Source organism: Setaria viridis, chromosome 4, assembly GCF_005286985.2.
Source record: "Setaria viridis chromosome 4, Setaria_viridis_v4.0, whole genome shotgun sequence".
Taxonomy (NCBI): domain Eukaryota; kingdom Viridiplantae; phylum Streptophyta; class Magnoliopsida; order Poales; family Poaceae; genus Setaria; species Setaria viridis.
Window position 1 is genome coordinate 15,128,209 of NC_048266.2, and position 70,774 is coordinate 15,198,982.

A 70,774-nucleotide genomic window follows, 5' to 3' on the forward strand; every position below is an offset into this window, starting at 1 on the left:
GAAGTAGAGCAGTCCCATGAAAAAGAGGTGGACGTGTTGGTGGGTTGCATTAGGCCAGTCTCAATGCTATTTCATTAGCATTAAATTTATACCACACCAGTATAATTGGTGACTTCATTATTATGAGGAGAAATGAGAGGAAAATTTCATCATATAAGAGAGGTGTTTCATCCCCATGACATCCATTAGGCTCGGTTACCAAGTTTTTTTAGTAATGGATAAATAATCCGATTTCAACCTCCTAGGAATCAGTCCCACAAATTATTACACTTAGTATGCTTGCACTACATGCTCACATGCACGACTATTGTTTATATTTTCATCATACATGATTAAAAATCAATCCGTAAACTAAAAGTCCATCCATGGAAGGTGAAAAAAATGAAGCGTTGAAGTCTCTAACTTTCGGCATGCTTGGATCATCGTATCCTTTTGCTCATCATGACACTGTAATTGTGCCCATTGTCGGAGCCAATAAGTTCCCCTGAATAAGACCTGCATAAAAGTTTTCGGTTGACATTTATCAAAAACCACATCATTTCTCGTTAGCCAAATTGCCCAAAGTAAAACCGTTGCCCTGTCAATAAGTTTAAGTTTGGTTTGTGTCCCCTTTGTTTTATCCAATTATTGAATAGATCATTGGTGTTAATTGGAGGAACAATACTAAACACATATGTACAACCCTCCACAGGAATCTAGCATAAGCACAATAAAAAAACAAGTGTTTAATGGACTCTTCCACGTTACAAAAGCAACAAGATTTACTATCATTCCAATTCCTTCTTGCTAGATTATCTTTTGTCAACATAACCCCATTCTTCAAGTACCACAAAAAGATCTTGATTTTCAATGGTAACTTGGTGCGTCAAATTTCCTGTGAGACTTTAAATCCACTATTGACAATATGCTTATACATAGAGTGTACCGAGAAAGATCCATTCGCATGTAAAGACCATATAAAAGTATCTCTTCCCTCCTGCAAATTTATATTTACTAATCTTGATACCAGGTTATGCCATTCTTGTAACTTATCACCTACTAAAGCCTTCCTAAAGGATATATTTAAAGGTGCTGAGTTACAAACTTCTGCAACCGTAGTATATCTTCGACGAGCAATATTATAGAGAGATGGGTACTGTGATTTCAATGTCTCGTTACCCAACCATATATCTTCCGAGAACCTAATTTGCGTGCCCTCCTGCAACTTGAAACTACATAAACTAAGGAACTTATCCTTCACACTCATGAGACTCGTCCAAAAATGAGAGTCTCCTGGTTTCTTGTTAACTTAACCTAAAGTCTTATTTTTAAGTACTTATTTCTCAGCAATTCTTAGCAAATTCCATCCTCATTACACAGGTAAACACTTATTCTGTATATCAAGGTTTTATATTCCCATCCCTCCTTGTTCTTTTGCTGGACAAAACACTCCGTTTTACTAATCTATATTTCTTTTTATGTTGATCATATTGCCAGAAAAATCTTGATCTGTAATAATCTAATTTTTTGAGAACACCCCTAGGGATCTCAAAAAAGGATAGCATGAGCATTGGTAGGCTTGATAGCACCGAGTTAATCAACACTAACCTTCCTCCTAGAGATATTAATTTTCCTTTCCACCCACTTAATCTCTTCTCAAAACGTTATTCTATTGCCTTCCAATCATTATTGGTCAGCTTTCTATAGTGCATTGGAATACCAAGGTAGGATATGAACCTAGCTTGCATCCAAACAAACTTGAATATATAGTTTCTTTTTGTTTAGCTTGACCAAAGCAGAAAATTTCGCTCTTATGGAAGTTATTTTTCAGGCCTAATAATTGTTTGAAAATATTTTTCACCTTTTCAATATCATGTTCTGTGAAAATCAGAGTGTCATTTGCATATTGCAATATAGACAAGCCATCTTCTACCAAGTGTGGTACAACCCCTTGCACTTGTTCGTCCTCCTTTGCTCTAGCAATGATGATAGCCAGCATATCGACCACTATATTAAATAGTAACGGTGATAGTGGATCACCCTGCCGCGAACCTTTTTTAGTTTGGAAGTATGAGCCCATTTGTTCGTTAACCTTTATGCCCACATTTCCTCCTTGAGTAAATGCTTGCATCCAATTACACCATATTTCCAAGAACCCTTCATTCTTAAAGTCTATTGCACGAAATCCCACTTTATTTTATCATACGCTTTCTCAAAATCAATTTTAAAAATAATTCCATTTTAACTCATGAATTGTTTCATGTAGAATGACTGCCCCCTCCATAATATTTCTACGTGGAAGGAAGGCTATTTGAGACGGTCTAATTATTTTTTATGCTATTCTTGTCTATTTGTGGCCACCGTAGTGAAAATCTTGAAACTTACATTTAGCAGACATATTGGTCTATACTGCTGATTTTTTTTTCACATTACTACTTTTTAGTAGTAGAATCATAGTACCAAAGTTTAAGCTATGGAGAGGCAGGAGAAGTCTTCGAATAGAGCCATCAAGTCATCTTTAATCACATGCTAGAAAACTTGATAGAACTTTATTAGAATCCCATCCGAAACTAGGTGCTTTATTATATTCCATTTTAAAAACTGCATCTCGTACTTCCTCTTTAGAAAATGTATCAGTCAGCATATTATTCTCTTCCCTCGTAACCTGCGATACGTCATCACGACGTGACTCATCTATTAGCACGTTGTTCCTCTCCGGTGGCCCAAAAGGATTCTTATAATATTTGGTAATATACCTACCTTTTTAATTCAGTATCACCACATATTATTCCTTTCTCCTCCTCTAGTCGGAAAATACGTGTTTTTCTATATTTTTCATTAGCCACTAATTGGAAATATTTAGTATTTGCATCTCCCTCTAGAAGATCATCTTTAGTTTTCGCTCTTTGGTACCATTTTAACTCTTCTTCTCTTAAAAGTTGTGCAAGTCTCTTATTGAGTATATGTTTTAGATCAACTTCACGAGACGTTAGTAGAGTTGTTTCCCCCTTTTTATCTGATTCATCAAGTTTGTTGAGGAGCTGATTTTTTTTCTTTTTTCTATGTACCACTCACATTTTTAGCCCGCCACCTAAGATCCGTTGGAGGAGCCGGTTGCAAACGCGCAACAACCTCAGGTACCTCCACGGAAAATTACCCCCACGATCGGAAGCTTCTCCGCTCTCCTCTGTTTCCTTCCCGACGAAGCAGCAGCTGCAACGACTCGACTCCCACCCAAATCAAACCAAAAACCAATCCGCCGCCCTCCCAATCCCCAGCTCCCGCCGCCCCGCACCACCGCCCGGGCCTCCACCCCCGGCGATCGACGCAGCGGCATCGTTGCCGGCAGCCCCGCTTCTGCACCTCCCGCCTCGATGGGGAGCGACGCGGAGCCCGCCAAGGGGCTGCTGCCATACCTGCAGCGCGCCGACGAGCTGCAGAAGCACGAGCCCCTCGTCGCCTACTACTGTGAGCGCTCGCTGCTCCCCCTCCTCCGGGGTTCCTTCCGAATCGCAGCCGATTGGCTAGGGTTCTGATTTGATTTGGTTCGGTGCGGGTTTGGGCAGGTCGGCTCTACGCGATGGAGAAGGGGCTGAGGATCCCGCAGAAGGAGCGCACCAAGACCACCAACTCCATCCTCATCTCCCTCATGAACCAGCTCGAGAAGGTCTGTGCTTGCATCTGGGTCTCTTTTCTCTTGTTCAGTTGGACTAAGAAGTTGCGGTGGTTAATTTTCGTTTTAGATCTATTCATTATACGGAGTATATGCTTGTGGCAGCAGGCAGAAAAGTATTACTCTGTGTGCCTTGGCAAAACGTTTCTAATTTTCTATATAACAAGTATTTGTACCACTGGGCTGTTCCATTGATATAGAAATATAGATTCTATTTGGATATGCTGAACCAAAACAATGTATGTATCAAGGGTGCTACTTGAGTGGGAGTCTATGCTCGATTACTTCTAGTATTCATGCTTACCTTTCCTAAAATTGTGGAGCTTGACTTGGTACCATGCTGTGTAACAATTTGTGGACAAGCCGCTGCTCACCATAGCATTAACCTGGCATGGTGCAAGCATGCCCGCGACTAGCACTCACATGTGGTACAAATTTTATTTAAAAAAATCTGCAACTAGTATTTTTTAGCACTCGTGATGCTAAACAAAAAAAGAAAATTTAACTTGAAATTGCCTTCGATGTATATCATGTGGATCATATTTATGCCAACACTAGATCCATCTCTTACATTTTGGAGATTGGAATGTATCTTGTTTTGTTTTTAAAGTTTATTTAGTATAAGCGCTTGTAAGAAGAAACTGCTATGGCCCATTTTGGCAATAGCTTGCAAGAAGAATATGGATATAAACCAATTTCTCTATATGCCTTTGCTAAGTGTTCGATGAATTGAAAGGAGAAATCTGTGTAGTCCCATAACAACATCTGAGTTCTAACAATCCGAGAACTTTATGTGTATGTGGGCCGGAAAGACTATCATATTCCCATATGACTTTCAGGTTCTTGACAATACCTTGAGGAAATATTATCAACTTAATTAGATACCTTTTTCCTTTGCAATGAGGGAAACACTATTTTTGATTCGCATTGGCATGCATCGACTAGGGTATTTGTAATTCTAAAGTAGTTTCTGGTTGTTCGCAATTGTGGTTTTGTGTCCTCTAGCTGTTTATGGCTAGATGCTAATTGACCTTGGAATTTGTGGTCATTGTTATAAAGGATTGCAATAGGGAATTTAGCAGTTGCCCCCACCTTTAGTAGCTCCTGTCGTCAGCATTATATGTGTGGTAACGGTGAAAAGAAGACCTTTTTTCGTTGATAATGTTGGATTAACGCTACCTAAGCAATATGTATATTATTAAAACAGGTAAAAAATACTTTTAAGTATTGAATTTTACCTACTCATGCACCAAATGACATGAATGACTTGTGCTGAATTTTTAGACGAAAATCACTTTTATTAATTTAATTGTCTGTCTTTTTTATCCTCTCCATTCTGACTTTTTATAGCTGCAGATTATTTCATTTACACCCTAGAACATTATTGCCCACTCCTAATATGTTATCTTATCCTCCAGGACAAGAAAACCTTGACTTTGGGGCCAGACGACAACCTTCATTTGGAGGGATTTGCATTAAATGTTTTTGCTAAAGCAGATAAACAGGACCGTGCTGGACGAGCTGACATGTATTGCACTAGAAAAAAATTCTCATTATGCTCCCATCATTGTGATACCATCTATTTACAAAGTCTCCCTAATGCATGCTATTTTTTTTTTTCAGAAACACAGCTAAGACCTTCTATGCTGCGAGCATCTTCTTCGAGATTCTTAACCAGTTTGGCGAGCTTCAACCTGATGTAAGTTTACTACGTTATCGCCTATAACATTTATCACCATATAATCTTGATGTGAGCTATTCTGCGTCTGTCAGTTTATGTTTGCATCAATTACTACTTGACCTATGATGAAAGGTTCGGCTATATGCAACCATGTTTCATATCCCATTTTATTGTGCCTTGAGCAGATTGAGCAGAAGCAGAAATATGCCATCTGGAAGGCTGCTGAAATAAGGAAAGCTCTCAAAGAGGGACGGAAGCCTGAAGCTGGCCCTCCTGGTGGGGATAAGGATGAAACACCTGTCAGTACCACCACAATTTCTCAGGTAATTATCCTGACTGACTCATGCATTTGTTTCATAATGACCGTCTCCATGCTCCTCATTCTTATTTAGTGTGTATTTGCCCCTTTTTTGTATCATAGGAGTTCAATTTGCTTCCATGGTGCTAGCACCAATCCTAAAGCTCCTTATGTCATGGGCGTTCGACTGGGCCGACGCCGAGCCTATTGGGCCTCCATTAGGGTTAGAGTTAGAGATAGAATTAGATATCCTACTTAGCAGTCAAGTAAACCTCTCCATATATAGAGAGGAGATGTATCCATTAAAGGGAATCAAGTAAGAATTATCAGGAGAGATCCTCATCTACCTCCAGGCCTTGAGATCGGACGCAGCTGTCATGGGCGCTCGACTGGGCCGACACCGAGCCTATTGGGCCTCCATTAGGGTTAAGAGTTAGAGATAGAATTAGATATCTTAGCAGTCAAGTAAGCCTCTCCATATATATAGAGGAGATGTATCCATTAAAGGGAATCAAGTAAGAATTATCAGGAGAGATCCTCATCTACCTCCGGGCCTTGAGATTGGGCGCAGCTGTCTTTGGCGTGCCCGATCTCAAGTGTCCGGTTCAGCGTCCGTTTACCTCTCTCAATCTCCAATTCCCTCCTGTTCTGCATGGCTCCCAGATCAAGGCCGTGACACTTATTGAAAGCTATTAAAATTTAGCGTGTTAGATTACATCTATTTATCACTCCCTCAGTCCCTCTCACCCTAAAGGTTAATTATCTACATCGCGTTTTCAAAAATATATTTTGCCAACATTCTTAATTCATGCAATCGTAGATTCTGAGTAGTTCTTTTACTCTATGTTTCCAGATTTTATGAACAGCCACAGCAGGCAGAGTTTTTCCTTCTTCTTTGTAGAACTTAAGCTAACAGGATTTCCTCTAACCTTTCTTTAATGCTTCAACATGTCGTTTAGTTATGTTTGGAATGGAGTAGCTTCAATTGGACAGTAAAAACCAGTTATGCTGCAGTATTTTGTGCAGATTTGCAACTCACTCGTTCTGAACTATTTGTACTCTTTGGCCCTTAATCAGGATATGGGGCGAAGCCAGTCCTTCAACAGTATGCAGCATGGCACTGAAGCACCATCTCCACCTGTAGACAAGGTTATTTCCAACTTTTTCTTTAGTAATTGAAACTCACATTATTTTTACATGGTTAGATGGTTTATTTGAACAAAATATAGCTTCAGTTTTCTTGAATTATCTTTGTGTGCACAGGATTTTAGTAGGCGGGATAGCTTTTCTGCTCTGCAGCCAGGAAATAATGTGCATCGACAAAATACAGAGTTCAATGATCATCCCTCTACCCAGTCACCCTATAACTATTCACCCCCAGCACCCTCACAACCCCAGCATCCTTCTCCGTCACAATCTTATTCCTCTCCCTCGTACCAAGCAACAGACTATCCTTCTTCTGATTCCCACAAACAAAACCCCAATCATTCATCTCCTCCCTACACAAGCACAGACTACCCTACCAATGAGGTCCACAAACCACCATCCAATTATTCACCACCCCCTTACACCAGGACAGACTACCCTTCCAATGATGGCTACAATCCTCATAGCAATGATAAACCAGATGTTTCGCCATATCCTCAGACATACCAACCCCCACCCTACACAATTGAACCTCAGCACACCTCTCAAAACTTTTACTCCACTGAAGCCCCAGCTGCCCCATACAACTACCCTAATTTCCAGTCATATCCAAGTTTCCAGGACAGCACGTCGCCTTCTGTCCCAACACATCAATCACCTTCAGTCCCAACACACCAATCTTCATTCTACAGTGCAAGTGATGGCCCTGCAGCTACATCATACTCCCCTGCGTCAAATCCCTCTGCCCCAACACATTACCACTCTACTGCTGACTCTTCACCCCAAGTTACTCCAGCTGTGCCACCAGCTAGCCAATATAAGTATGATAGCACTTACCAGCCAGCAGTTGAGAAGATAGCCGAGGCACACAAGGCAGCAAGATTTGCGGTTGGTGCTCTTGCATTCGATGACGTTTCTGTTGCCGTGGATCACCTGAAACGCGCGCTGGATCTTCTCACAAACCCTTCTGCTGAAACTCATTAGCTCTTTTGGCTTTGCCGCACATTTCTCAAAAGCATCTTCTGTATATATACAAGATTGGTATACCACCACATGGAGATGTTACCGGGCTGCATACATACAAGGTACAGGGGCCGCCACACAAAATCTAGGAGATAATAAGGGAGCCGTTCCGTGTGGCCTTTTGAATCAATGGCGCTGTTTGCAGGAAACTTTCTTGTGTAAAATTGAATTATTTGTTATCAGAGTTTTGTGACAAGGCTTTGCAACCCATTATATTCAATTTACATATTCTTGAGGTCTGGTATGTTCTTTTCGGTTATGGATGGTTGATGCAATGCCTGCTCGTATATCCCTCTTTATCAGTTTGTCATGCGGTCTTCACCATGCTGGGGAATGGAGATGGACTTTGAGCTTTTCACTCGCACTTATCTTTTTCAAAATGTTACAGGAGGTTCTAATTAAATTATTTCTTGTTCTGAGTTTTATAGAAAAATGATGTGTAAATTGATTCTTTTTTATTTGTCAACTTTGAAAAATGAACTGATCATCTGCTCGACTGCTCCCATTGTTGAATAAGCTGAATGATATTGGACAACAGATGTAAAGATACTGTTGCCATGAAACATGTATTTTACCACTATGTTGTTTTGGTCGCATCGAACTAGAGTGCAGATCCCTGGATGATGACAACGTTCGTTTGTTAGAGTAGCCAACGGTTAGTTTTTTTGAATAAAGCGATCTGACTGATTTGGGAACCTTAGTTCTAATTTCTTGGGGGTATTTATACCCCTTTAGGCCTTGTTCGGCAGCTATGTATTTAATCCCCAGGAGAAACCAATCCAGGGAGGAAGTAAGTGAATCCCTCCCATCTCACCCAATCCTTGTGGGGATTGATTCTCCTAATCCCTCTCTTGAATTTCTCTGTTCGGTTTGGCTGGGATCCGCTGAGATTTTCTGTCCTTCGTAGCATGACAGCAACTAGCAGCGTGCTCAGCACACCAAAATATCGATGGCTCAATGGTGAATAAAATGTTTATACTTGTACAAAGATAGACATGGGATAGATCACAATGCACAACATATGAGCATTTAAATGTTTATAGTTTGGTGCATGAAACATCATTGCAGAACTATACAAATCAACTGGTAAACTCATACGCAAAAGTAAGAAGACCAACTGATCAACTGATTATTCAATGACATGGCTGCTAGGCTTGGCTTTTGACCTGATATTCCATAGCAAAAAGTACCAGACCACCAGTCTTGGGACCTGTGGCAGAAGTACGTAGAGAACTCAACTAAATGCTGATAACAGGGTAATCATGAACATCAAATTTGCAGAAAAACCTGCAATCATCAAGCACCAAGCAATCTATGATGATTATGGTATGACACAAAGGAGCAGCCTAACGTTGTTTGCTCTAGTTCTAACAAACCTAATTTCCAAGACTCAAAACTATTGGAGTGAAATCTTTGAGTTAGGTTAAGAGCATGGCGTGCCCACAGGGTATGCCGGGTGGGCCCAGCATACCCTGCGGCCATGTATTCGACGAGTAGGTATATGCGGAGCGGCGGAGGAAAAAATGACGATTCGTTCGCCTGGGCCTGGCGCAAGCGCCGTGGAGGAAAAAAGGACGGTTCGCCTGGCGCAAGCGCCGTGGAGGCAAAAAAGGACGGTTCGCCTAGGCCTGGCGCGCGGACCGCATACTGAGGCAAAGAAACGACGATTGGCCTTCGGCCTTTGCCAGATGATTCGCCTTCCGTGGCGCAAGACTGATTGCGCGTTGTGCGACGAGACGATTCGCCTTTGGCGGACGGCGGCCTCTCCTGGTGCAGGCGGACGTCGGATGGCCAGGATGGCAGGGCGCGAGCAGTGCGCCATGCGTGGCGATCTGACAATTTGCCTTCCATTCCACGGATTGCTCGATGATTCATCTTCAGCGGCCTCTCCTGGTGCAGGCGGACGGCCAGGGCGCGAGCAGTGCGTGGCGATCGCCTGCCTGCAGTCTACAGATTGCGTCATTGTAGAAAGTTCGGCAGTGTGCGCCTATGCGGATTGAGGATCGCAGCCCCTAATCGACGACGCTGGTGCCGTTGACTCGTGGATTATTGGTCCGAGAATTCCGACGGGCGACGAAGGTTTAAGATTAATCTATCTTTTATTTTTTTTCTTATTTGAAAAAACTTATGTTCTTAAATATTTTTATTTATTTATGTATGAGTGCTTTTTTATTTCAGTTTGTGAGTTTATTGAACGGACCATCAATCCATCGACATTCTTAAATTCATATATTGTGAGGCTGTGATTTGTAAGTTTTCTACCCGAAAGTTTAAAACATGATTCTATCATTGCATGTTTGTTTTGCTAGTGTCTAATTAGTTGTTGTACTTACATTACATAGATATTGTTTTTTCAAAATGGTTGGATTATGAAGAGAGATGGAGATATTGCATCTCTTTTTCGGAAACACGTAGCAAAGAAGGCAGCAGCTGCTTCAAATACTGTCCCAGTTGAAACTATTGTGGAACAACAGAATCAAGAGCAGGATGGAGTGGTAGTTGAAGAAATTGCGGATTATGTGCCCTCGCCTCTGCCACTGCAACCACCCGCATCACAGCCGCTGGTTTATAACATCAATCGCCTTCCATATGATCTAGGTGAAAGGCAGCCCATTGAAAACTATCATGTTAATGATCAAGAAGAGCATATATTATTAAAGGCCCGTTCAAACCTATTAATCATGATTTTTTATCAAGAAAAATTGGAGGTAGGGATCGCCAATTCAATTTTGTATGGATTGAATATAGTATGAAGAAGAATTCTACGTTCATTACAAAACTATATGCAACATCATTACTATATATTCCTCAATCCATGATGTGCTCATTGATCTTAGTGATGATATTTCACATAAGGATGATTGGACAAAGATACATTTTGTGCTTGGAGCATTTGAAACCTTTAAGTTCGTTTTCTTTGTGCACTTAATGTTTATTATTCTTGGATACACAAATGAGTTATCTGAGTGTTTGCAGAGAAGGGATCAAGATATTCTTAATGCAATCTCCCTTATTAACGTGGCAAAGAACAAAATGCAACAGTTGAGGTCTGATGGTTGGGACCACTTCCTTGAGAGGGTCACTTATTTTTGCATTAAACATTATGTTGAAGTTCCTGCTATGGATGGTGATTATGTGTCGTATGAAAAATCAGCAAGGTATGCTCGTGCCCGAAACAAATAAAGGATGACCATTTTAGAAGAAAAGTATATATTGGTGTCATTGATCAAATTAGTCAAGATTAATAATCGGTTTGATGAGATCAATATGGAGCTACTTTCTTGTATGTCTGCCTTGAGTCCTTCCAATTCATTTGCTTCGTTTGATGTACAGAAGGCACGTAGATTGGCTGAATTTTATCCTAAGGACTCCTCCAAGAATGATTTGCTAAAACTTGAATTGCAACTTGATAATTATATTGATGACATGCGACAAGATGATAGCCTCAAGGGTCTAGACAACATCATTGATCTCTCAGTTAAACTTGTTCAAACACGGAGACACAAAGTGCATGATATGGTTTACTTGCTTCTTAATTGATATTGCTTTTACCAGTGGCAACAACGAGTGTTGAAAGGGTATTTTCTGCAATGGTTAAAGTGAAAACAAAGTCAAGCAATAAGCTAGGTGATAGTGTTTTGGACGATTGTCCAGTCACATTCATTGAGCGGGATATTTTCTTCCAAGTGAATGAAGAAGATATAATCAAGACATTCGTATCATTCAAAAGCGATGGGTAAACAAAGCAGACAAGTAATATTGTAAGTTTCTTTTATACTATATTTTCGAACTATTTGTATTTCATTGGAACTATCTATATTGTGATTTGTTATAGTTTCTAGCTTAATCTTTAAATTTAAGACTTGTCATATTATTTAGTGCATGTGGTTTACCAAATTAGAATATGGTTTTACCAAATTGTAAATAGTTTTATTGAATTGCATAAGATTTTCCGCCACTGGTTAAGAGAATGATTGTGCACATCGCATAGCTTGAGCACATAGTTGACATTAAGACAGCTCGTGAAGCATTTGTTATTTGTTATTTTTGAAAGTGAAACCTCCTATACGGGTAGACATCACGGTTAGCTCATAAGAACGGCTAGACATCACGGTTAGCTCATAAGGTTGTGGTGAGCAGTGGCAAGCTGGCTGAACTTCAGATAAACAAATCATCCTCACGTCTACTTTCAATTTACCTCACTTGTTCAATTCAAACATTTATTTGTGCCTCTGACTTCAATCTACTTGGATGTGTAAAGCATATCTCCAGATTTGGTGTGTGAACCCATTAAGGGGTTTAAACTCATAGGGAACACTAACTGCTAGGTTTAATAAGTTTTATAAATTGTAGAATTTATCTATTCATCCTCCTCTAGACGATACCTCGATCCAAACAAGAAAAGTGCCGACACAGACCTAGCGTTGTAGCCTGGAACCGCAGCCGCAGAGGACCCACCGCTCTACATAATTGACCATGACCAAATTTTCCATTAGCCCTGCAAATATGGCGAATTTGACTCGATACTATACATGGAGACTGGAGAGTGGAGACAGGTGAATCCAGGAGCCAAAAGTAAAACTCCAGGCGAATCTCGTCCAACACCCACCGGCGTTTTCCAGAAACAACTTACCCTGTACCAATCAGCCGGATTGGTCAGCAAGCAACAACGCCCCTGTACGATATAGTTTTCTCATGTGAAGCAACCTGAGATACAAACTAGGCCCAACCTAATTACAGGAAGGAGGAGAGGCACATATTATATGGTACATTAAAAAGGAACATCAACGGATTGATATAATACAGTACAGCATAACAGCGTCCAATACCCCCTCTTCTCTGCACTCTTCCTCCAAACTTTACATAGCCTGCGAGCGAAACAGAAGTGGAAAACATCTTATCAATTGGCACGTATTGTAGAAATGGTGCTTGGATCGAAGCACTAGGATTGCATATCTGATGTGCGATTAACTCGGGAGCTCGAGTTTGAGATTAATGTGATGGATCACAAACCTGATATCAGCTTCTCCCTCCGTTTGACATTAGGAAAACAGCTAGACGTATAATTCTTTACACAAAAGAATGCTAGGAACCCATCTAATTGTCAACATTGTAATCTTTATAGAAACTGCTTGTGGAATCATCATAGTTCCACCTGCAAAATAATGTCAAGCTTTTCAACTATGGTAATTAATTGTACTGGTGCGAACTTTTGTAATTAATATGACTACCAAAAGTTGAGAGAGAATAAAGGATAAATGAAGAACCTTTGCATCAAAAAGCATATAAATTCCGTGTCGATAAAGAAAAATGTCAATGCTTATTCAAACTAACCATAGTCAACACCAAAGTAAAAGTTGGAAATGTACATGTAGTAACAAATACTTTAAAATTTATGAACCAAAATTTGTGGCCAAAAAAAAAAACTAGTTTAGGACTGAGGAGGGGCAACAACAAGGGTGCTTCTGAGATAAACATCTTCGCTACTCGAACTTATGAATAATGCCACTGGGCATCCACTAATGGCCAATGAACACCTAATGGAGCCAATCTGATCAAGCAAGTAGGGCCAAACCAAAATTAATAATTACAGCAACAATTGTTGGATTGTTGCAGCATAGTTATTGTTTCTTTTTAGTTAAACAAATAATTCAGAAACAATGAAATCCCTAGGATCAGTGGCGGAGGAAGGCCTAGGGCCACTAGGGCCATGGCCCTAGGCGTGGGCCAAATTTCTCCATATGTAAATCACTATAGCAAAAGAGGCCCAGTATAGCTAGTTTGATTGGCCCATGGAGCAGCCATAGGCGCTGGGCCGGCCCAGCGCCGCCCCTGCCTAGGATCACTGCGGCATAATGATTAGTTTCTTTTTGGATAGCAGAAGCTACCAAAGCATATGTGAATATGTGATGTTATGCTAGTATATCAATGGTAACACCAAGAAGACACCAAAAGTGACTCCATATTAAGGAACGTGCAAAATGGCAATGCTAATGGTAATGTCTTTGGCATAGGAGCCATTCAAAGGGTGGCAACAAGATGGGAAACAATATTGGTGCCAGCATTGATCTAGCGCCAACAGAAACACTCAATCTCTGCCAATAAAGGGTCGGTGAAGCTTTCGTTTTGTTGATGCGCAGGTTGACTGCTTTGCAAGAGAGTCTAGGACTCTTAAGTGACACTAGGAGGCATTACGAAATAGTATGGCTCTAACACTATGGCAGTAATTGAACTTAGAACTGCGACTAGATAACAGGATGCACATAGGGTATAGGGAGACATGTTGATGAGGAAGAAGAAAAGACTCGAGATACTTGACTAATAATATTTAGATTAACGAGAAACAAAGATAACGCTGTTAAGGAAGAGGTATGATAAGATCTTATACCAGCTAACATACTGATAGCTAGGAACTCTCAGCCAGCCCTAGCTCATTGTGCAAAAGTACCACTGGCAGCTCCCAATGCTCCCCCATTACAAAAAAAAACACATAATTAAGGTTTGGATATTATTCAACTCTTCTTTAAAGGCGAAAGAAAGATAGAGACAAATTAAGTCAGTGTACTGTACTAGAGGAAGGAATAAAACAAAATCAACCATAGAAAAATTTGGGTTAAGGCATTAATTAGCAGTGATATACCCTTTGTTGAGTTTTCAATCACCATTCATATATCTGCGGTTGCAATATGATGTGATACTATTCATGGAGAAAATCCTAATACCAGCAACAGCAACATCCAAACCAGAAGCAGCATCCTAGTAATACACATGATTTTTTTCATAGATAAATGGTTACATTTATTAATAACAAAGTGGTTGGAGGTTGGGCAACCAGTTCTGCAAATAAATACATATGTTGACTAAATAAGGTAAAAGAAAATTTTAAAGAATAAGAAACAGACCTGCAGAAGAAAATTGGATGCAACACACAACCTGAACTGTCTACTTGACATCTTCTCTTGGTCTCCTCTCTAAACTTGTCAACATGTAGTACCTCACAAGGGCCATGAATAGCAGAAACTAACACAATTCTATCATTGTTTGAACCATATACCTGCAAGAGGACAACATCAATAAGCAAATCAAGAAAGTTATTAGCATCTATCAACTATCATAACAGGAACTATCCTCCTGCATGCGAAGCTTATAAATATACTACCACAAGAGAAAAGTATGAGAAATCTCACATCTAGATAACTGGCAGAAGATTTTCGTAGTACTAAGAAAAACTCTATACTTTGATTGGTTCCTTGTTGATTTAATCATTGCATATTCATACACTAATTATATAGGTTACTTATGTCATCTAAAATAAGTATTGACACATGTAATATTCCATAATACTTATATTACCCAAAGTAAACATTCCAACCATGGTTTGCAATGTCATCATAATAGTTTGTTGGCTCACCTCATCCTCTTCATCGATACATGGTTTGCTAATAGATCCTGGTATGTCGGAGCCAAATATGTAGGGATTAACCATAGCCAGTCTAGAACCAGAGTCATGCTCTTCCCACAGTGACTGTAAGGAAAGAAATTAGTAACCTCGCCTGTGTTTTAGATAGAATATATTACCACACGCTCTACTATTAACAATGGTTGGTAAATTCAGTGGGAAAGGAGAGCCTTTCAGTATCACGATGTGAAATACAATGCAATTTAGGAGCAATAAGAAAGGAAATATACCTGCAGCTTACACGGACCGAATTTGCCACCTTCAGAGGCAATCAACATATGATCATGAAGATTGTATATTACACCATCAATATTACAAGAGTTATAGTAAGTCTTGTTGTCAATAGATTTGAGGCCATCACCAACCCAATCAATAATACTAGCTGTGCTGGAACCTTCATATGCATTACGACCCCCTATAATTTCAGGTTTAGAACAAAGGTGTCCATTTAAAGTCATCTGATGAGCATTGTCATGATCTGAGATGGCATCATTTGCCATAGTTTCGTGTTTATGTGGCTTTCTTATCCCATTGTTAGTGACTCCATCTGCTTGGTATAATTCATCAGTTGGTGCTCTAGTGCTCTGACAATTCTCTACAGAAGAAACAATGGAAGAATGGTCCGCATGCTTTACGCCAAAAAGTGCTGTAGACTGCAGGATGGAATAATTTACTGGACTCACAGAACTGCTCTCAATATACATATGAGAGCCCCCTGACAGATTGCCAGAACTATACGTTGATGCTCCACTACTCTGAGCTTTATTGCATAATGTTGCAGTTTCTGTATGTATGCCACCAGAAGGCACGCCATTTCCTTCCTTTTCTACAGATGAGGTTTCATCATGTTTAACATCTTCTTTTCGAGGTTCAGCACCAGAAGGTGATTTAGAACCAGTAGCATCTAAAGCCAATGTACCACTTTTGCACACAGTGCTGCCAACTTTGTTGGTGTTTTGATTGATAACACTTCCATTTGCTGCTACATTTTTATCACTTCTGCCATCTTTTTCAGTTGGGTTTTCTGCTGCTACCTGAGAAGGCTGTGCACCATTAATCATACAAGTATTTGGTACAACAACAGTTCTTGAAACCTTGCCATATTTTGGAGGGAGGGGCTTGCCCTTACTATGTAACACACATGTTGGACAATACCACTCAGGTTTTTGCAGACCTTGATTCCCATAATACTGAAGACATTTTACGTGCGCACCCCTCTCACAGGCATCGCAAACAAGCAAACTTTCCATATTGATGATAGGAACTTTACATATCTGACAGTCCAGTCTTTTATTCATATACTCAGTTGAAGGCACACTCCAGCTGGGGTGATTAGCAGGTTGGCGCAGAATCCGTGCAACGTTTTTTGCTATTGCCTTGTGATTGGAGAAGATTGTTTGTTTTTGAACAGAGAGCTCCTCCTTTGGAGCTTGATATCCCATAACAACACTTCCTGTCCCAGGGCAAATAGCAGGCTCCTTTTCATCCACAGATTTCTCTGCTTGACTGGAACTCTGTAAGGAACTTCGATTGGAACTATTAGCAGTGTGATGACCTGATTTATTTGACTGTTCAATAGTTTCTGCACCTACAGATGACAGAGAAAAAAATTTCAGATACAGCAGATTCAAAATACTTCACTACTACCACTTACAAATTTATTTTATTACTATCATTTTCATTCTCTTGGTTTAGTGGCTCTTGTTGGGTATCTAGCCTATCCCAACCTTTGCTTGGGACCCAAAAACTTTGCTGTTGTTGCTGTAGTATAGCAGATTCAAAAGAATATGTCGCATACAAAATTAAATGAACAGGAATGCCTATGTGTGAAACTTTTTTTTAAGTGAACTAAAAAAATTCATATCTTCCTCCACAGATCCACTTATCTGCTTCAACCTCCCTCATATTCAGAGAATGGGTAAGAGATTGCACAACTGCTTGCTTCTTTTCAAAGCAAATCACAATGGTACTGTAATCAAACAAAAGTTGAGGATACAAGGAAGGGGTTGTGTTGATTTAAAAATATGAACGTTGGGCGCCATTCGGAGATTAGCATATGTTGTAAAAAAACATAGGTGTTGTATGATTTCTGCATAGATTCTGAATAACCAATCATGCAAGCAAGATATAACATCTCTATAGGCCAATAAACATGGGTAAATATAATGCCCTGCAGGGAGTACGTTACTTCTACAGTTGTACTACCTGTTCTCACTATGTTTAAGACTAAAAGTGTCATACTTTTTATACAACACAGAAGGCACCTGTCCTGACATGGCATGTGCATTTTCTAATTTATTTTAATATTGAGAAACATACAGACCACAGAGTTACATGAGATGCCATTTGCATGATGTCGTGATGTACAATTAAAAAAAACGTAGATACAAGTGGTGGAAACTATTCCTATAAAAACAATAACAGCTTCCAAGGAAGCATATTTATTTTTGTGCACGACCATGTTTTTGTGGGGGTATATCAAGTGACAAACATGAAATATATGCAATCGTTAATCATTTTTTTGGAGCACCAAACCAACACAAAATGTTCTAACAACATCTCAGAAGATATTATACATGCATTCTCTCATCCTTATACTTCAAGTTTAAACTAAAAAACCAAAGAGAGAAATAAATTCAATGTGAAACTCCTATTGCCTTTTTCTTTAGTTTGTTAATTTGTAGTGTGCCAGAATTTTACATTTTGTTTCTATGAATGAATTCTGCCTTAAACATAAAATCCATTCACAATTAGTCATGTTTACCAAATTGCAAGTAGATCTAGACCAAGAGCCATCTCATAGATAAGCATTAAGCATGGGATCTTAATGGCAGATCTGTTGTAGCATGGATAGTGGTGGGATATAAAAGCTTGTCAGTACCTCCGTTTTGTGTGAAATTTGAACCATTAACAACAATTTCCATTTCGACATCTGCAGAGCCAATAGGTGGCAGTGAAACAGCTGAAGGGATGTCAGGTGATTTTATAGAAGATGCTCCTGCTATTGTTGCATTTAGCATGGGCTGCTTTGAGATAACTGGGGATGTCATTGGGGTTGACAGATTCCTGGGTACTCCAGTGGTGATCTTAGAAGCTCCATGCTGGAATCCTTTTCTAGCACTTGAGGCTGTCATTTTAGGCACAGTTGGTGAAGGGACCAGAGCTTCCTTCACTTCTTCCATCTACTTATGGGAAAGAAAAGGAAAGAATGTAAAAGATCAATAAAGATGAATAAAACTTATTTTGCATAATCTGAGCTAATGGCGGTACAGTTCAACTAGATTAAAGTATGTACGACACATTAGCATGTTTGAACTACTGCAATGAGAGAATATACTTCCTCACTTAAAGCTCTATCATAACAAAAAAGAGAATCAAATTGAACCCAAAAACTCAAAATACTAGCAAATTAAGAAAAAAACATGCTTTCCATTATTCCATTATCCTTTTTGTCAGGCAATGCGTGTATACCTAAGCTTTGTAGAAGGTTCCTTTTGTACTCTTTATGCTCACATTGTGCAAAGTCATAGTAATAACATATTTATACAAAATACTATATCTAGCCTTCAGCCAGTGAATTGCAGTGCATGGCTTGCTCAATTCTTGGTTTAGCATATACAATGCATAATAAATGAAAAGGAAACCATTTCTCGGTTTTAGTACATCACAGATACAAGGCCCCGCATATTACACATGGGGCATCAAGCCGTCACTGTATACTGTGTCACTATATGGCAAGCCATTATGTAGATAATAAAAACAAGCTGCTATTGCAAGTCATTGCATCATATCAGATATGGCGGAAGGTGAAGCTAAATAACAGAATCAAGGCCCTGTGTGCTGCTCGTGCACATAAATGGTGGCCTGGTGGTGCGGCAGCAACTTACTGCTTCACTGTACAGCATTATCGAGACAAAAACTTGTTTTTTACTAACTCATCTTGTCGGCTATGCACAAGCTGAGGATAACTACCCAAATCAAGGATACACAGTGCAGCAGGGGAACGGAGTGAGCGCTGAATAAATGATCAGAGAAGAGGCATCGGCGCCAAACCTTGCGCTTGGTGAGGAGGACCCTCTCGGCGATGGAGGCCTTGCGCGGGCGGAATCCCACGGCTGCGGGGTCCCTGGTCCGGGTGAGCCCAAGGTCCTGGACGAGCGCGCGAACCGCCTCTGTCGTGAACAGCTCCCTGGGCCGCAGCAGCTCCACCTCCCCCGCCACTACGGCGGCGAGCGCTCCCCGCGCCTCGGCCGCGAGCGCGCGCTCCGCCGCCGTCGGGGCCCGCCCACCCCGCGCCTCCCCGGCCGCCGCCATCACCATCACGATCTCCGCCACCCGGCCCAGCTCCCCGCCCCCTCGCCGCCGCTTCCGCCCGATCCCCATCGCGCGCGCGAGCTGGGTGAAGGCGGAGGCGAAACCCTAGGTGAAGGAGTGGGAAGCGGGGGAGCGAGGAGGGGTTTTGGAAGGTTCCGGAGCTGAGGCGGGGAGTTTCGAAAGCTTGCTCGGTGTGGGTGACGCCTGCTTGGAAGAGACGATAGAGGTGGCGGTAGGAATTTGTGAGGGGATCGAAGGCAGCAGCGAGCCAGCGACGACGACGCGCGCGAGGAGGAGAGGGGACAGAGTACGGACGCTTCACTTTCTCTCAGGTGTTTGATCTCACACCTCCCCCGAAAAGTTAAAATTGTCAGAGAGTTTCAACCACGGAAGTGAAGAAAAAAAATCAAAACACACCTTCCAAATAAGATTTATGCTGAATGTATTTAATTTCAAATTTTAATTTCCAACTAAGATGTATTCAATTTCAAAATTTTAATTATATGGAGATGTATAACAAAATCAAACACACACTCCAAAGTTCTTGAAATTATATGGTATAAAGTTTTGGATACATGTCTTGAACGGTTTAGAAAGCTATACAGTTATGGTTTTGAAAGTGAAGATGTATAATTTTTATAATGATTATTTTTTTTCTAAATCTATGTATACAGTTTTGGATACATGGTCTCAATGATGTACGAAGTTCGGGATATGTGATTTCAAGGTTGATAATGCAAAAAAAATTTAAACAATAGTTAGTCTCTAAAATCAATATACAAAACTTTGGCTATGTGATTTAAAATCTAAACATACATAATCATTTGACATCATCGTTTGCCTAACATACCTCCGTGTGGAGCGCAAAAGGAACGACGCTAGCGCGGAGGGAAGCAACGGTCTCAAACGCGTCCATGTCTTCTCCACTTTCTTTTACGGAAAAAAGTCTATTTTACTCTCCTCATTTATTTACTTTGTTCATTTAACTCTCTAAGTAAAATATAGACTCACTTTACTCCCCAAACAATTTCATTTCATCCAATCTACTCCTAATTAGATTTTTTTCTTCGTGTACAAATTGAATTTTAATTTCAGACTTATAACATGATGATGTATGTTAGAAAAATATATTAAATTTTTTTCATGATTACTTTTCATATAGTTTTGTATATCTAAGATCAACTTCGTATTAAATATTCCTAACCTATGAAAATAACCATGAAAATTCTTAGTATAATTTTCTAACATACGGCATCATGTTTTGTATATGCTCACAAAATTTGAACTCAAAATTCAACTCATACACGAAGAAACAAAAAAGAGAAATCTAATTAGCGGTAGATTGGACCAAATGAGTTCAGGGGAGTAAAGTGAGCCAAAATTTTGTTCAAGAGGTTAAATGGACAAAGTAGATAGGTGAGGGGAGTAAAATAGATTTTTTTCTTTATTTATTCCTTAACCTCCACATCACTAGAGAAATTGGCGACCCATTGAAAACACCTCGTGCATAGTCACATAGGGTAAATCCTCATCCTTCACGGCAGGTGGATGTGCCTCGCTCCTACGACACAGTGAGCTACAACAAGCTTCGTGAGTGAAAAAAGATGTACAATGAATCCAACACAGGTCCGATAGGATGATGAATTTTCTTTTCATGGTTTTTTGGCTATAGGAAGCATAGGGGTGTGGATGTATTGCGGTGTTTCTTAGGAAACTTATTATAGGAATTTTGAACGTAAATGTTCGTTGACTGAGAGAGGTGCATTGCAAATCTCAAAGAAATAACATGATGAAATCAGACCTCATATTCATTTCCTTCTATGGAGCAATTTTAGGCCTGATTGGTTCTCTTCCCCAGCGAGCCTAGCTCGCACTAGGGAGCCAGGCCGGCCGGAGCCAGGCCCTGCGGGTGTAAAGGCCCATTGTTTGGTTGCTTGCTCCATTCAAGCCAGGCCACAAGGAGACAGTGATTGGTTGCATGAATGCACGCAGAATTCAAATACGAGATGCAACTTGAGTTTGTTTGGTTGGGCGAATGCACCATGTTACCAAGTTACCACCACTAGTCCATTGGATGAAATCACAGTTTGCGACAAGTGTAACATTACATACACTTAGAAACTAAAACCACAATTATTATAGTTTAAACTAAGATTACTGAAACCTTTAATAACATCATGACATCTTTAAAATCCCAAGAAGCCTTCTTGATCTTAGGTTGAGCTGTAGTAGGTACCTCTTTTGCTTCAAATTTTGCACCATAAAATGCTTACATAGCTTCTTCTTTTGTCTTGTACTTCTTGTAGCACTCTCTCTTGAAGCCGCTGACTTGATCATGGCAAGCCTCCTGGAGAAAACTCCACTTTGGCGACCAACATTTACCACATACCAGGATATTTCTGAAGAGTAAAGAGGGAAAACAAAGTATCATTGCCAAAAAAGAAGTTGAGTATAATATGTTCAGCCTAGGTTCATTGACAAAGGACACATGAAACCAATTCAAGCAAAAGGAGCACAGGTTGACATCAATATCAAATGGTGAACATATACCATCACTGGCAATGGACATATATGCTCAGAAAATGTAACCAATTTGAGATGCAATCAGCAAGCAAAAGGAGCACAGGTTGACAAAAATATCAAATGGTGAACATATACCATCACTGGCAAATGACATATATGCTCAGACTAATGTAACCTAACAAATCATTAGCAATGGGCATATGCTCAGCATAGGAATATCATATCTTAGCATAATAAGATAACCATCTAATCACAAGCATCATTGGCAATGGACAAGTATACTCAGAAAAAATTTACAACAATGAAATGAAAGCAACAAGCAAAATGAAACAGATGTAGAGTAGTTATCAGTCATCATTGGCAATGAACATATGCTCAGAACAACCACATCACCAGATTGTCATGACATAAGATAACTCACAGTTGAGTTACAAATCCAAATAGTCTAGGAGAAAGATCAACAGATCAACTGGTCACTGCTTAGGAGAGGCAATTAGGAGAAGGCTCACTGCACAAAAGAATGCACTAGCACTTCAGGACGCTCACTGCAAAAAAGGCAACCATCTGATCAGCAGGATCACTGCACAAAAGAATCCCATTGCCTGATCAGCAGGCTCACTGCATGTAGTAGTGCTTGGCCAAGAAGGTCCTCAGCCACAGCACACAGTGAGAACCATTCATCTTCACAAATGCAATACCATGAGCCTTGCTGCCAAGCAGGTGCTCATATGCAGCCATTAGTGCTTCATCAATGAATCCAGGCATGAACATGAGAGCATCATAGAGATCAGGGTTCACATCCTCAACCTTGGTCTACAGAATAGTATTGGCAATGTTGTTGATTGCATCAATCATCCCAGTCATGACCAAAATGTCCCCCTCACTAAGCATGTACCTCTTTTTCTTGTTGCCTGTATCAAACCCAGCAGTATCAGCATCCTGACTCTTGGGTGCCTCTCCAAGCACCTTTATCACATCATGAACCTTCATGGCATCTGCCTCAGAATCTGCAAAGTCAGAAGGAGAGCCCAAAGGTTCACTAGAACCCATGGAAAACTTCTCTGCAGCCAATCCATTCCCAAAGATGATCTGCATCTACTGGTAGTTTTCTATTGGCTTGTTCAACAGATCAGCATCCTTTGGGTGTGCCTGAAATCCAAACAAAGGAAAGGTTAGCATATGTTGTCATCATGAACTTATGGAAGCAATAAAAATGATCATGAAAGGATACAAACCTTGATATGCCCCTTGTAGTGCTCATCCTTCAAAGTGATCATGAAGTTGTCCTCATCCCATAAAGCACCACTCAATTCTCTAAGCTTGACCAACCTGATCCACCTCTACCTCCACTTCCTCAAATGGTTGCACACCTGGGTGCCAGTCACCTCATTGCCTGATAACTCATTCACAGTCTTGGCAATTTGGTTCAAGTGCACTTCCTTAAACCTCTTGTCAGTTCTCACACTAGTAGAGATTAGCTGGCAGAAGCGGCGAAGCACAAATACAGACATGACATTGGTCCATCTCATTACAGGCCTGGGCTGCTGCCCAGCAGTACCGCCAACCTGGGCACCAACCTGACCACCAGCGGCACTAGCAGCCAGGCCAGCAGTAGCAGCAGCAGCCTGGACACTAGCACCAGCGGCAGCCTGGCCAACAGTAGGCTGGATAGCCTCGGTAGCCTCAAGTTCCTCCACCAGGTCAAAGTGACCATTCTCATGTACCATCTCCTAATAAAACATCATATTGCCCATTGCATTAGGAAATAGTGAACAAAATAATAAAACATCATTGCATAATGCCCAAAGCCTCAGCTAAGTAAACATAACAAAACATCATTGCATAATGCCCAATGCCTTAGGTAAGAATGAAACAGAATGAATGAATCATCATAGCACAGTTGTACAACACCTCAGCTCAAATCAAACACAACCAATAACTCATCATTGCACAGTTGTCCAATGCCTCAGTTCAAGTTAAACAGAAACAATAAACAGCATACAAACTTGTCCAATGCATAAGCTTAGTAGCATACATTATCCAGAATACAAAGTGCAATAGCCTAGTACATGCATCTACATGTGAGCATTACCCCTATTTGCCCACATTTGATTAGCCTATTCATCTCTAGCAGTAGCCCATGCTGCATTGTCATCCATATGAACCCCATGCCCATGAATAGTATTAGGCTCCCAAGTGAACTCAAGATGAATAACCTTATCAGTACCATGCCCAAGTATCCAATTGTGTAAAATGCAACATGCAAGGATCAACTTGACTTGTGTCTTGAATGGATGAAAAGGTTTGTTATCAATAATGCGGAATTGATTTTTCAAAACCCCAAATGCCCTCTCAACTGTTACACGCAGATTTGAATGCCTCAAATTGAACAACTCTCTTGGATTGGTTGGATAATTTTTACCACCAAACTCATTAAGATGATATCTAGTGCCTAAGGAGGAAGGAATCTAGTACGACGTGCATATCCATCATCTACTAGATAGAATTTCCCTAGAAAAAGTATAAACAGGTATTAGTCGTACTGTAATTTAGTTTTTGATTTAATTTATGTAACTAATTTAGTTCATTACCTTGTGGAACCTTAACCCATCCTCCCTCTCTAGTGCATCAGCTATAATGGTGGCATCATGTGCAGATTCCTCCCAGCCAACCAACACATATGTGAATTTCAAATCAAAGTCCACTGCAGCTAGCACATTTTAAGTTGTGTAGTGTTTCCTGCCCTAAATGCTGATTGCATCTTGGCTGGGACTCTAGCATAGATATGAGTGCCATCTATTGCCACAACACAGTCCTACATGAAACCCAATAGTTTTTGTTACAAAATATGCACTCAAGTATGAAGCATTTGTTTCTAAGGCTTACTGCTGTATTACCTTAAAATATGGGTACCATCTTGACCTGTTTGTGATCTTAAGAGGTGTCTCACTTGATGGAGGTTTAATCATATCTTGCTTAAGTTCACCAATAGCATACAAGACCTCCTTGAGATGTCTACTCACTATCTCTATAGATCTCCTCTAATTTTGGTGGATAACTCGAAACCTTTGGTTATGCCCAACAACATGAAGAAACATTGCAACTTGCTCTTCTACACTGCTATGTATAGTGTCTCTAAGCAAGATTCTGTCCCTAAGCAAATTACATAGCTGAAAGAAAGGGGCTCTTCTCATGCGAAGCATATTTACACACTCTACATCGTTGCAGTTATAAATTTTATCCAAGTTCTTTTGTCTTTCTTCATCCATAGCACTCATTGGGGCATAACTAATCAGAGGTCATGAGCATTGACCCACTCTAATCCTATTCCGGAAGAATGCATACATGGCAGTGACTAGAGCAGCTGCCTGAACAATAATCATGCGTCTCTTGTCTTCAAGAGCCATCTATATAAATAACAAGGAAAACACATGACATGGACAACTATGCTCAAATCAATATTAAAGACATTATTGACATTGACAACTATGCTCAGATCAATATAACATACAAAGATAGGCATCATTGACATGAACAAGTGTGCTCAGATGCATAGATAGGCATCATTGACATGAACAAGTGTGCTCAGATGCATAGATAGGCATCATTGACATGAACAAGTGTGCTTAGATGCATAGATAGGCATCATAGTCATGAACAAGTGTACTCAGAATAAGATGAACCATCAACCATGAATAATACGAATCCATTCATCATTTCCAACATAGAATAACCATTCAGAGCATTGTATAGTCATATATGCGCAACCGGGCTTTTTTATTTTACCGCAACACAAGAACCAGGAAGCACCTCGTTTCAGTCACAACCACGAACAGATCAGCAGCATCTAGAGAGGGGGGACTCAGATCTACAATCCTGCATAAAAGAACACCTCGTTTCAGTCATCAACCTACTAAATACAAGAACTACGAAGCTCAACTCAAGATCCGGAATGAGGAAAGCAAGATTCTTACTTATGAACAACCAAAGAACTCAGATCCAGTGGGGGCCTGCATATTTCACATGATGAAGTCATGAATCGATGGGGTTTGACGTACCCTAGGGTTACAAAATTGACGAAAACCGAACACAAGTGCAGAAATAACTTGCCTTGTAGCACAGATCCGTGAAGAACTCGAGGCTACAAACCAAAGAAAAGGGGAGAGGAAGGGAGATCAGAGGCTTCGCAGATCCAAAAACTAGAAAGGAGGGGAGACGAAGGGTGTGACCTCACCTGCGGGGCGCCGGTGGAAGAAGAAGAGTGCGCGAGGGGGAGGAGGAGGGGGAGCAGTGAGGATTTATAGCCGGCGGATGGCACGAAATCGGGACGGTAACCCTAGAACTTCCCGCGTGCACGCACGCATGCAGTTTCACCCCCCGCGCGCTCGCACCAGCTGCCGCATCGCGCGGACCAGCTGCCGCATCGCTCTCTTTTGCATGCCGCAGGCCAGGCCTAGGAAGGAGCTCAGGTAATCAATCAATCGCACGGAGGTCGCACGCGAGGAGCCCGCGTCCGGGGTGGTACAGCGAACCAATCGCACCCTTTTTCTTTCAGGACGTGTATCCATAAGGGTTAGTGTGTGTACGATGTATACTGTCTTTCAAAACAAAACTCCATTTTTCCTCCAAGGTTCCTTTATTCCTTGTTTCAAAGAATTACTATCAACTGTACATTGTATACAATTCCAATTCAAAGCTGTACAAGATTTTGAATAGTGGGTAATTTTGAGAGAGTCGATTATGTACGATAATCTGCAGAAATGTTTCTGAGTTCATATGTACATCATTCTTGAATTAATACAAATGAATGTGAATAATTTTGATAAAGAGATCTTATGCACGAATAATTTTGATAAAGAGATCTTATGTACAGTAATGTACACGTATGTGCAAGTGTTCTACTTCCAACTCTAAAATGCCAAGGCCTGCTTTGCGGCCAAGACAGAGGGTACACGCGCTTCCCTGTATCTCAGAAGTGCTAAACTCGCCAAGCTGCTTGTGTTGGTGAAGGTGACATCAGAACAAAGTGTCAGCTGCTTAGCAGAAGTTAGAACGTAGACGTCTTGAAGTGTGAAACCATGGACCACGGGCAGGGTAAATCCATTCCCTAGCCGGGAGTTCAGGTAAGGCATGCATACGGTGTTCAGGAAAACACGAATAACTCCCTGCAAAGGTAACATTTTGTTATGATTCGATTCAGCGGAACAAACATGAATGAGAATAAATCATTCTTTGGCAACAATGTTCTGCTGATGGCTAAACAATCATGACGGGAAAAAAAAGCAAAATAAACAAGAAAAATGCACAAAGTTGCTGAGATTGACTACCTGAATCAAAGACATATGGAAGTTTCCAATTTTACTCCACTTCAGCGCAAGGGAGAAATCATCTAAGTCAACTCTACCATAAACTTTATTGCCAGATGTCTCCACAACGCCTGAAGCACTTACAACCTGCAAAGAACTATATGATTAAATTCTATTGGAAGCTACAAACAATATATGATTAGGGTAATTAGGAAGAAAAAATGATTTGTTAAAAAAGGTCACCAAAAAGAGACACATTGAATTAAAACAGTCTGTTAAATGTATGTATAGGTGAAAAAGAAAAAAATATTCTTTGCTTTGTTGGAAAATACAAAAAAAAAGAAACAAAACATCATATATTAATTTTATAATTTGATGGCTCTTACCACTGAGATGCATGCAACCGGAACTGTCTCCTTGTCATCTACAACATCAATTATCATGTCTGCGTTAATGGTAGCACCAACTTTTTCAGATGTAATCCTTATCACTGGGGATGAGGTCATCGAAATATTTAGCCGCATATCATCATTTGGATAATTCCAGTATAAGCGAGGAATGATAAATTTCCAACTAGCTGTGTTCAGTAGAGATTGATCAGGGACTTTGTCGACAACCCAGTGCATTGAATCTGCCTGAAGCCAAAAAGAAGTTCATGTAGAAGCCAGGCAACGAATAATTGTAGAACACAGAGAAAGACATTCTAGAAGAAAAATGGTATCCTATATACAATGTTGCTCTTACCTTAAAATAAACTTCTAATGCCGAATTGAATACATCTTCATCAAGTGAAAGCAAAAGCATTTTGGATGCAACACCACAAGATAAAGAAAGGTGCGGATGCTTCTGCAGATTGGTTGTCTTAGCAACTGCTGAAGTAATCAATCCATTGATATCAAACTCAATCGAAGAATTGCCATAGTGCGGATCATTAATGAAAGTCATATTCAAGGCAGCAACGTCATCCAGACTAACAGTCCTAGGAAGACCTTGCAGAAATGAGTCCAGTTTCCCAGCACCTTCAACAATATTTTCAGGTATTGCCTTCTCAACTGCAGCTTTAATATGATCTTCAAAAGCATTTATAAACCTTCAGACAAGTAGGCAATACAACATAGTGGGTTAAGTATGAACTTTTGCTTCTTGATGCATCCAATTATATAAAAGCCAGAGAACTCAGGCAAAACATAAATGTTTTACACAAATATATACAAACATTCGGACACATCAAAGTTCACTATATAAATCAGTAACATATTAATACCATCTCTTCGCAAATAACTTTTAAGTGTCGGCATCCAAGGAAATGGCTCAAAACTAAATATAAACCCTCAGCAGAAGAGATTATCTTTACTCAATATGTTATCCTTGGTTTGGTTAATATGCCACCTCTTCTGAATTTACAGTAATAGTGAAATCAATGCAATAAATGCAAAAGGAGTACAGCATAATTTTCGTACAGGAGCTTGAGACATGACAAATATATTATGACATAAATATTATTTACTTTGTAGCACATGATAAGAGGTGCATAGAACATGGGGTGAACCAGATCTCACTCGAAAGTTTGTAAAACCATCAAAACAACCAAGTATTACAGCAAAGATAAGTATAATATTCTCCACTAGGTATTTCAAAAAAAAATGTTCTCCACTAAATGAGATATCACCTTCAGAACACTAAATCCTGAATCCTTATATGTAATACGATTTTATGTAGACATATTTTGACAGGAAGCAGTGCATGAATTCATCAACACTCGACAGAGATGCAAAGGGAAAACATACCCTTGATAAAACCAAGATGCACCACCATCCAAGGATATCACTAGGTCCTTCACGTAACAACCACATTGCGAAACAGACAGGGCCAAACTCCCATTGCTGTTCTTTATCACCATTGTTATCCCAACTTCCATTCCTTGAACCTTACAAAATAGAAGAATAATTTCTTCCTCTCAGTAAGTAGAACAAAAACAATAGTATATTCAGCTTAGGATACATGACTCACATAAGGTATATCACCATAAGTCATAGCTAGATAAAATCCTCAATACAGAAGAAGATTATCCGTCCGGAGTTCATTTTAACAGCATAAGAATGTTTGAGCACAAAGATACTTAGGGTCTGTTTGGACGGCGCCTATGCGCGCCGCGCTGTTGTTGCAGACGCGCCTAACCTACGCCGAGCGAACCGTTTGCCAGACCTTAGGCAGCTCGCGGCAGCAAAAATGAACCACGTCGCTTCGGCGTGGCTGTCGTGCGCCTAACCTCTGGCGCTAAGCAAACACCTGCCGATGTTTGCTGCAGATGTGGCATGGAAGCTGTGGCGTGGTTTGGTAATGAACCAAACACCCTTAGTATTTTTTTCCTATGGTGGATCAAACTGTCAAACAAGTGCCCTTTTTTCCTCGAATATGGAGGAGAGCTGAATATCATTTCATTGAAGAGGAAAGGTGACAAATGCAATACCCAACCCACCCCTTACAAACTCAACCACAGACACACCATAAGCAGCCAAACTAATAGTATCCAATAGTAACTAGCCAGATAACAATCTAGAAACAATTGACTTCAAAGATCGTTTTATCCCATGAGTTCATGGTTATTTTAATATTTTTCACATAGTAGATAAAAAAAATGTTTGAGCAGGCCAGCATATCTAGAACTGGTTGATAACCAAACTTGAAGATTTGCAGCATGACCCACCATTCTGACTTGAAACAGGACATCATTTACCATTTGTGTTACTACCTCGTCAAAAGATTTCTTGTCAGAAATATGGGGAACTACAGCAACTTAACTAAATATGGGAACTAAATAAGGTCCATGGAAGAAAGGCAATCACCCTGATTTGATAGAAGCATGGAAACCAGATGACGCCATTCCTATCCAATGTACATTAACACTAACTGACAAAAAGTTCTGCATATTTCCCCATTACTCAAGGCATTGACCTAAAGAATTTAAGAGGATAACTATTCTCCTGAAGCCCAAAATTCTGTCAGTGTGCAAGTCTTAGCAGTTCATAAAACCACTGCTAGAATTTGCTAAGAAGGAAGCTTCATAAGGACAGAATATTCACAGAAGTCAACTCTACGAACTCAGCTTTCTATGAGTATCAGGACCAAATCAAGCACAATGCGCATCAAAATCTAGCACAATCAGCAACAACCAAGGTACGTAATCTCATCCATTACCAGGATCGAGGCGGTGCCGCTGTCGGCGATCTCTATCGGAAACAACCACGAGTCGTAGCGATAGCTCCAGTGCATACTGATGTTGGCGGTGACGCCGGAGGCAACGACGACGAGGCCCGAATCTCCCAGGTAGACGGTGGAGTTGTCCCCAACATCGAGGTGGAAGAGCGTGATGTTGGAGGCGGCGACGCGGACGCCGCCGAGGAAGGGCACGCGCACGGCCTTCTCCACCCCGGGGAGGCGGAGCGGGGTTAGCGACCGCACCGCCTCCCCGATCAGCACATCCTTGGCGAAGGCCAGGCCCTTCTCCGCGACCACCGCGGAGATGTGGGCCTCATCGGCCCCACCGGCGGGGACCGCCGCGGCGGCGGAGAGGAAGAGGAGGAGGAGGAGGAGGAGGGGGGGAAGGTGATGGAGTTGGGCCATTGGTGGGTTGGGGAGGACGGCGGAAGGAAGCAAGGGGAGGAAGGCTGTGGGAGTATTATTGAGTCGAGACGACGACTCGGTATTTTGTATTCCTGTCACGTATTCGGTATTTGGGATTTGTTATGTATAGCAATTCCGTATATAAAATACTACATGTACTATACTTTGTAAATTTTGTTTTGATATTTTTTTCGTATTACATGATATTATGATTAGATGGGTGTGTTTAATCGTAACGTATTTGCTCAAATCATTTTAGGGAGAGTCATGAATCTGGCATATTGGAAATGATGAGATTGATTTGGGCTTCTGATGACAACTTATGAAGTTCAATTTGGAACTAAACGCAACTGATACAACCTTGAAAAGATTTTGTGTGCTTACCAAAAAAAAAACAAATACTTTCTATCGGATAAAAGGCTCCATTAGTGTGGTGGAGACGAGGAGTTGTAGGTGTATACTTCCATCTTATACAGTACTTCAATGGCTATAGCATGTTTTAGTTAATACAAGCAAGTTATACTTTATTATTCCTTAGAAAGCCTTTTTCTGCTATGGCACCAGAGTGCATATGTGTGTTATCATTCTCCATGCTTACGGAGGCTTGCACGTTTCCGTTTTCAGATGTACTACGACGGAAGTGAAGCTTGCAAGGCTAAACTAGTTTCCACGAGATTGACCAATTATTATATGTTTGGTCAAATGCTCCAGCAAGCTTAACCAATATCGAGTCCAGAAATGGGAAACGCGCAATTCTTGCTCAACCTCGCCTCAAGTATACCTCGAAAGAAAGGTTCTTGTTTGGATTCTGATTTTCCTATTTAATTTAGTAGTTGTCAACATGCCATCGTGTCATTGCTGGTTGCCCGGACGGAATTGTGGGGGGCCAAATTCTTACTCTGTTGATTCATTTGAACATTTGATCATCATGATATATAAAATTGTTCTATAATAAATAAACTTTGTAGGCATGGGTTTGGGACATGCCCAGGTATTGAGTTTTTTGGCGTGTTGTTGAATTATGTTTAAGAGAAATATTAAATCATGTACTATAGATAGACAAAACTATAATTCAATAAACACGAGGTTTAAGATTGGAATAGAAAATAATAACGGAAATGAAAAAAAGAGAATAGCTTGTATCTATGTGTTATGTTCATTGTTGGTGAGTTACAATAATTAAACTAAGGCAAAATTTGCTACAAAAGATTGAAAGTGATGTTGATTTGCTAAAGGATACCGTTCAAAACGCACTTTACCGATGGACACTCTCGTTTTGTGCAAATTTGCTGAAAGACACCGCCTCAAGTAAAACAATATTTTTAGCCTGAGGAGGAGAGAGAAACATGATGAAATGACCTTTTTACCCTAGCCCACATGTGGCCCCTTCCTTCTTCCTCTCTTCCCTTTCCTTCTTTCTTCTTTTCTTCCCCATTTTCCACTTGTCCGCGCCGCTACTTTACCCGGATCAAGTGTCGCAGCCGCCTGGAGCAGACCGCACCGCTAGGGTCGAGCGTCACAGCCACCTTGAGCAGCCCGTGCCGTGGGGATCGAGCGTCCTAGCCTAGAGCCGCTTACTGTGGGGACCAGGCGCACTGCAGGGATTGGGCTACCGTGCTATGGGAGTAAACAAATCGCGCGTGGCTACGGCCTGGCCGCCTGGCGTGTACCGACGGATTCGGATTGCTTCGATCCCGCGTGCGCCCCCAGCCGTGGACCGCAGCTTGCCATGCCACACTGCCACTGGCCCAGTGCCCATTGCCTGCTGGCTGCCGCCCTCCTATGCTGTCTCCCTATCCTTGCTGGGGACTGCTCGTCAGAGCAATAGGAAGGAGAGGAGTAGAGGACCACACGTTGATCCTGGACCGGAGGAGTGCTCCATAAGATTTGGGAGATCTTGCGATGCTCGTTTCGCTCGTAAAGAGCGTGACGACTGACTGATGGCACAACCGGTGATTCACTTCGATGGAGAAAAACCGAATAGCTCTAGCTGCAAGCTCCCACGATGCGCCAGACATGTGGGACCGAGGGCAAAAAGGTTATTTCATCCCGTTTCTCTCTCCTCTTCGAGATTAAAAATATTATTTTATTCGAGGCGGTGTCTTCCAGCAAATTTGCACAAAACGGGAGTGTCCATCAATTTTCGATGTCTTGTAGCAAATTTTGCCTTAAGCTAAATAGGCTATTGGATTCGGCGAAGTAAAGAAACCATCCTTTCACATGTCCTTCCCTTGTCCTTTTTTCTTTCCTTTGTTCTTCTTATTTTTTTATTAAACTTTGATGCATTTTCTTTTTCTTATGAAACAGGAGGGTTTTACCCCTGCTGGTTATATATATAAAAAGAGAGGACAGATACAAGGCAGTTTGAAATTAAGAAAAAAAAAGGTTAAAAAGAAAATTATGAAGATTACAACATCTGCTCCAGCCATTCAACCATTGGTGGTTTCCAGACCTCTTTTACTCTATGCAAAACTAAAGAATAAATTATCTTGAAGCGAGCGATGGCCCCTTGAGTTGTGGTGGTATGTCTCGGAAGATTGAATCATTTCGTGCCATCCAGATGCACCAGCTCATAATGATGATAATTTCCATGAAGAAGGGTACCTGAAGCTGAGTTTTGAAAGTACTCATAATGGAAAAAGGATCCAGTTGCAAATCTGCAAAAAGGCCTAAATGGATCCAACATTCTTGCGCAAACGGGCATTCCAACAGGAGATGAAAGAGTGTCTCAATTTTGTTGTGGTGGTAAAGAACACAGTTATATGAAGGGAGGTCCATATGCTTTCGACGCATGATGTCTGTTGTACTAAGTCTGTCCTTCAAAACCAGCCAAAAGAAAATTCTATGCTTATTCTGACATCGCGACTTCCATAGCCAATCATATACTGGATGAATGTCTCTATGTCCAATGAGGGACTTATATGCCTTTGATGAATATGTCCAATCATAAACTTTGATGCATTCTCGTTATCCGCGTGTGATTATCGCACTACTTATTTATAGAAACATAACTACGTACATATACAAACAAGGGTACAACAGTCATTCAACCATTTCTCCCCGTTTCATGAATCAGAATGCAATCAGCTGGCCAAATGGTATTACAAAGTGACTCTAATTTTCCACAGATATTTCTAGGAAAACTAAATCAGAAATGTTTCTCCGAGAATCCGGAATTTACCAAACACACGCTTAAAGTACTGGAAAACTCATATATAAAATTTGGGTGAAAACGTTGAAACTTCACTAGTATTTTTGGATAAATAATTCAGTTTTTAGACACAAAACGGAGTCACAAAACGGTCTGCAGGCGCTGAGGCACACGGAAGAACAGAAGACTGCTGCCGTACACGGATGGATCCGGGTCGTCCGTGCACCGTCTAACGGCTACGCCGCCCACGGATCCGCGTCACCGACGCTTCCGAAGCCCCGTACAGCTTCGCTAGTCAACTCGCTTCACTTTCTCACCTGCGCTGCCCGCGCGCCGAACGCCGGACGCCAAAGCCCCAAACCACGCAATCAAAAAAACATCCACAAAATCCCCGCACCCAGCGCCGCGGCGGGCCGGCAGCGTCGGCGGCGGGGCCAATGCGGCGGGGGACGCGGCTCTACAGCCTCCTGGGCGTCCTCCTCCTCCTGGGCCTCGCCTACCTCTGGCTCCCGGGCAGCGGCCCCTCCTCCGGCGGCGGCGGGCCCGGCGGGTTCAAGCTCCCCGTGCCGTGGCTGCAGCCGCGGATGTCCTTCGCGGGCCGCGCCGGCACCCACTTCGCCGACGCCGAAACCGGCGCGCCGCTCTACGTCAACGGCTGGAACTCCTACTGGCTCCTCTCGTCGCGTTCACCCGCGCTGGCCGCCGAGATGCTGCGCCGCGGCCGGCGCATGGGGCTGACGGTCTGCCGCACTTGGGCGTTCAGCGACGGCGGGCCCGGCGCGCTCCAGATCTCCCCCGGCCGGTTCAGCGAGCCTGTCTTCCAGGTCCGGATCGCTCCCTTTTCATCCCCTTCTCTTTGCTATTGGGACGGCGCTATTTAGTTGATTGACTGCTATTCGGCTAGAATTGATTCCGCTGTCTGAATCTAACTAACGAGCGTCCGTTGGTGATTCTGATTTCTCGCAATGCAGCTAACAAACAGACAAACAGGTGCATGTGTAAGCATGTGGTGTGGGTGTTGCATGCCACTTGATGGGCATGGTACCATGAGAACATTGTGAGTTTGTGACTTACATTAATTATTTGGCACTACGATAATGAAACGCATAAGCCGATTGGAAATGCCTTTTTTGGTAACTGGTCTTAACAAATTCAATCTAGGTCACCTTTTGTGGACCAACAACTGACAAATCAGCTAACCGTTACAGCCATTGGATTATCTTGTTTGTCACAGTTGTGCAAATTGTATTGTCAATATTCTTTGCGATGAGAAGAATCTCCACGACTGCGAAGAAAGCACCTAATATGTATACCAGGCCCAAGTAGTTTGAATCGCTTCATAATGCATACTCATCATCTGTAAAGTTCTTATTAATCTTTTGAAAGCTGCTACTGCTCCTGCCCTTTCACAGTATCACCAACTATGCTATGCACACATGCCAAGAGGCAAAAAATGTAAGAAGTTAATGGACTTGATACTTCAATCAGTGAATATCTGGATGGAAATACTGCAATAAATGTCGTTTTGTTAAATGGAAATTCACAATAAATTGATGATTATTATAAATCGATGGACTAATAATTTACAGGACTTGAGCTATATCTGTATACCACATAGCTTCCTTACAGTCATTTGAGAAAATGGCCAGTTTACATTTCCCTGAATAAGAATGAGTTGAAGTTTCAAATGCTTGCACAGTTGAGTAAAGGATCAGCTATATTTTGGATCTCTTTGAAGTACAGTTTGTTGCCACATGTTTATGAAGTCCTAGAAATTAGATTTCAAAAAAAAGGAAAAAGAAAAAAACAGCTGAGCTGAACTCTAGAGATTTAATGCATATCCTTAGTTTTTTTTTTCATCCTGGCTAGCTATAATTTCTCAGCTGTACTTTAGAGATTTAATGTGTACCCTTTCACAAATGTTTGTAGTTCTTTTTTGAATGGTTTTAGCCTTTTAGGCATCTGTGAAGTATAGGCTTTTTTATTTTTGGAGAGGAATGTACTTTTAAGGACCACTCTGAACCCCTCAGCAAGAGCTAGCTCATAGAAGGGTATCGATGGGCTATCTTCATGTGATTATTAAACTGGAATTCGTTCATTGTAGATGCTGGATTATGTGATATATGAGGCCCGAAGAAATCATATTAGATTGATTCTTTGCCTTGTCAACAACCTTGATAACTTTGGAGGGAAGGCTCAGTATGTTCAGTGGGCACAAGCAGCTGGTGCAAATGTGACAAATTCTACGGATTCCTTTTTCTCTCACCCAACTATTAGAGGTTACTATAAGGAGTATGTAAAGGTAATCATCATGTCTGAAATAGTGTTTTTCTTTTGCATTTTTGTTGTGTCACCTTGTATAGATTAGCTATATATTCACTGCATTCTTGTGGGTTTACTTGGTTAATGGGCTTATACAATATGCATAAAAACGTCCTTATTAAGCTGATATTTTTTCAGACTGAGAGTTCTCGCAATGAGCAGTAGTTTCTATTATTTGATTCTTTGATTTTTCTGCAAGTCATGATTATAATTGTATATTAGCCAGCAACAGAATTAGTATCACATAAATGTGTTTCATATAAGTAGAGTTGCTCTGTGCACACAAATACAGAATACCTTTTTTAATATTCAAATTCTCAACTCATGAGCTTATTAGATGAGCGCATCTGGTTTTCTCAGCATTTCAGCATTGGTTTAGTGGAACCTATGATGGTTATGTCTTTGGGCAGTTATTGGCTTATAGCAAGTTGCAGCAATCATTGCAGTGACATAGAGGGTGCACAGATGTATTTCTATGTCATTTTGCATCTACATACTGCATTATCATAAAAATGTATTTCACTGCTCAAGTGCTCATTCCATGTCACTTAATAGTAAAGGACTAAGGATGCATGTTAAGTATAAAATATCCCATGATTCCTTCTGTATTTCCTTTCACCTACCCATCTAACCATTAGAGTCAACTTGATTGTCCAAGACCTGTTCTATGAAATGTCCAAATCGACGAATTACTACCCTTAGGTACATACATGTTTGATCTTTTTTTTTATGTAACCATTTACGTTAATGCCTTAAAACCTTATACTTGTTCAATCAACCTTTTGCTGTACCATCATGCACATAATTTGGAAAATTACAATGAATATAGCTCAGCATGCTGTGTCCTAATGTTCCTATATGCTATATACTATAAAACACTTTTTACGCTTTGCTGCTGCTGCTTCTATTCCAGAAAACTGTATTTTGTCCAATCTATGTTTTGACATAACTTTAGCCATTTCATTTTTTTGGCAAAAAGTTCCATCATTTCTTCACACCTATATGATTGTTATTGACAGGTGATATTAACCCGAAGAAATTCTTACAGTGGAATCAAATACTGTGATGAACCTGCTATATTTGCTTGGGAACTCATGAATGAGCCTAGGTGTGTGTCCAATTCATCAGGTCCTCATATTCAGGTAGCGTGCTATTTTTAGAACCCCTCCCCTTTAATGGGGTGTTTGGATACGAGGTGCTAAACTTTAACAGTGTCACATCGGATGTTCAGATGCTAATTAGGAGAACTAAACATGAGCTAATTATAAAATTAATTGCAGAACCCTATGCTAATTCGCGAGACGAATCTATTAAGCCTAATTAATCCACCATTAGTAAATGGTTACTGTAGCACCACATTGTCAAATCATGGACTAATTAGGCTTAATAGATTCGTCTCGCAAATTACACTCCAACTGTGCAATTAGTTTTATAATTAATCTATATTTAATACTTCTAATTAGCATCCAAACATCCGATGTGACGGGTGTTAAACTTTAACAGGTTGGAGCCAAACAGGCCCTAAATAAAGTGGAAAGATGGAATCCTTATTGGTTAATTTTGGAGTTTATTTGCAGGCTTGGATAGAAGAAATGGCAGCATATGTTAAGAGTTTAGACACAAAGCATCTTGTTACAGTTGGTATTGAAGGATTTTATGGCCCTGGGAGATCTGAGAGACTGGGTGTCAATCCTGGAGACTGGGCAGCTTCACTTTGCTCGGATTTCATACAGAACTCAGCTGTTAAAGACATTGATTTTGCATCAGTTCATGCCTATCCTGATAGCTGGTCAGTATAATTCCATTTTTCTTATTGGATCTAATTGCACATTGTGCCATTTATTGAGGCATTGTTTTACAGGTTGCCGAAGGCAAGCATGGAAGAAAAAGTCAAGTACCTTTCTAACTGGGTTGATTCGCACTTGAATGACAGTGAATACATCTTGAGAAAACCTGTACTGTTTTCAGAAGTAGGGTACCTCCAGCATCTGGGAGTGAACAATACGGTCAATGGAGACACTATCCTAAAACTTGTTTATGATAAAATATATGATTCAGCAAAAAAGCTGCAGGCAGGAGGTGGTGCTCTTATTTGGCAGTTGATGGTTGAAGGGAGTCATATGTACCATGATGGCTTCTCCATGGTGGCAGGGGAACGTCCCTCAACATATAAGTTGATAAAGGAGCAGTCATGCCGACTGCAAAGGTTATATGGAAAAGAGGGTGACCCAGGTTGGGAATGTTCATTACCGCCCTAGGAATTTATCTACTATATCAATATCAAAGCATCAAACTTCCTCAATCACAATCTGGATCTCTGGATTCATGAAGATGCACATTGCTGTGACAAATGTGAACCAGGGATATTTATAGTAAACAGGTTGTTTATAGCTGAAGAGCTAGACTGGTAGCGAAGAATCCACTTTAGACGACAGAGATGTCAATTATTTTCCGGCGGCTGAAGTTCTGATCTGTGGTGGTCCGGTCAGATTGTTTATCGTCCAGCATACAATTGGTGGTGGTCAGCTATTCGCCAAAAGAGGTATATAGATTTTACTTTTCCTTTAGGTGCTTATGTAGCTTTAATAGCAAATCAATGTCATACACGTAGTGGAAGTAGTTTCTGAAGCATGCATTGGCTGTTCTCTGCGTGAAGCTAGTGATGTACTTCCTTCGTCCCAAATTGTAGGTCGTTTTGGTATTTTAGGTTCATAGATTTTACTATCTATCTAGATATGCACTATGTCTAGATACATAGCAAAGGTTATGAATCTAAATATGCTAAAACGACTTACAATTTGGGATGGAGGGAGTAGTATCCTTTTAAGACGATGAATGCATTGTAAATTATATATGCGACCTTGAGGTCAAAGTGAAAGCCTGAAAGGGTCACCAATACAGCAAGTCTGAGTCCAATGGAGCATGGCGTCCCCCAAATCCATGCGAAATGTCGAAACGCTTCCTTCGTTTCAAGTCAGACTTCAGAGGCCACTCGCATCTTTGCATGTGCATGACCATCCACTGAAGCAGGTGCCCGCGGCACGGACGCCTCTTTCCGCCCTTCCCTGAGGGAGAGGACGAGGACAATGACGGTGAACTTGGTCTTCTCCTCCTCCAGGTGCGCCGCGACGAGCCGCGCGAAGACGACGAAGAGCTCGTCGAGCACGCACTCCCCGAGGTGCTGGACGAGCAGGGCCTCCAGCACCGCTCTGGTCACCCTCGCCACGTTCTCCCCGCTCTCTCGTGCGCCGCCGGTGACGGCGTTGCTGTCCTCGGAGTCGTCGTGAGGATCCCAGTTCGACTGGAAGAGCTGGACGCGGCGGACGTCGAACAGGCCACCTGCCTCCACCGCCGCCGCCACCTCCTCCACCGACGGCGTGTACAGCGGCAGGTTGAAGCCATCCAGCTTCTCCTTCTCCACGCGGCCCTGCGCACGATAAAACTCAAACTCTCGCTTTTAAGTTTAATCCCCCGTGGCATCGCGCTGGCTTTTGAGACGGACACATTGATTACCTCTAGGAGAAGACATTGTAGAGCTTGTGCTAGCAGCGCGTAGAGCGTGAAGAGCTCGCCGGTGCGGGGATCCCGGTGTTTTCTGCCGAGGATGGTGAGCACCATCTGGCCGCCGGGGACGAGCTCCATGGACCGCAGCTCGAGGAACCGCGAGAAGTCCCTGTGGAACTGCTCCTGGTACAGTTTGACCACTGCAGGAGGCGTCGTTGCCCCGATGCAGATCTTGCCTTCGTTCACGTACTTGCCTTCCAAGAGCTCCTCGGGGACCTGTGCTTTAGATCGATGCAGAAGGTAAACATGATTTTTTATCACAAGAAAGTGACAGATACATAGTACGTACCTTCAAGTTCCAATATAATATTTATATTTTTTCCATTTTAATGAAAAAGGTCTTCTGTACATTTAATAAGAGCTCACCTATCTGTTAATTGTGCCCATCAAATTAAGAGTTAGCCTATCTGTTTTAACGAGGGGGCATGCAAAAAACTTCTTCCTGTTCAATTTCTTAGAAATTTCTTAGAGCAACTCCAGCGGACTCTCTTAATAGCTCACAAGAGTTAAGTTAAAAAATACACTCCGCATGCCCTCTATTAGACTCCACATTTTGGGGAAGCCTCCAAAATCCCTCTTAAACCTTTCATTCCTAGGGTGTCTCTAAGGAGCCATATATCTATGGGAGCAATGGTTGGAGTTGGAGATATTTTCCTGATCCAAAAAATACAGAGAGAACTCCTATTAGATCTTTTGGGGCTTTTATTTGAAGGCTATTGCTATTATGTAGGGACGAATGGAATACTCCCTTTGTTAAAAAAAAAATCTTTGTGTTGTGTGCCGCAAGTCAATCATATTAAACTTTGATCACATATTACTTTATTTATGTTGAGCAATAACTTCGAAAATAAATGAGTAAATTTATCTTCTTTGATATACTTTGCAAATATGTTATAACAAAAGAGGTGGTAGTCAAAGTTATGTTTTGAAAACATATCAATGTTTGGAACAACACTTGTGACTGGATGGATAATTTAACAATGATCTTGATTATCTGTAACTTTTAATATATAGATGACTCCACCATTATTAGCCTTAACTTAGGCTAATACCGGTGCATTGTGTCATGTCATTCTCTCCAACATTGTCGTGTCATATAAATACGACTATACAAGTATGATAAAACTCACAAAATGCATCTACTATTTTATTGTTTTCTTATGAATTCGAGTCAATTAATTGTTGCATGCGCCGTATCTATGACAATGGACCTAAAGCACGCACACTATTTTCTAGTCTTGGATACTCCAACTAGCTGTATTTCTAGCCTCTCTTCTTAAATCCCACGACACATCAACAAAAAAAGTTATATGCGATACTCATGATATATACTTATGCACTGGTACGGCATATTCAAACCAACAAGAAACAGAAAAGTTTCTTGCATTAACATTTAAATGCGTGCTTGATGCATCTGATGACTGATTATTTATTCCTTAATTCTCCTACTGGTCTAAACATAGCTGGCCCGAACATGTGCTTAACATTTTCTTTGAGGCACAAACATAGTTACCTTCCTGTTCCATTATTAACCATTTACCGTTCTTATTTGTTGACTAAGCAAGTAAGCATGTTCCAATGTATGCAGGCTAGATCAGGTAAATGCCGAAGGGAAATAAATCTACTCAGCCCCTCCCAAAATTTGCACAGCAATCGATCATCAGCAGCATCAGTAAATACCTGCGAGCACCACATGAGGCAGTAGGAGGAGTGGAAGAGGTGAACGCTTCGGCAGGGGAGGAGCCTCCGGTAGAAGGAGCCGGGTAACCCGGCGATGTAGTATGCCGGCAGTTGATCCCCTCCCTCCGCAGAGCCTTCTTCAGCCATGCACATGTGGAACTCGGCAAGCGACCGGAAGACGTGGTTGAAGTCGTTTCCCGGGAGGTCGTTCAGGAAGAACTGGATCTCCACGGGATTGTGACCAAACGTCTTGAGGCGGTCGGCAACCGTGCAGATCACCTCGGAGACGAAGAGGAGGGCGTTCGGCCCGCAGGAGCAGCCAAGGTCGGCGACAACCATAGTGCGAGGAAGGGCAGTCATACTCATACACACTTCTGCGATCGCCATCTCCAGCAATGGCTTGGTCTCCAATATTGCTTTCCTCTAGCACACCATGCACGCAAGGTATGCAACAACTATGTAAGAGATATGTTACAAACACAGTATTACATGGCTAGGTTTATTGAGATTTGGTTAGAAATTCGAGAACTTAATGCTGCTATAGTACGATCCAGATATTTGCAATAGAAGTGAGATGGCATGCTAAAAATCTGTACGGGGCTGAAACAAAAAGCTAACCTGAAGCCTAGAGTTCTTGGCGTAGCTGGTTTCTCCATTGCCTCCTTTCATGTGAAAAACATGCTCTACTTCAGTAGCATGGACATGAGTCGATCTTTGAAGCTTGGGCTGGTGACCGGCAAGTAGCTCGGTGGCTTCATGCCTTCTTTGGGATAATTTCAAGAAAATCAGATGGGATTTTTGACGTTTCTGGTGGCTGAGAAATGGAAATCCAGGCCGAGAATTGTCACCAAGGATTTGATATGCGTTAACCTGGATCGCCGCCTTAGCGCCCATGGCTTGGGGAATTACACGGTACGGTGGAGGACGGAGTAATTGAGTAACAACACATTAAAAGAACCTCTCCGGGAACATGCCATGAATTCAAGTGGTTTGCACGTGCAGGCGTCGCGTGTTTTGGGTCAACGGCGAGGAGCCAGTATTTAAGCACAGATCTGCAAGCAAATCTGATCAGCCTTTTGAGAAACTATACTCTCTTTTAAAAAATGTTGTACCAATCTCGAAGTATATATGTATTTAGTTAACAGTTCAATGAATTATATTAATTTTGTGCTTGGCACGATCCTGCCCATGTCCAAAAGAATTCACAGCATGAGCATAATACATGTAACAACACATGTACTGGTACGATGGAAAAATATTCCTGTTGACGCGAAAACATGTCACGCACCGTCACACGTGCATGTCATGTGCACCTCACAGAGGCTTCTGTAAGGAAAATGGTTCTATGTCATTATTTATAATTTTAATGATTAATTACAACATATTTATTGGGACTAATGTATTTGTCAAAATATACCGTTTTATAGGCTTCAAGAATAAAATCCAAATCCATCCAAAATGGTCGTAAAAAGAAAGAGTTCGAAAACTTTTATGCCATCAAACTTATAGTAACTGTCTAGATGATCTTTTTCTAATGCATCCAAATGATTGTCAAGAGCCTGAACAAATAAAGAAATGAAGAGAATCCTACTGTAAGTGAGCACTGACGTAAATCACCGTATCAGTAAGTGATGAAGATTAGCAGCACGGCCAACAAAAGCGTGCCGAATGCTACGGTGTCATTCATGTTCCAATCGCCGAGCGGGATGCGGATGCGCAATCCTCCGGAGGTGCCGCCGCCCTGGCATCGCTGGAAGAGATTCCCTGATTGCCGCAGGTTATTCAATCGTCCCTCGACGTCACGGCACAAAAACCTGATTCCGGCCCCCACCTTCACTCTCCACAAGAAAATTAAATCGCTGCTGCTGGAGGCGCCTAAATCCTCCACCGACGACGACGCTGGGTTGTTCCAATCGCATCTAGCCCCGCCTCGAGGAAATCCTTTGTGTTTGGGTGACCCGCCCATCCCAAGGCTGCGGGAGTCTGATGCTCCATGGTTGCAAATGCTCCAACGTTGAGGTAAGCATCATGCAATTCCCCCCTCCCTCATTACATTAGTAGTGATGCTACTTGGTCGCAGAGTACTTAATTCTATTTGCAATTTTTTTAGTGGTGCCTTCTGACCTGTGTTGCAGATGCATCATTGTTACAGTAAACTAATTGTTATTGTAGTAAATTATCAGGTTCCATATCACTCGATTCTCTTGGGGACTCTGAATAGAAACTGAATGTTGGGTACTGTTTTATGAATTCTACTAACTGAATGTTGGGGACCCTGAATAGAAACTTGTGTGTGTTCTTAAAAAAATCATAACATCGTTGCTGTGGAATCCCTTTGGGCCGCAGTCACTTAAAGTGGATTTTGATGGTTGTGTCCTGTGCTGAGTAAGGAATTTTGCTCAGTGGCTTGGGATCGTACAGCCACATGGTGTAAGTCTTTGTTTCAGGTCAAGTGAGCAAATTCAGTTAAATGATCAAGTGATGCAGTGGTTCTGTAGCACATTGGAAAAAAATGTAGCGGCTTTTGGTTATCGGTGGACCAACACTGTTGGGTGGTTGGATGATTGAAAGATTGTGATATTGGTCTTATGATATGGCACAAAGCACTGATTCTACCTGATGGGTAATCTCTCCACTCTTTTTGACATTTCAGATTTTACTCAAGGTTCAGGTTCATTCAATCGCATCCCCGGAGTTTAATTAGCTCCTCCTCAACGGCCTGTGCCATTGGTGTGTGCATTCTTGGTGGAAATTATTTGTGTTTGGTGACCCGCCCATCCTAATCCAAGCTAGCGGAGACACGCTGAGGTAAGCATCACGCAATTCTCCCTCCCTACTTCCATTAGTACTGATGCTACTTGGTTGCTTAGTAATTAATTCTCTTTTGCACTTTTTTTTACTGGTGCCTTCTGACCTGTGTTGCAGATGCATCATTCTTACTGTAATCTAATTCATATTGTAGTAAATTATCAGGTTCCATAGTTGTTTGTGTTACTGTACTTTTAAATGCTACGCTATGTTGCAAATTAACTGTACAATTTACCACTTGTTAAAATTCATGGCTTTATTGCTTCAATAGATTACTGTATGTTTTTTCATTGCATATATCATGTGGTAAGCTAACTATATATTTTAATATTTGTTAGATAACCTACATTCATTTACCTGCATATAGTCTGGAAGTTCCATCAAAAGGTGTTTGTCTTACTGTAGTTTTGACAGCTACATTATGTTGTGCAAATATCCATGTTACGTTGTTTCATGAATATTAATCTCTTCCTTTTAAAAACAGGAGATGAAGAAAATTCAGGGCAGATTAAAATCTTTCGGGTTCCGCACCACACAAGGCGAATGGACCTTTGATGTTAGCACGATCACCGGGGCAGCTGATGCACAACCAGTTGCAGGGGCTGATGCACAACCAGTTGCAGGGGCTGATCCACAACCACAACCATCAGCACCCCGTCAAAGATGTGGTGGCCGAGATGCAAATCTTGCAAACAACAACAGCAAACCACCATCCAGAAGTGGGCAGCAGTCGCACACCGAATCAAGTCGTGCTAGAGATCTCCCTCGGAGCGATGATAATGGTGATGATGATGCCTTCATGGAACCCCCACCGAGACAACCAGTTGCGAAGAAACAATGCATCAATGCAACTTCCAAGGTACAATAGTAAATTTACCTTTTCTTGTTAGGTGTGTATGCTGATCGCAGCAAATCGTACTAGTAATTCATTTTCCCTTTCAGGTGCACATGTGAATTTACCGTATGTGAATTTACCATTTATGACACAGTAGTAGTTCCTTTACTGCAATAGTAATCCATTTTTCCTATTACGACAATAGGTGAATTTTCCTTTATGTGGTAAATTTACCAAAATCAAACTTCATTGACTCTGCACAGTGGGTTAAAAATCGCTAAGTTTACTGCTCCTTCAGTTATGTCGTTTTCAACCAGGTTCTACCGTCGTGATTGATTTACCAAGTTGCATGAAACAAAAAATTCCAATGCTGTTGCTCTTTATAGTATTTGACCCTTTTTACTAAATCCATCTTGCAGCCTGCCAATAATCCAGTCAAGTATGCTCATGGACTTACTGTTCGGTGTGCCCCATCAACATTCAACTCGTTTGTCGAACACCTAACCTTACTGCAGCCCAGGAAAATCATAGATATGGGGAGAGGTTAGAGAGCAGAGAACTATTAAAGTTTCTGTTCGACAGACTAGACCCCAAAACTATGGTAATCAATGTTACCAAAGACAAGGCAATCCATGTCACCCCATTTGCCGTCAAGCAAGTGCTTGACTTACCGAACAGAGGTGAAATTCTACAGTTGCATACACACACGCAAGCATCCAATGCGTTGTCTGCTTTCAAGACATCAGTGGGTCTACAAGAATCCCAGGACCTCCATGTTAGTCATCTCTAGAATGTTAGGATCTGAACTGTAACTCTCATCGAGAGGATGACACTAGGAAGAGTTGGGGCAATTTTCTAGGTTTTCTTTCCACAATACCATATCCAACCAAGGGTTGAGGATACATATTTATAGCTGGCCAAGCAGCCAACCAGCCAAGCATCAAGGCATATGCTAGTCTAAGATGCCTTTTTGATGCTATCCTATTTAGTCTAAGATGCCTAGGACTGTCCTACTCTAAAAGTAGTCAACAAAGGTGGTGCTGCAGCAAGCATATGCTGCAGCCCCACCGTCCTTCAGTCAACAACAGCTGCAGTCCTAGGCAGGACCAGCACAAGGCCTAGTATAGCAGCTGATCCTTGAAGACCAGCAGGACCAGTACAACAGCTGGTCCTTGTGCGTCCAGCAGCAAGACAACTAGCAAGACTTATCCAGCATTCTCCCCCTAAGTCTTGTGCGTCGTCTTATGGGAAAGTTGTACCATCCCGGTCCTAGAACAGAGCTCAAGGAACTTGATCCTCCCAAGGGGCTTAGTGAGTAGGTCCGCAAGCTGATCCTTGGTGTTGATGTAGCTCGCCTTGATGCTTCCTTCCTCCAAGCAGCCTCGGATGAAGTGATACCTCACCCGGATGTGCTTGCTCCGCTCATGAAAAATGGGGTTCTTTGCCAGGGCCAGAGCGGACTTGCTGTCCACCCTGAGCTCCACCGCTCTAGTGTCTCTGCCAAGGAGATCACCGAGCAGTCGGGCAAGCCAAAGCGCCTGAGTCGAAGCAGTGGAGGCCGCGATGTACTCGGCCTCGCAGCTGGACAACGCCACCACCTGCTGCTTGACCGACTGCCAGCTAACGAGGCACTTGCCGAGGAAGAAGAGAATCCCGCTCGTGCTCTTGCTGGTGTCGATGTCGCCGGCGTGGTCGCTGTCGCTGTACCCGACGAAGTGTGCCGCCCCGGGACACCTCGGGTAGAAGAGACCGTGGTCGAGGGTCCCCACCACGTAGCGGACGATCCTCTTCACGGCCTGCTGGTGCTCCATCATCGGTCGCTGCATGAACCGACTGACGTAGCCGACGGAGAATGCCAAGTCCGGCCGTGTGTGGGCGAGATAGCGAAGGCTCCCCACAAGATGCCGGTACTGCGTAGCGTCTACCTCCTCCGTCGTGCTGTCGCGGCTCAGCTTCAGCCTCTCCTCCATCGGAGTGAGAGCTGGGTTGCAGTCGGTGAGCCCGGCTAGCTCCACGACGCGCTTGGCGTAGGCGGTCTATCGAAGCGTGATCCCGGAATCATCCTGGTGCACCTCGATCCCCAGGTAGAAGGAGAGAGGCCCCAGGTCACTCATCTGGAAGGTGGCCTTCATTTCTTCCTTGAACGCCGCCACCTCCGCATCCTTGGTGCCGGTGATCACCAAGTCGTCGACGTAGACACCCACCAGCAGGGCATTTTCTCCATTGCCCCGCCGGTAGATGGCCGCCTCGTGTGGGCTTTGCTCGAAGCTCATCCCTTTGAGCATGGAATCCAACTTGGCATTCCACGCCCTCGGAGCCTACCGCAGGCCATAGAGGGCCTTGCGCAAGCGCAGCACCTTGCCCTCCTTGCCGGGGATCGCAAAACCCGGCGGCTGGTGTACGTAGACCTCCTCCTTCAAGTCGCCGTTAAGAAACGCCGACTTGATGTCCATGTGATGAATGCGCCAGCCTTCCTGGGCGGCCAGCGCAAGGAGGAGTCGCATGGACTCCATCCGTGCCACGGGGGTGAAAGCATCGTCGAAGTCGATCCCCTCTTGCTGTACGAACCCGCGTGCCACCAAGCGAGCCTTGTGCTTGACGATGGCACCGGCTTCATCCCTCTTTAGCTTGAACACCCACTTAAGGGTGATTGCACGGTGACCACGAGGGGGGTCAGCAAGCTCCCAGGTGCGGTTCTTCTCAACCGCGTCCATCTCTGACTGCATCGCAGCGCGCCATGCCGCGTGTCTCTCGGCCTCCGCGAAAGACCGAGGTTCGCCGTCGTCGCATGCAAGGTGCAACTGTGCCTCCAGGTCACGAGGCACCAGTCCCGGCACCGGCTGGTCGTCGAGGAGGTCTTCCATCGTACGGTACCGCAACTGCTCGCCGTCGTGGTATGCGTCGATGCGCTCCTCGTCGTGAGAGAGCGGAGTAGCGAACTCCACCGGGCTGTGCTCGACATGAGCTGGTGTCGAAGTAGGCGTGCCCGGAGGGGTGGCCGTCGGTGCTGGAGTATGTGGCGTCGCCGGCTGTGGTGGTGCCGGCGAGAATCTCGTCGCAGCCGAAGTCGCGGCTGGAGAGCGTGGCGACACCGGAGTAGCAGGCGTCGGAGTCGGTGGAGGTTCGGGGACTGGGGTAGGCACGCTCGGTGAAGAAGAGCTGCCTACTCCCCCAGCTCCCTCAAAGTGGACGTACTCGACAGTGAAGTCGTCGTACGTCGGAGTCGAACCGTCGTCCACCGCCTTGTCCCACGCCCATCCTTGCCCTTCGTCGAACACAACATCGCGCGCTGTGCGTACACGCTGTGTCTCCGGGTCGAGAATGCGGTAGGCCTTCGAACCCTCCGCATAGCCGATGAACATTCCTGGAGTGCTCCTGTTGTCAAGCTTGCCGATGTGGCCAAGCTCCTTGGCAAACGTGAGGCAGCCGAAGACCCGCAAGTGGGACACCGCCGGCTTGCGCCTATGCCAAGCCTCATATGGCGTCCTACCGTCGAGCGCCTTGGTGGGTGAGCGATTGAGGATATAGACAGCCGTTACCACCGCCTCTCCCCAGAGAACAGCCGGCATCCCCCTCTGCTTGAGGAGGGCCCGAGTCATCCCCACAACTGTCTGGTTGCGCCGCTCAACGACGCCGTTCTGCTGTGGGCTGTACGGCATGGAGTAGTGGCGCTGAATGCCCTCATCAGCGCAGTACGACGTGAACTCAGCCGCCGTGAATTCGCCGCCGTTGTCGGTGTGTAGCACGCGCAGCTTGCGGCCACACTCCGCCTCCGCAGCAGCCTGCGTGCGCCTGATGGCGTTCGCAGCCTCCCCCTTGCTGCCAAGGACCATCACCCACATGTAGCGGGAGAGGTCGTCGACGAGCAGCAAGAAGTAGCGTCGTCCTCCGGGTGTGGCCGGTGTCACCGGGCCACACAAGTCCCCGTGCACGAGCTCGAGCCGCTCCTTGGCTCGGAAGCTCGCCTGTTGGGGAAAGGGGAGCCGCCTCTGCTTTGTCAACACACAGACATCGCAGAACTGCTCCACGTGATCAGGACATGGTAGGCCTCGCACCATCTCCTTGGCACTGAGCCGCTTCAGGGCCTCGAAATGAAGGTGCCTGAAGCGCTTGTGCCACTGCCACGCCTTGTCGTCCCGACGAGCAGCGAGGCAGAAGGGTTGTGCCACCTGCACATTAAGGATGTAGAGGTGATTTGCGCCTCTGGTTACCTTGGCAAGAAGGTGACGACGACAGTCCCAAATCCTCATGACTCCGTCGTCGATCACCACGCACGAACCGTTCTCTTCCAGCTGTCCCAGGCTGATGATAGAGTTCCTCAGCGCGGGGATGTAGTACACTCCGGTGAGCAGCCTGTGCTCTCCAGACTCGGCGGTGAAGATGACGGAGCCGACGCCCTTGATCTCTACGCCGGAGGCATCCCCAAACTTGACGGTGCCTCGGACGCTAGAGTCAAGCTCGGTGAAGAACTCTCGCCGACCGGTCATGTGCTGGGTAGCGCCGGTGTCGAGGCACCACCCCTCAGTCCTATCGTTGCTGGAGCCGTCGCCGAGGAAGGCGTGTGCCCTCAGCTCGTCAAGGTGGAGGAGAACCGCTGCGGCCGATGCCGCTGGAGTTAGCTCGATGCTTGCATGTGCCAAGAGTAGAGCCGGCTCCTCCTCCTCCGCTAGTGCGAAGTGAGCCTGGCCGCGTCTTGGCTGTCGATAGTCCTTGGCCCAATGGCTAGCCTGCCACAGTTGCGGCATGTGTCGTCGCGTGGCGGCCTGTGCTCGCCGGCGGCACCACCCTGGGCGCCTCCTCGCGCGCCGCCAGCACCACCCTGGGCGCCTCCTCGCACGCTGCCCTCGGCACCTCGTCGAGCCTTGGGCGCCTTGCGTGGCTTGTCGCGCTTGCGGCTGCCTGTCGAGGAAGAAGGCTCCCCCTTCTTCCGATCACCCTGGCGGGCCTCCCACTGCTCCTGAGTGAAATGGAGCTTCCCGCCAATGATGACAGGCCCTGAGGGAGGCTGTGACTCGTCGCTGTCGACGACCTTGAGGCGACCTATCGCCTCCTCGATCGACATCCTGGAGAGGTCCAGTAGAGACTCAATCGAGCGAGCGATCTGCTTGTACTTCTCGGGTACGCAGCGGAGGAGCTTCTCGACAGCTCTCTCCTTGCCGTAGGTGTCGTCACCGTACTGCACCATCTTCTGCAACAGAGTGTTGAGACGGAGAGCAAATTCATCAAAGTCCTCACCTGGCTTGAAGGCTAGGTTCTCCCACTCCTTGCGAAGTGCCTGCAGTGTGGACTTGCGGGCGCGATCGCTGCCGATGCGTGCCGCAGCGACGGCGTCCCAAGCCTCCTTGGCAGTCCGCTTCTGGGAAAGCGAGAACTGCATCTCGGGTGGGACTGCAGCGATGAGGGCGTCTTGCGCTCGTCGATCCTCATCGTAGTCGACGTCACCGTACCGGACTGCCTCCCACATGTGCCGCACCTGGAGCCTCACCCTCATCACCGCGGCCCACTCGACGTAGTTGGTCTTGGTGAGGGTAGGCCACCCACCACCGGGGCCGACTTCCCTGACAACAACATGGGCCCTGTGGCGACCATGACGGCGGTCCGGGAAGGGAGAGCCACGTTGCCTATAAGGGCCGCGCTCTCCGTCGACCTGGCCACCGTGCCGCCGATCGACCTCCATCTCCGCCTCCAGCTGGGCAGCCCTCTCCCACAATTGCTGGACCTCCAGTGCAACGTCGATGTGCGGGTCGCCCTGGAAGTCGTGGTCACCATGTCTGCCAGGAACACAGTCGTCGCGCGCGCCCCTGCCTGGAGCACCGCCGGCGCGTGCACGCCTGTCTGGGCTGCCGCCGCCGTGCCCGCGGGGGTGCTCGGCTGCCCACTGCGCCGCCTCCCTTGCTTGCACGAGCTCTACGTCGGTACCGCCATCGGCAGAGGTAGCGCTGCTGATGCTACCGCCACGTAGAGTCTCGAGCTCCGCTGCCGCCGCACGTGCAGCATCTGCCGCCGCCGCCGCTTCCGCTTCCGCCCTTGCTGTAGCCAGCTCCGCCGCCGCCAGCCTCGACGCCCTTGCCGCCGCCGCAGCGGTCTCCGCCGCCACTCGGGTACGCTCCTCTGCCGCAGCGAGCTCGGCCTCCTGCCGACGCCGCACGCTCAAGGCGACCGAGTGCTGAGACTGTCCTGCGGACATAGCGTGCCACCGGGGGGCTGCGTGGGGAAGAGGCTGCTTCCGATGAGCTGCCGCTCGTCTGCGTAGAGGGAGAGGAGTGAGCAGGGACAGCCGGTGCTTCTGCTACCGGCTGGGGACGAAAGGTGGCTGGGGAGGGTTGTGAGCAGGAGATGTTCAAGCTACAGGATAATACGGCTCTGATACTAGTTGTTAGGATCTGAACTGTAACTCTCATCGAGAGGATGGCACTAGGAAGAGTTGGGGTAATTTTCTGAGTTTTCTTTCCACAATACCATATCCAACCAAGGGTTGGGGATACATATTTATAGCTGGCCAAGCAGCCAACCAGCCAAGCATCAAGGCATATGCTAGTCTAAGATGCCTTTTTGATGCTGTCCTATTTAGTCTAAGATGCCTAGGACTGTCCTACCCTAAAAGTAGTCAACAAAGGTGGTGCTGCAGCAAGCATATGCTGTAGTCCCACCGTCCTTCAGTCAACAACAGCTGCAGTCCTAGGCAGGACCAGCACAAGGCTTAGTACATCAGCTGATCCTTGAAGACCAGCAGGACTAGCACAGCAGCTGGTCCTTGAAGACCAGCAGCAAGACAACCAGCAAGACTTATCCAGCATAGAAGATATTGAAGGATGATCATGAGCTGGGGATTGGCCTGATTGATAATGACATGGCTATAAGATTTTTCTTTATCATTGCTTGCAGCAAACTGCTTTTCCCAAGCACTGATAATAACATCAGATGCAAGGATGTTTACCTTACCAGGGACCTATCTCGCTTGCCGGGTTTTAACTTGTGCAAGGCAGTTGTGAATGACCTACGAGATGCTGCAGTCACTTGGCAGGTGGACAAAGCGAATAAATCACTATCAGGATGTTCAATATTACTGATTGTGAGTATATGTTTCTTTTCATCTATATACAAGCAGTGACTTGAGTAAATTAATTACTAAAATTTGTTGGTGCGCAATGATTTACATACGCTGTTGAATATTCTTTGCAGATACTGTATTTGGACAACCTACAATGCAAAGACCAGATTGTGCATACCAGGACTCCTCGTGCAAAGTACTTTGATCAAAATATGATAAAAAAATTAATTAGTGCCGATAGGACCAAAGACCAACAAGGGAAGTCTACATTTGGGCTGTTACCGGTATTGATGCTTGGTCACTGTTATTATGTTAATTATTCCCTGGCGTTTCTGACCTGTATTAATGCTTCGCCTATTTCATTTGCTCCTAGCAGCTTAGGAACAGCATTAATACTTGCTACCATGTGCCTCAGCACCCATCTACAAATGTCCCAGCACCCATTGAACCGGTGTCAACACATTTCCCTAGCATGTAAGCAGAATTGCATGAATTAGTTGACCAAATTGGTAGCAGATCCAGGAAGACTCAGGCAATGGTAGCATTGGCAAACTTTGATGCCAAAGCTAAGAAAGCATTGAGCTATATGAACATTGGGCAACATATGCTACGGGATGCGCATGAGGCAGTCATTCACACTCTTCGAACAATTTTGAATGACGAGGTGCATGGCAACAATACTGAAGAACATCATGATCAGCCCCACGTTTCTGATGCAGGTAGTGACATGAACACTGCCCCACAACAATGCCATTTATTTATTTTTTTAAGTTTTCATACTCCATTACTTCATGTATGCAGCTCAAGCTGATGACATTGACATGTACGATGGCCACACTATACCGCATAATATAGGATTTGAACATGCATTTGATGTGCCAAATATTCAATCTGAAACAAGGGAGACTGATGTGTCTTCTGGTACTTCCCACGACTGTTGTTTGTTGTCAGATCGAAAATATTAAACATGCATAGAATTTATGTTATTCCTCATATATTTACTTTTTTTTTTCAGGCGCTCACACAAACCATGAGATTCACCAGCGTGCACGTGTTGAATTGCAACAAAACAGGACTCAAGAACAAGTTTTACCAACATCCAACATATTGCCCAATGTAATTCACTAAAACTGACTACTCGATAACCACCCCAACATTTATCTGCCAAAATGCTGACCTTGTAACTCATCCCCATCCCCCCCCAGGAAAATGCTGACCTTCAAAAGGAAATGGATGTTGAACTTTCACCCGTCTGCACTCAAGTTACAAATGCTGCTTTCAGTACAAATCACTACTTTTTTTTTACTACCAGCTGTGGGGCCTCTTACACACACATTTGATTATTCATATGCAGAAGCACAAAGATATGATGATTGATCATGTTGTGCCTCCTGCTGCGGCCAAAGGAAACACTGCCACAGCCTCTCCAGATAGTAAGTGCCGTTTTCCGAATGATACATCAATCTTACTTTAAATTACTCATTCTTGTAGTAAATTACCAGGCTCAATCAAACAGTAAAATTACTACAGAATTTTACTACTCCCTAAAAAAACAGTGAACTCACCAGTTCAATAGCTACTTCTGCATTTTACTACGCAACCTCACTACTCAATTCTCCCCCATTTTAATACAATTGACTCAATCATACAGTAAAGTTACTGTAAATTTTTAATTTTTACTACTCCTAGTCTGCAAGTTTTGACATAGTCTCTTAGATAGTCTGGAAGGCATCTACAATGTTACTTTAAGTCATCTACAATGTCTGCTATACAGTAAATAGTCTGGAAGATTTTACTATCTCTTAAATGACTCGTATCTATTTACCAGTAAATAGTCTGACATATTCTCTTAGATAGTCTGATATAATAAGTTTCAGACATAATCACTGATACAACAGTACATGCATGCACCATTTCCAGCTGATCCATTATATTCCATCCGAATAGGCTGGCATTGCTCAGTGCTTCTTCCATCTGCTGAGTTACGTTTTTATCCGGTTGAGAATATCTTGTGTGCATTTCTGTTCAATCCCACTGTTACCAGTAACCAAAAAAACTATTTACCAGTAACCAGTACACCTCCTACTGCATTTTCTTAAAGCTAGCTAGCCGTCACTCCTACAAGAATTTACTATCTCTTAGTTGACTCATATCTATTTACCAGTAAATAATGTCCACTGCATTCTAACCTACTGTATGCAGTGGAAGCCAATGACGTCGACATGAATGATGGCTACAGTGCACAGAATGTCGGATCTGAACATGTACTTGGTGCGGCACTTATTCAACATAACCAAATTGAAAATGATGTCTTCTGGTATATCCCATGACCATTGTTCGTTGACGGGTCCAAAAAATTAGAGCATGCAACTGACAAATTATGCCATCTTTTATTTCTTCATTGTGTTTCAGGTGGCAAAAACCAGGAGCTTAACCAGGGCGTTCCCGAGGGGTTCCAACAGAACAGGACCGAAGAACAAGACTTACCACCTTCCGAACCACTACATGATAGTATTGCTTATCACAACGTAATTCACTACCCCTGACTACATGTTCACTTATGGTTCTAAAAAAAAAACCACTCACTTACTGTCCCAATTGTTATCTACCATACCTCACCCCCTCCCTTCAGGATAATGCTGACCTTGACAACATAATGGAAGACGACCTTTCACCCATCTGTACTCAGGTTTCAAATGCATTGTTCAGTAACAACACTACTATTTTAGCATCAACCGTGGCATCTTATAAACACATATTTAATTCTTCATATCCAGGTTCACACAGATATGACGATTGATCACATCGTGCCTCATGTTCTGCCTAAAGTTGACTCTGTTGCAGCTTCGCCAAATGGCAGTATGCATTCTTCTCAAATATTTTCATCATCTTTTTCTCATGCTACTTATTACTACATCTATTACTACATCACTTGTAGACACCCACAATATTATTGTCCAAGCCACCCCCACACCTGGATTCCCTAGTACATGCATCTACTACCTTTACTCTCCACCCCACACCTGGATTTTTTAAAAGTAGATCTTTTTTTTGATGCATCAACCTTACAGTAAATTAATTGTTCTTGTAGTAAATTACCAGGCTCCCACTTACTAGACAAACACACTTCTTCGTTCTACTACACTTCCTTACTGGTGCCTCAATCATGCATTACAATTACTAGTGAATTATTTACTACTTCCTGCAAAATAAAATGTGGTAACCTAATCATGTAGTATACTGTTATACTGGAAAGGATTTATTACCAAACATATTTGTTACAGACAGAATATTAGTGTACAAAAAAAGATTTTCTTTTCTAAACAGCAGGTTTGGATCTACTACGCTACTGGTGTTACTGAACAAATGGGCAGGAATTTTGCTGCTTTTTCTAGGGAAAGCACCAAGTCAAAAAAATGCAAACCTGTAGTTGTTTGTGTTACTGTAGCTTCGAATGGTACACTATGTTGCCAATTAACCATACAATTTATTAGATGACAATGTGGTACACTATTTTCACACTGCATTCACCATGTGCTAACTTACATTTACTTACCAGGACATACTATTGCTTAGATCACTTACATTTACTTACCAGGACATAGTCTGCAAGTTTTTACAGATATATTATGCAAAATCTTGACACATATTATGTTGTGCAAATTTACCACGCAAAGCCTTGACAGATAAATCATGTTGCAGGAATCGAGACCACGGCAGATGATGCACTTGGCCCTATTCTTTTACAGCATTGCACACAAGATGACATCATCCATCGTCCAGCCATTGCTCCAAGGCCACAACGGCTTTCAAAACGACCAGCCAGGTATGTGTCCCCTTTTAAAGGCGATCCACAAAGAGCAAAAGCTCCACAGTTAACAACAAATGCTGTGAGGAAAAAGTTCCACACTGACATGAAGTGCAAAAGGTACTTTTTTCAACCTACTCTCGAAGTGGTAATGCTGAATGCACACACTTATGAATCATTTCTTTGCATACCAGTGATAGTTTCATTCGCACCGGCTTGAGAGAATTCACTGGGTCAGATATATCAGAGTCTTTCCTTGATGGCGAGATGCTTTCCACCCAATTTATGTCATACTTCGTTGCCTGCATGAGCTATGATGAATGCCACATGGCTGATGGTGGTGGGTACAGGGTCTTCCTATCTCAAGAGCTTGGGGTGAGCACCTACCTATGCCATTCACTACACAATAACAAAATTTTTTACACCCTCTAATGCCATTCTATTACACATCCAGGAATATGTCAATATTAAGGAAGATGAAGATTTCTCGCAGTGGGAATCACATCAGGCACTAGCTGTCTTATAGCGAGATATTGGAGATTTTGACCCAACCAAAGTGAAACTAGTTAGTACTATATACTCCTGACTACCTCATGAATTTACTTTAAAAAAATGCTGTCTTACTGTGAGGATTACGAACTTGCAGTTTTCTCACTTAAATTTACTTCTGTCATCTCAGTGGCTCTTGCCGGTTATGGAGGAGGAGCACTATAGCATCTACTGCATCAACTTCATACACGAGTGTATTGATGTACTTGATTTCAGTCCAGATGACCACACAGATTACCACCAAGTCCTGGGTGACCGAATTATTCGACGCCTTAATCTCTTGTTCCAGTTGACAACAGAATTTGAAATGAAGCAATTTACTAGATTCAAACACCCTATCATTGACGTGTGTATGCATACGGACGACAATGACTGTGGATTCTTTGCCATCAAATTCATGGAGCTGTGGAACGGTGACTCTTTCCATGTTCCAATCCTCACAATAAGCCTAAATTTTTTACCGACACTCAATGTTTCTAAATTTTACTCCATCTACAATAGTCCTGATTACCATTTCACTACGCAATGCAGGAAAACATTCGGCAGTATAGGTCTTAGTTCCTCTTCTACAGCCTCTATCACAGAATCAACGAGATCAAGAAGCTCCCTACTGGTCTAGAAGCACATAGGCTTCGCATGTGATCCTCGTGCCTGTTGTTTATTAGATGGAATAAATAAACAAGTTCACTAGCAAACACGTTTACTTCATCTTCATTTTCGACAAAATCCAGACATTCTGTGTATTCGTTCGCATATCATGGTTTATAAATAATTTTAATTTTGTTCTTTACAAATTTGAATTTTTACTTCTATTTCAGTCATACTAAATAATTTCAAAATTCCATTGTTGGACAAATTACACGTGCGCTCTGATGTCCCATATTAGTAGTACTGTAATTCTATTTTTCCAAGTGTTCTTTTTACAAGTTCTGAAACAATATGATGCGAGAGCAGTAATTCTCTTTTTCAAGTGTACTTTTAACACGTGCATGATATGGTATGCGGGAGCAACAATTTTTTGCTTCCACTGTTTTACCATGTGCTCTCTCTACATGGCCTCTATTTTACAGAAAAATACATGCCCATCAGTAAACATCATATATTAGGACTCGGAACATCAGAAAAATACAACTCCGAACATCAGATCCTATGCAGAAAAAAACATCAGATATTAGGACTACAGAAAAAAACAACACATATCAGTAATCTCTTCATTCTTTCATATTGTTCTTTCGGAACAGTTAGTAAATATGCTCACCATAGCTCCAATGAATAAGGCATGGAACCCAGGTGGCATAACTGCAGAACACAAGGATTGGGTAAGTTGTGCCATCAGTAAAAATATTACGTGTTATGCATACATGGAATTCAAATAATCTCTTAATCAATTTTATTATATTTATCAATTGCCTCGTAAATCAAGCTAATTAATTGATCAGTAACTTTTATTTTCAGCCCTGAAGGCAAAATACTAGGGACTCTTAAGCATCAGTTAAGCAAGAAAAACATATTGGATTGGAAAACAGAACTACCAAGGCCTGAATTTTGGAGCACAAGCCACTGGTCAACCTGTTACTACTGACTATCAGCACCGGCCTGGAGATTAATGCAGAGAAATATGCAGTACCGCACTCAGTGCAAGCACAGAAACTATGATTAACTGTCCAGCCTTTCTAACCTTTCCTCCTTTGCTTCCACGTATCAAGGTCAGCAGGCATAAGACCCTTCCCCATAATTGGTTTTACAATTTCAGCGAGAACTCCCAGATTTCAGATTTCAAGTACAGAAAAAATAAATGTCCTGTTCAAAGTGGTGAGGATGCAACAATATAAGCAGTTCAATCAGTAATCCATTCAGTAATGAAAGTGGTGAGAATCCGATAAAATAAGCAGTTTACAAGCTAAGGAGCCATCTAAATCAAATACTGAAGATGAGAATGCAAATAAATATAAGGAGTTCAAGCAGTAATCCATTCAATAAACAGTACATGACTCATGCTACATCATTAAATTCATCCTCCAGTTGCCTTTTTGTGGGTGGTCTCCCCCTCTTCCGTCCCATCTTACCCCACAAACTACCACTTCCACCTCGTTTCTTGTAGACGTTATCCGGGTTCACATCACACCCCATACTATAATATCCTAAAGATCCGCAATACCCACATGTCCATTGCCCATGTGCCTTACTGGAACTTGCATGGTCATTAACAACTTGTTTCCCTCCATGCTTCCTCCCCTTTGTTCTTGCCTCCCTTGGTGCACACTCTAAAATTTGGACTGCACCTTCAACTGGTGGAGCAAGAGGTTCATCTATACTTTCAATGTGCACATCTTGTTCATCCCAACTTGCCGCTGGTTCACATCCAATCTCCGGGATCACATCACTCTGTTCTTCTGTATCACCCCCCCCACTTGTGATGCTCCAGTACCTCTTGCAATACTTTCACCCCACTCAACTAATGCAGACAACTGCTCACAGCTTTTCTCGAAACCAAGACTTGTTTTGCGGCATGCCCTCACGGCGGCCATCGCGATTTCTACTAGCTTCTTTGTCTTGTACTGATCGCTCTTGCACACTGGTCCCGAAGTCACAATGTCGTGCCTGTCCCACGTTACCATCGTTCTTGCACCCCTTGTCTATCTCTTCATTATGTACTCTGCAGGTATATTGTCAATCTGAAGGTACGTGAAGACTTTAATAAGATGCGCGCAGAACAAGCCTGTAACAATTAAATTTCACCAGAATCAGTGTTTCTTTTCACCAAACCACAGTGTACTTGCAAATGCTAAACAAAAACCTTTTCAAATACCATCTCTTACCTGTATGCTCCCATGTCTTGCACTCGCATGTATATCTGCCTGATCGTACATCAGCCTCCACTCTAAAAGAATGTTGAAACCAAGCATATTGCCATGACTGATCTGTGTGCGTCACCATGTAAACGTCAACCTCGTTAGGATGAGGTTCAATACGGAATGCAATACTATAAATATAAGTTTCCCTATATTTTTTATATACAGCTCGTGTATAGACCCTGCTAAGATGGCCATCAAAGGGCTTCAACGTCAACCGCAAGTTACCAGCCTGTTTCGTGCACAACCAAATAAAACATTACTCCCTAGTAAACGATATCTTAAAACTCTTTCATAAACAACAATCCACTGTCATGATTACCTGAGACCAATGGAGTTCCCCCGCCACTGAGTGATTTGTGTGTTGAATGAAGTTCAACATCCTACGTGCAAATTTACTCATGCATGTCAAATGTCCTGTGAAGCCACTACCCTTGATCATCTTGTTTACGCTTTCACTTCTTTGTGTAGAGGTCATCCAGCCACAGTACAAGGGTTTCAAATATGCAGCAACCCACAATTTCCTACTCTCCCAAAGCCCCTGAATAGCATCATCCTCCCGAATGCCATAATCATCGACCAACTCATTCCAGGCAGACTCAAACTCTATAGGCGTAAGTGGGTGATTGATTACGGTGAGGAGCTTTATCTTCAGACCATCATGAATCTTGTACAATTTTTTCAGTTCTGCTTGATACTTCTTCAGCATGTGCCAACGGCACAACCTGTGTTGTGTTTGTGTGAACACCTCCTTGATCGCTGCCGCCATTGAACTATCCTGATATGTACCAAAGTAATGGTGACAAAGTTACCAAATAATTTACACAATGTATCACTCAAGCCATTCATGTATAAACATTCCTTACCTGTAAGTATACACCGTGGGTCCCGACTTCCAGACATACAGTTTTTGAATGCCCCAAACAACCACTCAAATGTGTTAGCTTTCTCATCCTGCAATAGTGCTTGCCCGAAAATGACGTTTTGCAATTGATGGTTTGACCCAACAAACATGGCTAAAGGCATGCTATACATGTTTGTCTTGTATGTGGTGTCGAATGTAACCACATCTCCAAAATCTCTATATTCTGCACGCTGGCTTGCATGACTCCAGAACATGTTCTTTATCACATTTTCACTATCTACCTGCAGCTCGTAGTAGAAATACTCATTCTGGGCCTTCATCGCCCTGAAGAACTCAAGCAGTTTTGGTATGTCATTTTCACTCTCCTCCCTGGCAGTTGCAGCTTTCTTGGAACCATGAACACATACATCACAAGAATTACAATGATTTCCATGTACTCAACCATAACATCAACACTAGTAAATCTGAAGACATTACCTATTTCTCAAGTCCATTTCAATGAATGTGAAGTTTTGCTGACCACCATATAATTCTGACACCACATTTACTGTAGTGTTGTGGGAAGCATCACACCTATGCATCTGATCAACAATATCCATGACTATAGGGTCCTTGTCCTTCGTATCCTTAAGAACTGTGTTACAGTCGGCGAGGGATGCAATGGATGATTGTGCTCCAACCTTATCCTCTCAAAGAACCAATAGTCCTTTTTAATGTTCCATTTTATTTTCACAAAAGCCTTGCATTCATACCTCATTGACATTTTCTCACGTACCCTCTCCTTACCAGGCTTATAGTAATCCCAGTGTCCTTGTTTGTTGCACGACAATTCCAGTACAGTCTTTCTACTAGTCTTGGTTATGCACACATCAAACCCTACTTTGCCCGCATAGAATTTGTAAAATTCTTTGGCTTCATCCCTGCTGCCAAAACATATCTTCTCGTTTGGCACAATTGTGTCCGGCAACAATGGATCCTGGAAAAAGAAACACACATTTCAGAACGTACTACAACATTACTTGAAACATGGAACAATGAACTCACTTTTGAATTTTAGCATCAAGGAACATGCAAAAGTGTTATAAACTTTTTGAATTTTTGGGGCCACCTAAAATATGTACAAGAGTTCCTAGACTTCTGAACTAACTGAATTCCTAGGACTCCAGTTACTTTCCAATTTTTTATCAGTACACAGAAGGCTTACTTCACTGTTCTAGAAAAAGAAGCTCTATTTTACCAGTACAATAAATTTCTGAACTAACTGAATTTCTAGTTACTTTCCAATTTTTTAGGCCCCAAGTTAGCATCAACCGACATACTGACTTTATGAACTTGGCCCATACAAAGCAGCAACACGTGGTAATCCAAATTACTTCCTCGCTTATGCTAAAGGACAATCCGCTGCAAGGGTTCAGGAGCATTTTCGTCCAAATGGTGTGCATATATGGCATAATTACATGAACCAATCATATATATTACAAAACATACATGTCAGCATACTCACGCTTCTGAATTTCTGAACTTACTCAAGCAGACTGTCTGAATTTCTAGGAATACCATACTGAATTTCTAGGAGTACAAATACTACGTGTCAGCGTACTCACATGCATGTAGGTCCTCTCCGGATCGGGCGTTGCCATGGTCCCCGGTGACACATGTTGGAGAGGAGTCACCGCCGACGATGCGGACAACACTGGTGCTGGGCATTGCGATGTTGTGGGAAGGCTCCTTGCTGCAGTGCCCTCCATCATCGTCGTTGCTAGCGGAGCCGAACATCCTACCTGCGTGGATTCCGGCGATTGTGCCGTCAGCATCACAGGGAACACCTCCATGGTAGCAGACGGGGTCGTGACATCCATGGAATCAGTCTGTGCAGGAGTGAGGCAACCAGGCGCAGGAGATGGACTCACCAGGCACGAGAGCAATCAATCGACGCTTTGTTAATGCCGTAACTGGTGCCGCGGTCGCCAATTCGTCCGAGGATTTCGCTCCCCTGCAGTAACGACATCCAATGTCGTAATGAAGTCTCGGCTCCAATCCGTAAGCAGGTTGCCGTGGCTCGGGGACGTCGGCTCGCTTGCACGGGGGACCACTGCAGGCTCGCAAGGTAACCGGGGGAACCAGAGGCCCGCCGGCGGAACCAGGACGCCTACATGGCGAACCAGGAGGCTCGCCGGCGGAGCGCTTGGGCGCTGTCGGAGACGGGCGCGGTGGGGCAGTAACGGAGAAGGAGCACTGTGGGCAGTGGATGTGGGCGGGTAGTAATGCCCATTTGGCGGCGGATGCAGCCCAGGTCGCTGGATCGGAGCGGATGGGAGGTGGCGGCGGTGAATGGATGACGATGGACAGGAGTTCCATTTACCATAGTTGGTCCCTCGCATGGCTCGCTCGTTTCCTGGCTCGTTCTTTACTGTCTCGTTAGTTCTTGGCTACTCCCTGGCTCGCTCGTTCCTGCATCTGTTGGCTCACGGCTCGCTCGTTCCAGGCTCTGGTAAACGCACGGGAGAAATCTGGACCAGCCAATCCTAATACGCCACGTCGACTGGCTACAGAATAGACTACTCTATGGCTAGCTTCGGAGTATACTCACCCTACATACAAGTGATCTATCCACCTAAGTGCTCAAGAGAAGATTAAGACAATTAGCATAAGATTTAGGTCTTCATTACCGTTTAGACCTATTAAGTATTACCACGTTGCTTTAGGGATTAGCCTAGTGTTAAGGTAAGGTTTGCACACATCTTTGTTATCGGTACTTGCATGTATAATAAGTTATAAATATGGGGCTTGTAAGTATTGCGAGAATCTCCAACCGTATTTTTAGAGTGGGCGACAGTATTTGTACAATGGAGGAGAGGCCTTTGACGATTTGCCGAAGCTCTACCTAGTGAAGTTGGCAGAGTGCATCTTGGAACGGCAAGGTAGAGATCCACTTGCGCGTGGGGAAGGCCTGTTGGCTATCCACAGAGTTAGTCGATTGGGAGCTTGGCCGTGCATAGGGAAGTCCCTTGCGAGTGGATCCAATGAGGACTAGAAGAAAGCGAGAGCTTTCCGATGCCTTAGTAAAAAGTCATTGCGATGGGAGTTTGCACTACTACATAAAGCATTATCACCAATGCTGTCATGACTACCGTTTTGGACTAAACCGGTGGGTGTTACGTTTTCACCACCGTTTTAGGAGTAGGTGGGCATAGTGGAGGCTAAAACTGGTAGTTTCCATCCACGGACCGGCGGTGAAGGTTTTCACCGCCGATTCATTATTTTATCCAGCGGTGAACCAACCCGGTCCTCTTGTTATCCACATCATGTCAGCTCCTCTCCACCTATCCTCCCTTCTCTCTCTACTGTCATGCCCGATTTTAAGGATAAAATTGAATGCACCCTTTATGCATGCCCATGATCAAATTTTCATGCATAAAGTGACATTATCAGTAAATATCACAAAATATATCTTACAAAGCGTTAATATTACAAAATGACCAGAGGGTCTAAAACAAAAGATTACATTATTGTATACTATCACAGTGGAGTAGGCATCATCTTACATAGGCAGTCGACCGGGGGCATGCCAACCTAGAACTCCAGGTCTTCACAGTAACTCTATCTTGATAGCCTTCTCCATCTGAGCAGCATTTGGGGGAGAACAACAAGGGTTGAAAGGGAAAATGGTGAGTACACCTGGAGGCGTGTACTCCGCAAGTGGAGGGAATTATATGCACATCATGTAGGCTAAAGCAAGGAAGGCTTTATTTGGTGGACTGCGAAGCTCAAGTTTTAGTTGGTCAAGTTTAAATTAAGCACCTAAAAAGATTATTATTGTAAGGCTTCCCAACCAGAACCAACTTAAGGTTAACCCACTTATAACTATTCCCAAACCACAAATACCGCTCTGTGATCCACCCAAACCAGCTAACCATGTAAGGGTCTAGGCCTCTCTTGACTGTGAGCACGACTGTTACAACAGTTTTACACTCTTCAGAGGTCGTACATCTTTATCCACAAGTTGTGATTTCCCTTTTTGTCGGGTTGTCCAGACCCTTAAACACTTCCAAGGTGAGTTGGCGGGAAACATTACGAGACCTTCTGTTGGTTCTCTAGTGTGCATTGACCCACTCAGGGCTCTTTCCCATCACTGTGCCAGGCCGAACTTCTGAAACGCAGCCCTAGTCAGCACTTAAACTTGCTCAACATGAACCGCTAGATTACCCAACTTGTTCAGCCAAGACCGTTACCCATCCGATTCTCGTGGTTGCACTGTAAGTCTTGGATGGTTGCTCCATAGATCATTCCTTAAGCTTGACTCAGAAAAAACCAACATAACATTCCTGAAAAACCAAACGTCTTTCCCACTTTTCTGAGCCGCCTAGGGTTTCAAGTTGCTAAAAAGATTACCATCCCACATTGCATATTCAATTAGTCAAGATTAATTAAGAACCAACTATCCCAAGTAAGGCGAGTCTAAACATTAAACTACCCATAGCAAGGTACCCTCTAAGGGTTATCAAGGAATGATCATGAAAATTCTAGTAAACTTCCTACAAAGGGTTTCCCATGAAGTTTGACATATAATGCAGAAAGCATAAACATAAAGTGATTATGGTGTACAAAAGTAAAGGTACAAAATAGCAAGATGTCAAGGAACACTTGCCCATTTCCCGATGTTCCACTGCTCGGAGACGTTCCTCAGCGCAAAACAATCAACTGAAACAACACAATAGCACAACTAAGAGCAATACACCAAATAATATTAAAATAGTTTTAGAAAAGCGCACTATTAACTAACGCTAGCTACTACGAACACGGGAGCGTAAGGAACGAGCTACGGTTGCGGCAGGTTTATATCATTAAGAACCAAAGGACTATATGATTCATTTATTTTAATTAAGGAAACATGTGTAATGGATATTTCGGAGAAATATCACAAGTTGGAATTAATTCAAATTATATTTAAATATAAACAATGAGATAAAAGCTAGTAATATTTTATTTATAATTGTTTCATATAAATTAGGCCATTTTAACATTTAACTTCTGAAATGGAAGTATGTGAGAGCATCTAATCAAATTATTTTGTGTGTCATGTTCGAACTATACAAATTATATTTGAGAACATATTTATGTTTATATCATTCAAGTTAACATTTACTTATGAAAGATCGAGGTATAGACCTAAATATATTTTATTTAGTAACACTGTTAGAGAACTCACCTTCCATCCAACCCTTTTTGTCCTGGTTGACTTTGGACCCGGGGACTAAAGGATCTTTGGTCCGGGGTCAAAAATGAAGCACTGACGGGGGAGCTTTAGTCACGGTTGGAAAGACCAACCGGGACTAAAGCCCCCCCTTTAGTCCTAGTTGTAACGGCTAAAAAATCTAGCACCGACGGTGGGAGCTTTTGTCCCGGTTGGAAACACCAACTGGGACAAAAGCCCCCCCCTAGTCCCGGTTGGTAGGGGGCTTTTGTCCGGGTTGGTGTTCCAATTGGGATAAAAGCTCCTCACCTATAAATTCACCTTCTTCCTTCCAGAGCCCGAGCCACTCACCAGAACTTCTTCCTCCTTCTCCATGGCGAGCAAGCAACCTTAGGGACGTGCTGCCCAATTTTTTTCCCTCATTTCTGTGGGGATTCACTCATCCAAAGTGTTGTAAAGGTTAGCTACTTCATCCTCCCTTCATTTATTGTTATTATGCTTTGTTTTATGCTTTAGAGATAGAGAAAAATGAGTTTTTTAGAATGAGGGAGAATGCAGAGGATTTTTATTTATACATATTTTGAGCTAGAATTTGATGGATAGCTTGATTGTTATATATGATTTGTATTAGGTAAAAAACTTGATCAATATTAGGTATGGGAAAAATAGAGTAAATGTATTTTTAATATTTAGTCATTGCAATAAAATTAAGGTAAATAAATTATAGGTGTAAGAAATAGAATTTGGTCATTGCTACAACTTTTCATGTCACTATAATTTAACAATAATTGTATTTCTTTGACCAATAATTTATTTATCTCATGTTTATTACAAGGACTAAATATTATAAACACATTTACTCTATTTTTTCCTACTTAATATTGAGTTCTTTATCTAATACGAAGCCCTATGTTCATTTTTCACGTAATATGATGCAGATGGACCGGCAATCGATGTACCACCTCCGCTCCTCCAACCCTAGAGAACAGTGTCTGCACATGGTATGAATGTGCTTACACTATTCTCTGGTATTAAAGGAGCAGAGGTGGCTCTCCATTCTCTAGTATTGGAGGAACATTCTAAATGCCATGAAAAAGAAGTAAAGAAGACTTTACTATCGAACTATGAGCATTCGTTAGTTAAGTCTTATCAGAAGAAAAAATGAGGAGAGTCGTCTTCCAGTCGTACTATCTCCCAGCTCGGGGAGCAAGCAGATAAAGATGCTCAAGCTATACCAGCAATGCCCTTAGAACAACAAATCCAAGTCATTACGTTTATGGAAGATACATGTCTATCGCTTGCTGAAGTTCTAGGACAAGCTGAATTGCTAGCTCCAGAAAAGTTTGTACCTAAATGGATCTTTGAGGTAGGCAAGCCTCTAGTAAGGCCTTAATTGCTACGGAAGCTCTCTATGAAGATGTATGAATTCCATCAATGGTACATGGAGCAGTCGGCCAAGGAAAGGCTCATGTTCGCTCTTCGTGTTAAACCGATTGATTTTTTTGGTGAAGGTGAGAAACTCCTATGGTTGCAATTCAAGGATATATATGAAGTGTACCATCAGGATGTCCTTGATGTCTCTTTCATCAGCGCTTGGGTTCTGTAAGTGTCTGGTTATCAGGATGTAAATTTTGGCTCAGGTCATTATTTTGTGTGTGTGCGTCATCCTACTAACTTTGTCTTCCATTTTATGTAGGATGCTTTCATAGGTGCCGCAGAGAATCGTACTTCAACATTGGCTTCATGAATCCATCGCTCGTTAAACAAGATCATATATGGGATCAGCCAAAGCCTACATCGGATGCAATATACAATTTCTTGGAGCAACAAAATTACAAGCAATACATACTACTGCCATACAACTTTAAGTAAGTGTGAGTACCGTCTATTTTCATTTTCATTTTCCTTACCTAATTAATGTTATTTAGTTTGAAGATGAACATCTATGTACGCAGTTTCTATTGGATTCTCCTCATAATTATTATTGATAAAAGTAACGTTATTATGTTTGATTCATTGAGGCAACCACCGGTGGAGTACAAAGACATTCAAGACAGGCTAAACTTGTAATAATTCTGGACCTTTATCTCTATATAAAAGTTTGTTTCCTAAATTTTCACCTAACACTGTATCATTCGTTATTTTAATTCGCAACGCATGGAAATGATCCATAAGACTCATCATGGTGAATTCAAAGAAAACCTACATTCACTACAACGTTCCCGGTATGTATGAAGTTTGCACATTTTGCACATTCTATAATACGAATATTTTATAACTTATTTTTCCCCCACTAAAGTACTTGAGACAGGAACAAGGCAATAATTTATGTGGATACTATGTCTGTGAGCACATGAACATTTTTGTCCGGATCAAGGTGATATCGTCGAAAAATATACATGTACGTAAAATAAAACTATTAATAATTAATTATTTTCTAGCTCCTTATATTTAATTGTTGGTGTAATATTCACATATTTCCAAATTACAGATGATGCATATTAGAGAAGAACTCTTGGAGAAGGAGAGGCTTTTGGCAATCCAAGAAACTCTCATAGGATTTTTGGTGGACGAGGTGATAAATCCCGCTGGAGAATTTTATTACGATGGACATTCAATATCTGAATAGAGCAACACCACGACGGGAGGATCCTAAGAATGAAGAGGACAAATTATTGTATATATAGTAATTGTATAAATACTAGTTTGATGTGTATAATATACTAAGAATTGTATATATATAGTACTATCATGAAATATATATACGACTTGCATACAATATGAGCGTACTCCAAATCGGACGTTCTCATACAAATTTTCAACAATGACTACCCGTTTTTGTCACGCCTATGGATTTGGCATGACCCCTCTACTCAACATGCCACATGAATTGCCATGTCTGATCCGGTCACACTGGCACTTGGTGCGTCCACTTTGCACGCACAAAACATGGCAGGCTAGATTCCAAATCATGGCAAGATCTAAATAACCCAAATCAAGTGATCAAAGCCACAACAAAAGGACTTCAAATTATTTTATGGTATCAAAATCATTGTATGCAAACTATAGAATGCAAATGATGGCATGGTCAATACCAGTCAACAAATCAAAGATAGTGTTGACGGTCAAAATTGGCAGATCTGGACAAACGGTGTCTGAACCAGTTTCCAAACCGGACAGACCAGTTTGGTCAAAGTGCTTAAAATGCAAATTGGTCTTCACCATTATGTAACTCTCATCGAGTATATCGAAGTTCATACATAGAACATCCGATTTGGAGTTTGAATGAGAGAGTTATGACCTCGTGAAGATCTGCCCCCGAGGCAAATCGGTCAGATCGGTTTGGGTATGTGCAGTACGAGTAGGAGTTATATTTTTTCACAAGAGTGGGGCAGTTGCTTCATTCCGTACAAATATAAAGAGCTACGAACGATTGAGGGAATCTCAATCGAATCTATCAAATCTATCTTTTATCGTTTTACCTTTCTTCCTTTTTACCCTACTTTCCAACCCCATGTGTTGTTCTTCTCATGTCTCCATGGCATGAGGATGCGTCCTAGCTTGCCTGCTGAGTCTAGGGCAACCCAAGGTGCACCTGCCCCGGGCTTCCGGACGTGCGTTTGTTGATCTCTCATCAGGTTCCCCAGTGAGACCGGTCTAATTGCCTTGCCAAACCGGTCTGACCGATTTGGTGTGGAGGTGCAAGAAGCTCCTCCACGTGTTGCATGTTTAAGTGCTTTCGTGTGTTGACTATAAATTTGCACCAACATGTAGCATCAAGTAAAGAAGAAAAACAAGCACCGAATGCACTGGATCATCCGACGGGTCAACGTAATACTCAACTGGATGATCTGACAACGCTCAAAATGAAGGAATCGAAAAAATATGGTTTGTACTCGAGTCACATAATCGAAGAAAAAATACACCAAAAATTAATAGGATGGTGGCATGCATTGGAGTTTTAATTGGATGTTTGTCCAGTGCCGTTGCGAAGTTCGAGAGGCGTATTGAAGAAAAGTTGGCGTGGCACCATATACTCCGATGGTGCTCAGGGTGAAGGTCGGAGTAATTTTATTTGGTCCAAACAACTTCCGGAAAGGTTTTTCTTAGAGAAGTGCAGGAGCCGGTGGAGCTTTGGGCTGTGAAGGATCGCCTACTTGGTTCAAAAGGGGATATCGGAATATCTCATACTACGAAGAATGTGACCATCAGATATTTTATTTTGGTGCTCACTGGTTTTTACTGGACCTTGGAGCAACGACTCCTTATGTTCGTTGGGCTATTTATACCCTACTCAGGGGCGGATCTAGGGCCCGGGCTGCCTGGGCTGCAGCCCGGGGCGAGCCCATGTAGTTCTTTAACATATGTGGTATTTAGCCTAACAAAAGGAGGTTTATGAGGCAAGATTAGACTATTTTAACTGTGATTCAGCAACTTAGCCCGGGGTGCAGCCATGTTTTGGATCCGCCCCTGACCCTACTCATCCATTGGAGTTGATTGGGGGTGCTGAAATCCAAAGGATCGGAGTCCCAGATAAATTGAAAACACATCCACGCCACAAAAGTGCTAAGTTTACCATCCATTGCAATTAGTATAAGCTTAGATAGTTAGTGGTGCAAGATAAGGCCTATAGTACGAGACAGCAAGGTGTTGATGCCTTGTGTTTGGTTCATGGAGTGAATCACCATTGTAAGCTTGGTGCGTCGGCATCTTAGGGTATTTGTAGCTTGTGCGTAAGTCATCGACCCTCTTGATTGGTGTGGAGCCGATGATGACCGTGTGCAAAGGATGACGATACCCCTTTGACGGATACGGCTACCCGGGGTACCCTAATGATGAGGGTACTAGCCGGCCCAAAGGACGTCCCATTTAGAATTCCAGGTGTGCGGGGCATTTTACAAGACAGCGTGGACTGTAAGAAGATCACCAACCGGATAGATTCTAGCCAGATTACGCGGGACATGTCTTGTAGCCGTATCAGATTGGTTTCTATGTAAAACCAACTAGTACTAGATCCCAATCGACCCGTAACCATAAGCCGTCGGCTTATATAAGGTGGTTAGGGACCA

General features: G+C 42.9%; 6 protein-coding genes across 9 annotated transcripts; 2 read left to right on the plus strand and 4 right to left on the minus strand.

Moving 5' to 3' along the window:
- Positions 1-3,173: 3,173 nt before the first annotated feature.
- LOC117852031 (protein HOMOLOG OF MAMMALIAN LYST-INTERACTING PROTEIN 5) lies at positions 3,174-8,039 on the plus strand. The gene is made up of 7 exons (XM_034733950.2): positions 3,174-3,447; positions 3,546-3,646; positions 5,071-5,180; positions 5,276-5,351; positions 5,519-5,656; positions 6,709-6,780; positions 6,895-8,039. The coding sequence occupies exons 1-7, from the start codon at positions 3,354-3,356 to the stop codon at positions 7,759-7,761; spliced, it is 1,458 nt and encodes a 485-aa protein (XP_034589841.1). The 5' UTR covers positions 3,174-3,353; the 3' UTR covers positions 7,762-8,039.
- A 4,308-nt stretch (positions 8,040-12,347) lies between these two features.
- Positions 12,348-19,904, minus strand: LOC117852030 (uncharacterized). 4 transcript variants are annotated; one of them, XM_034733947.2, is made up of 8 exons: positions 19,313-19,902; positions 18,141-18,441; positions 15,490-16,847; positions 15,212-15,325; positions 14,703-14,854; positions 14,189-14,266; positions 12,814-12,955; positions 12,348-12,668 (listed from the first exon to the last, which is right to left on the minus strand). In XM_034733947.2, exons 1-6 carry the CDS (start codon positions 19,640-19,642, stop codon positions 14,227-14,229), a joined length of 2,295 nt encoding a protein of 764 aa, XP_034589838.1. In that variant the 5' UTR covers positions 19,643-19,902; the 3' UTR covers positions 12,348-12,668; positions 12,814-12,955; positions 14,189-14,226. The 4 variants fall into 4 exon arrangements, with proteins under 4 accessions (XP_034589838.1, XP_034589836.1, XP_034589837.1 ...); XM_034733945.2 differs by lacking the exon at positions 14,189-14,266; XM_034733946.2 differs by lacking the exon at positions 12,348-12,668 and having other exon boundaries at positions 12,883-12,955; positions 14,189-14,556; positions 19,313-19,903.
- Positions 19,905-26,834: 6,930 nt separating this feature from the next.
- Positions 26,835-31,072, minus strand: LOC117853737 (putative BPI/LBP family protein At1g04970). Its single transcript, XM_034736021.2, has 6 exons — positions 30,601-31,072; positions 29,190-29,329; positions 28,147-28,492; positions 27,789-28,037; positions 27,424-27,549; positions 26,835-27,261 (listed from the first exon to the last, which is right to left on the minus strand). The coding sequence occupies exons 1-6, from the start codon at positions 31,024-31,026 to the stop codon at positions 27,007-27,009; spliced, it is 1,542 nt and encodes a 513-aa protein (XP_034591912.1). The 5' UTR covers positions 31,027-31,072; the 3' UTR covers positions 26,835-27,006.
- Positions 31,073-34,505: 3,433 nt separating this feature from the next.
- On the plus strand, positions 34,506-39,415 carry LOC117853982 (mannan endo-1,4-beta-mannosidase 6). The gene is made up of 5 exons (XM_034736260.2): positions 34,506-35,001; positions 36,282-36,479; positions 37,519-37,641; positions 38,077-38,288; positions 38,361-39,415. The coding sequence occupies exons 1-5, from the start codon at positions 34,615-34,617 to the stop codon at positions 38,755-38,757; spliced, it is 1,317 nt and encodes a 438-aa protein (XP_034592151.1). The 5' UTR covers positions 34,506-34,614; the 3' UTR covers positions 38,758-39,415.
- A 43-nt stretch (positions 39,416-39,458) lies between these two features.
- Positions 39,459-42,637, minus strand: LOC117853981 (anthranilate O-methyltransferase 2). The gene is made up of 4 exons (XM_034736259.2): positions 42,362-42,637; positions 41,744-42,166; positions 40,013-40,279; positions 39,459-39,926 (listed from the first exon to the last, which is right to left on the minus strand). The coding sequence occupies exons 1-4, from the start codon at positions 42,635-42,637 to the stop codon at positions 39,474-39,476; spliced, it is 1,419 nt and encodes a 472-aa protein (XP_034592150.1). The 3' UTR covers positions 39,459-39,473.
- A 3,823-nt stretch (positions 42,638-46,460) lies between these two features.
- Positions 46,461-47,659, minus strand: LOC117853478 (uncharacterized mitochondrial protein AtMg00810-like). The gene is made up of 3 exons (XM_034735827.1): positions 47,540-47,659; positions 47,137-47,422; positions 46,461-46,522 (listed from the first exon to the last, which is right to left on the minus strand). Exons 1-3 carry the CDS (start codon positions 47,657-47,659, stop codon positions 46,461-46,463), a joined length of 468 nt encoding a protein of 155 aa, XP_034591718.1.
- Between the last annotated feature and the right edge of the window lie 23,115 nt (positions 47,660-70,774).

Bases quoted from the DNA above. Each gene is read 5' to 3' on its own strand.
- LOC117852031 (XM_034733950.2), top strand. From the start codon at position 3,354: ATGGGGAGCGACGCGGAGCCCGCCAAGGGGCTGCTGCCATACCTGCAG. The intron at 3,647-5,070 runs GTCTGTGCTTGC...CTTATCCTCCAG, and splicing joins TCATGAACCAGCTCGAGAAG to GACAAGAAAACCTTGACTTT. The intron at 5,657-6,708 runs GTAATTATCCTG...GCCCTTAATCAG, and splicing joins GTACCACCACAATTTCTCAG to GATATGGGGCGAAGCCAGTC.
- LOC117852030 (XM_034733945.2), bottom strand. From the start codon at position 19,642: ATGGGGATCGGGCGGAAGCGGCGGCGAGGGGGCGGGGAGCTGGGCCGG. The intron at 18,442-19,312 runs GTTTGGCGCCGA...TCCCATAAGTAG, and splicing joins TCCTCCTCACCAAGCGCAAG to ATGGAAGAAGTGAAGGAAGC. The intron at 12,956-14,702 runs GTCTGTTTCTTA...ATTATTTTGCAG, and splicing joins CATCCAATTTTCTTCTGCAG to GTGGAACTATGATGATTCCA.
- LOC117853737 (XM_034736021.2), bottom strand. From the start codon at position 31,026: ATGGCCCAACTCCATCACCTTCCCCCCCTCCTCCTCCTCCTCCTCCTC. The intron at 29,330-30,600 runs GTAATGGATGAG...CTATTTTGTAAG, and splicing joins GCGGCACCGCCTCGATCCTG to GTTCAAGGAATGGAAGTTGG. The intron at 27,262-27,423 runs GTAGTCAATCTC...TTACCTTTGCAG, and splicing joins TCCATATGTCTTTGATTCAG to GGAGTTATTCGTGTTTTCCT.
- LOC117853982 (XM_034736260.2), top strand. From the start codon at position 34,615: ATGCGGCGGGGGACGCGGCTCTACAGCCTCCTGGGCGTCCTCCTCCTC. The intron at 36,480-37,518 runs GTAATCATCATG...TGTTATTGACAG, and splicing joins ACTATAAGGAGTATGTAAAG to GTGATATTAACCCGAAGAAA. The intron at 37,642-38,076 runs GTAGCGTGCTAT...GTTTATTTGCAG, and splicing joins CATCAGGTCCTCATATTCAG to GCTTGGATAGAAGAAATGGC.
- LOC117853981 (XM_034736259.2), bottom strand. From the start codon at position 42,637: ATGGGCGCTAAGGCGGCGATCCAGGTTAACGCATATCAAATCCTTGGT. The intron at 42,167-42,361 runs GTTAGCTTTTTG...ATGGTGTGCTAG, and splicing joins CCAAGAACTCTAGGCTTCAG to AGGAAAGCAATATTGGAGAC. The intron at 40,280-41,743 runs GTATTTACTGAT...TCTAAAGCACAG, and splicing joins GCCTCATGTGGTGCTCGCAG to GTCCCCGAGGAGCTCTTGGA.
- LOC117853478 (XM_034735827.1), bottom strand. From the start codon at position 47,659: ATGAGCTTCGAGCAAAGCCCACACGAGGCGGCCATCTACCGGCGGGGC. The intron at 47,423-47,539 runs GTGGCGGCGTTC...ACGCTTCGATAG, and splicing joins CCGGCACCAAGGATGCGGAG to ACCGCCTACGCCAAGCGCGT. The intron at 46,523-47,136 runs GTCTCTTCTACC...CTGGTCTTCAAG, and splicing joins GGTGGGGACCCTCGACCACG to GATCAGCTGCTATACTAGGC.